Raw genomic sequence first — 69,737 nt, 5'->3', positions numbered from 1 at the left:
TCACTCGGGAGCATAACAGACTGACGTGACGTCCTCTGAGTTGTCGCAGGGCGACAACGGGAACGGACGAGACGGTAACGCTCTCGTACCGATTCCGTGACCTTTGGTTGGCGAGGTTAGAGGATGCTTGGCCATGTACGCGCTGGGCGCGGAACTAGGCATCGCTCGTTACGAAGTCTCATGAACGGACGTTACCCGTGATGTGACGAAGAGAGCCAGGGTGTGCGAACGGTCCATAGGGGAGACCTGGGTGCATGCGTAAATTCATAATAAATATGATTGGGACAAAAATGAGATTTTTGGTGTAAGTATAAAAATGGTATTTTTGGAGAAAATGAATGTAAGTTGTTATTTTGTCCGCATGGGAACACGTGTTTGTATAAATGTGTTTTAAATCTCTTAGATGTTGTTTTGGTTAATTACTTCCTGAGATGTCATAATCTCATAGTGGTGTTTACCCTACGGTTCCGTTTTATGGTGCCGTAGAGTTTGACGCAGAGCCCGAATATGAACCTGAAGGACCGACTCTGCCAGAAGCTTAAGTCGCTGTTATGTTGTTCAGTGTTTGGGACTTGTTTCCCTTATGTTATTTGTTTTCTTTAAATTATCTAACGGAAGACTGTAAAATATTTGTAAAGTTATTTTACTGCTTTTTGAACAATTCTGATACTTAATAAAGTAAGACCCTTTTATTTTTTTCTCCGCTGCGAATATTACTGTACATTTAATGTATATTGTACACATTTTGAGCACTGGCAGTTGAGGTGCGTGATCCGTGTGGTCATCATCCCGGTGTCACGAACTCCACAAAAAACACACGTGGGGGTCAAGGGCGCCACACTCGTTTTCCCATCTCTCTCAAGCTGTCACAGTCGAATATAAGGCCTCAGAACTTACTTAGAGTTTATATGTTTGTTGGTCCATGGCCATTTTAAGTTCACTAGTATTTCCTTCTATGTTGTTAGTTCTTTTATTAACTTGGTCCCTTGGGTTGTAATTAGGTCTTGGCCCCTAACACTTCAATAACTTGCTTGTAGATCCCTATGTCTGTTTAGGTCCAGCTTGTGGATATCACTATGCAATGAGCACGGGAAAATCGGATAATTAAGGAAATTTGCAGTCATAGAGTGCATAAGTGTCATATAATTCATTTGAAAAAAAGTGAATAAATACGAGACTTACATAAAAATAAAAAAAATAAAAAATTAATTTCTTAATAGTGTACTATATTCTTTTTTAAAATGATTGCATAACGTTTGCGCACTTCACGACTGTACCTAACATTACTCTTTTAGATTTTGAGAGAGATTTGGATTTGGGTGCTAGAGTTTTGGGTTGCTAGGGCTATAAATAAACCAATCTGTTCAATAGCCAGCTTGGTGTTCATTCGGTTAAACTCGAATTGAACTCAACTAGTGAAAAAAAAAAGCTCATTCGTGAAAGCAGATACCCACTAGTTTTGTAAATGACACATACTCGAGAAAACTCGACTCGACTCGACAAGACTCATTAAGGCCCGCTCGTTTATGCTCAAGTCCACTCGTTAACTCGACTCGATTAAAACTCATTCATATATTGATAAATATATACATACACTATGTATATATACATATATATGTATTAGTTAATAATATAAGCAAATCACTTTTATAATTAAATATATAATATGTAATCTAATTATTTATGTCTATATAGTGAATATACTTTATAGGTATATTTTATAATTTGTTTAATAATTAGTCGATAAAATTTAATAATTTCATATACTAGTATGTGAGAACCATATAAGAAATAGATATATACTATCATATTAAGTATATATATTAATAACATGTGTAGGTATATAATATATTATTATTTTGGACAAACATCAACTAGTTAGATATTAATTATTTATAAATTTTTTTAAATTTTATAATTTAATAGAAGTTCTACTTGTTAGTTGTATAAATTTAATATAAGATTTTTTATTTATTTAATTTATTAATTATTAAATCTTATTCAAAAAATAAAAATAAAACCTTAACAATTGGAGCTCGACTCGAACTCGTTTGTGGGATGAGCTCAAACTTGAACTCGAACTCGAGTTGAGAGTTTAGCTTATTAAGTTGAGTTTGAACAAAGAATAAAAAAAAAATCTCGAACTCGAATATTTTGAGTCGAGCTAAATTTGTCAAATCAAAGACTAGCTCGACTTGGCTCAATTACAGCCCTATGGGCTGCGATGGCTTGAGGAGAGAGGGAGAGAGATTATATGGGACTAGCTGAGGTCAGTTAGATTGGGTCTAGGTAGACAGTTTAGATGAGATGAAATGTTTGAATAGTAGTTGAATAAACTATTATTAGAATATAATTTTTTAGTATTATTTTTATTTAAAAATTTAAAAAGTTTAATTATTTTTTATATTTTTATATAAAAATTTAAAAAAATTATAATAATAAAATGAGATAAGAATATTTATGTATCCAAATCCATTTTAATCTTTGAAGTTTTTACAATGGTGAGTCGGTGACTTAGCATCCTACCATTGCCTCTTGACATCACATCCTAGAAGGAATTATGAAGTCATTCGAGGGAGGTAGGTAAACTTAAGTGGTGGTTATGCAAACTCGCCACGTGGGTACTGGGCAGCCATAAGGCCTCGTATGTAATTTTGAGCCCGGAATAAATGTATTATGTACGGGCCCTACTTCAATATTAGTCCCAGGAAATCCAACCCCAAATAATGCGTTTTCTTACCTATTTTTTTTTCAAAAAAAAAAATATATATATATATATATATACAATTTTAAAAGTGTAAGTCTCGTTTCATTAAAAATAAATAAATAATTTTGAGATTAACGTAAAAAAAAATATATTTTTAATAATAGATTTTATTTTTTTAAAATAAAATGTACGAGATTTATATATTTTAAAATTATATATAATATTATATTATTTTTTGAAATATTTATTTTTAAAATAAAATGTACGAGATTTATATTATTTTTTGGAATATCTATTTCAATTTCAGTACAACAAAATGATATCTTGGACATGAAATTAGAGGAACGACAAATCAGATAATTGCTGTTTTCGCGCGATTGGGAAAGAGGGGGGATGGAAATGGGCCAAAGAGCGTGAAAGAAGTGGGAGAGCAGGAGGTAGGAGATAGTGAGGGTAAAGCTTAAATTGGGCGTGATTGAAAAGTCAAACTAGGGTGGAGGAAAATAAAATGAATCACGAGCTCAGCAACTCGCTCAAACAAACCAACCCGCCCTCCCTCGATCGGCCGAAAGACTGGAAGACACAAATAAATTGATCATGATGAGGGTGTTGTGTTAGATAAGCTAATACATGTGATGCGTATAGCTACCCCCGTCCCAGTATTATAGGTAGGAGAGCTTTAAATATCAGCTTCACCCTCCTTCCTTGATGAACTTGCTTCTACCAAACAAAATTCTCTCTACTTTCTCGCTCTATTTTTCTCGAGAGTCTCTTCGCACGATCTCTTGATCTCCTGACTGCGAGCGATTATCAGTAAGAGCTATATATTTCTCACCTCTTTCCTTTCACTTCTGCTTAATTTTTTAAATTCATTTAATTTGAGAAGCCGCATATATATACACACACGCGGCGCTACTAGCCAAAACTCATGAAGAGTTTCATGTGTCTGTTTATTATTAGTAACAAGTGATCAGAACAAATTGTTCTGAATGCTAAACAAAAGCAGCCAGCGCAAGCACTCTCTTTCTTCTATTTCTAAACCTAGATTTTGTTCCTTATCATGTGTGCTGAACACTGTACAGTGGCTAATGAAGTGGTCATGGTTGATGAAATTCCATTTCCCAAGGAGATTGTCGCCACAAAGCCCTTGTCGCTCTTGGGTCATGGTACACAACTTTGTCTTGCTTGATTTATTTCTTTTTGCTACCAATTAATTATAAGATTGTTAGGTTTAGTTTAATTAGTATCATGCTATTTTATATTTTGTGGATTATGACATATATATATATATATATATATATATATATTGTATTTTGGGTTTGACAGGAATTACGGATATTGAAATACACTTTTTACAAATTAAGTTCACAGCAATTGGAGTTTATTTGGAACCCAAAATTGTGAACCATCTACAGCAATGGAAGGGGAAACCTGAAAAAGCCCTCGCTGAGGATGATGGCTTCTTTGATGCGCTTATATCTGGTACAGTAATTTCTGTTATTCAAGTCTATATATATATATATATGGTTAATTTGCTGCTGCAACCAATCTAAGATATAATATTATTCGAGATATAGCATCAACTCACTTGTCTACTTAATTAGAGGCTAATTAATTTTAAACTTCCCAATGCTAATTATATGATAATTAAACCATATATATATATATATATATATATATGTATGCAGCTCCAGTAGAGAAATTTCTACGAATCGTGGTGATTAAGGAGATCAAGGGGTCCCAATATGGGGTGCAGCTAGAGAGCGCAGTGAGGGATCGATTGGCTGCCGATGATAAGTATGAAGAGGAGGAGGAGGCAGCCTTGGAGACACTCGTTGAGTTTTTCCAGTCTAAATATTTGAAGAAAAATTCCATCATCACATTTCATTTTTCAGCAACTTCTGCCACTGCCGAGGTATATATGCAGCTATAATTAATTAGTTATATAGTTACGTCAGATAATTTGCGTACATATGCTAATTAAATATTATTAAATGCTGATACGTACCAACCCTGCATGCATATTATATATATGTATATTCGTGTCTATATTGGTTTTAGGTTGCTTTTTCGACTGAAGGGAAGGAGTCGTCGAAAATAAAGGTGGAGAACGCAAACGTGGTTGAGATGATCCAGAAATGGTACTTGGGAGGAACTAGAGGGGTGTCTCAGACAACCATATCCTCCTTAGCTAATACCCTCTCTGCCGAGTTATCTATCTAAATGAAATGAACATTCATCATTTTGTTCATTTCTAGCTAGCTAATTAATTACGTCTTATATGCATGGGTTGATTTTGGTGCTGCTACCTACCTACCTACCTACCTAGCTTCATGTTAATTATATATGCTCGATCGATCGCTCGCCTGATCATTTGGAACTTTTGTCCCTCGACTGCAAAAGCCTAGCTGCTTGGTTTGCTTGATCTATATGAATAAGATGCTTTTTTTTTTTCAATGATGAGTCTTAATTTGCTGCCCAAGTACTGATGCTGTGCCTCTTCTCCCTCTCTGCAACAATTATATTTTATTTCACAACAGAATGGTGGAATGAATTTATGATTTCAGTGGGTGCGTAGGAATACAAATCAATGAAGTTTAAAAAGTAAGAAATGGTTTTTATAAAGTATAAGACGTACGACTTATTCTTTTCTAATAAAGTTTTTTTTTTTTTTTTGGTAAATGTAACACTTTCTAATTTATCTTTGCCACTTGGCCGCCAGAATAAGTAGCGAAAAAACTATAAAGTTAGCCAACAGCCTTGTCATGTGACCATCCCAAGTTTCCAACCCGCAGTTTCCTCCTCCTTTAGTTAAGTATTGACTTGGTTCTGAAAAATGCTGGGGAGGTTTGAAAGTTAGGTGAGGTCGTGAGAGAGTAGGATACTTGGGAGTTGGTAGCTTCTAAGCTATGTTTAGTTTAGTTTAGTTTAGTTATAAGATTAAGCTGAATTCAATCTAATTTTTAACTGAATCTAATATTTAAATACTGAATTTTTAAATTATTAAATTTATCTCAACTTAAAACTTCCTTATACATGAGACTTACAACTTTTTTCAATTTAACATATTTTTATATGTGAGACCTACAATCTTTTTCAACTTTTCATAAAAAGTATTAAACTTATCTTAACATTCAAACACATTTTAAACTCAATTTAGATAAGCCTTACATAACTTCTCCACTACTTAACTCACTACTATTCATACGAAACTAAGCTTGACTCAACATCGATCCAAACGTAACCTAAAACGAGCTTTCCACCGACCTATTCTAACCTTAGGTTGTGTTTGGTTGTTGAGTCAAACTTAACTCATTTCAATTCATCTCAAACAAATTATTAATGGAGTCTACTACTTTTTCAATTTCTCGTAAAAAAAATTAAATTCATCTCAACCCACTTCATACATTTCAACATAAAAAATTAAATTCATCTCAATCTAAAGAAATTAAATCTATCTTAATGAGACCTACAAAATACTACTATTCATAACTAAACTTAACTCAACTTAATTCATCTCAACATCTAATATAAATATTTTCACTGGATTTTAATTAACATTGTTAAAAAATGAAATAAAATAAATTAAAATTAATAATAAATTACGATAAAATTAATAAAGCAAAAGAAAAAAAAATTAAAACTCATTAATAGCGTCACGTTACGGCAGGAGAAGGGAGAAAATTTACAAAATCGATGCACTTAATTATCTTTGATGAATACTGTGTGGTTACGTGATCCTAACAAAACCAAAAACTATAGAAAGAATAAATACGACCTAACAAGACATCTATACAATCCAAGGAAACAAGGAAACCCCTAGTCAGGGGTGATAATATATGGCACGACTCGTTAATTTAATAGGAACAATATACGATAATAACGAATTTAAATTTAGTCTTAACCGGTTCGGGTCAAAACGGGTTCACCCGTTAAGACACGATTGCTTAACAGGTTGATAACGGATCAACCCGTTATGACCCGTTAAGAAAGTTAAAGTTACAATTTTACCCTTATGCCTAAAAGTAAAATTGTTGGGATTTTAATTTCGATATTTTTATTGTTTGGATTGTAATTTTGGATTTGTAGTTAGTTTTATATTTTTTATAGATATTATGATTTTAACATTTATATAAAATTACGCTAAATTTAATTAGGTCAAACATGTTAATTTCGAGTTTGTTCAACTAATTTACATAAACGGGTTGAAACAGGTCAGGTCGGGTTAACCTATTTCATAGTATTTACTAACGAGTCAAAACAGGTCGACACGACACAACCAATTATGTTAATAGATTGTGTTAAAGTTTGAGATTTTGACGCGATAAACTTAACAAGTCATGTTTGAGTTGACTCATATAGTATAATATATATGTTTTGACATGACACAAACACGATCCGTTAATATAATTTGACACCCCTACCCTAAAAAAAACCAAAATAAATAAATAAGCCTATGCCGTACACAATTCTCGAATATCAAGGACCCTCCCTTTGTTAATATAAAAAATTGCACAACAAATCATAATGGATCAAAGAATTATCCACGGCTCACAATGATGGTTCTGATATTTACGTGGTTCGGCGTAATGCCTACTTTCACAGGATGTTTGGGAACGAAATCCGCTATAAAGGACGATTTTACAATCTCTCATTACCTCACATATCCCTCAATACAATTGAGTAATTTAGGATCTCGGGAGCTTGAAGAAGATGCCTCTCTTAAGGGAAGATCTGTTGAAATTATTGTGTGTTTGGTAGAGTCTGTACGTAGGGAGTTTCTGTAGATTTGTGAAGATCTCCTCCTTATATAAATGTCTATTTTCTTGAAGTGATTGAGTTTAACTTGCCTTGTGAAATATTTTTCTTTTAGGAGTCTTGAGTTTTTTTCCTAATCTTTTCTTAGTCTTATCTCTTAACTTAATTTTTAACTTTATCTTGAGACTAAATTATAAGTGTCTGATTTGACCCAATTATATGTGTGGGCTAAATTCTCACGGCCAAACCACTCTCACGGCAACGCTCCTCCCAGTCGCTCTCCCTCATGATCACGGCAAGAGACTCGTACGCACCGCCGCGAAGCGCCTCCACGCTCAAACCAAGAAGCAAGCCACAGCACGGCTCGAAGCCCAGCAGCCCTTCACGTTGGACACTGCACAGCGACGAGAAAACCGCAAGCCTCCACGCACGCCCAGCAAGCCACCATGTCTCCTCCACAGGCGAGCAACAATTGGCAAGCTGCAACACCACTAAGCTGTAGTCTCAATTCCATATGTTTTGAACCCATCAAAACAGAGCACCGTCAGCAACAACAGAAAACACGGCGACTCTACAACGGAACCACAGCCGCGACTTCACTGCCCAGACCATGCACGACCGTGAAGGCCCTCCAGTAACTATCACACATACACCACATTGCGGCATCTCGCACCCGCGGACGAGAATCATCACGCAGCCAGAGCAACTGTGTCCTTCATCGGAGTAAGCCTCAATCACCGACGATTTTTGCTCCAGCCACTTTAGTCCTCGGCCACGTCTCCTCCATCTTATTTCGCCACTGTAGGGGTTAGTGTATATATATATATATATATATATAAATGAGTAGTGATAAACATACAATACTTTACACAACACTTTTCACAATACATGTTATAAAATAATGATATTTTTGTAAAATAATGTTAGTTTTATAAAGTATTTTACAAAAATATCTCTCATTTTAAAATATTATTATATAAAATGTTGTATAAAGTGTTGTATTTATCATTTTTCTGTATTTATATATTGACGACATATCAACGATTCTAATAGACAAGTGGTAGCCAGTGTTTTTTATAAGCTATTATGTGGCGTCAATATTTATAAGTTCACCATTTATTCCTGAAAAAAAAAAGTGTAATCGGATTTTCCTGAATAAATCGCTAGTGTTTTTTTTATAAGCTATTATGTGGCGTCTTGTGCAAGAGGTTTGTAATAAATGTTTTGTTATACATCAGTTACTATTTACTTCCATATTTTATATTTGATAGTTTTTTTCTTTTTTTCTTTTATAAGGTGTGGAGTGTAGGATAATAAATAGTGACTGATAAAAAAAATTATTATTATAATAACAACAACAAACTCATGTGAATTAGGAGAAGCTAATATGTCGACGGCGGCTATGCTGCTCTTGTTACTATCAATGTAGAGTAACACTTAGAGCCACCGTTGAGAGCTCACACTTTTAAATATTTAAAAAAAGAAAAATTACAACATCATTAAAAGACATTTAAAAAAAAAATTACAACATCATTAAAAGACATTTAAAAAAAAAAAAATCCCAGAAAGACTAATATTATTGATCAATGTATGTATACTGTAAAACATTTTCCCTTTTTTCCCGATTGCTATTTGATTATATTTAATAACTCGTAGACTCAGCCGGCTGCCCTCACCAAAACTTATTTATTTGACATTAGACCCTCCCCTTAATATATAATATTGTCCTTCTATATATATATATATATATATATATATATATATATATATATATATATATATATATATATACCGGTTGATGGGGGCAACCCTCTGAAATTAGTTGGCAAGGAAACATAACCTAACCACTGTAATAATCTCCCACGATCAAAGTTAACTTTGAATATTTGACAGGAGAATAATTTAGTCAATCAATATTGCTAGTCTTGATCTTAATATATGTTTATGTCAAAAACCTTTGACCCAATTGATAACTACCCCCTTGATTCACTCTCTCCATTGTCTAGGAAAAAGAATGCAAGATTTCTTTTTATTAACATTCCAAAATAATTATATAGAGAACGGTTTTAATACAAGATTTCCTTATCCAGTCGACATTCAACCAGTCGGAGATAATGTCTTTGCTAATCTGATTTCCGTGTCGTCTTAAGATCATGCTGCTAGACTTCAACAACAATTGTGCTTTGTACTGTTGTCTTTGTATTGAAAAGCTTGGGGTAAAAAAAAAATTAAGTTTATTGGTATGAAGTTAACAAACAAACTATACGAGTTAAGGATGTGTTTCACAGCTTCTCACACACGATCACCTACAACCAAAGAAGAGTGTGGCTTGGGAGTTCTAGAGAACACCTCAAATGCCTAAGTCAGTAAGAATAATGGAGATCTCTCTCTAGCCAATGAATAAGACGATCCTCATTATCATACCTTTATGGTATAAATACAGCCCATGATGTTTCTGTTGCTATGCGATAATTATTTTATCCATTATTTGAAATTTAACCCACAAGATATTGAGACTTGGCTCATTTCAGATAAGTTGTTAGCCCTTCAACCGAAGTCTTCAAACAGTTATTTTTTCAGTGATGACTCTTATATACTTGAAATGAACTAGGCCCTTGATTAATTTGGTTATTGGGCTGACCCACGATACGACCCAGCCCGTAGAGGATTTGGCCCCTTCCAATACAGATTCTTGTATATTGGCAGCATTTCAGAGAACAAAAATTACCAAGAGGTTTATGTCCTGCCATCCAGTTTTTTATAACTCAACAAAACTCAAATCTACAATGCCTTGGATGAGGATTTGGTGCAAAATAAATATTAAACATAACATGAAAATTCTAAAATATTATCTCAATTTATTTGTATTATTGTAAACTAAAAACGGCGCTTCACATCCTCAGTCTTGAATAGTGCTCGTGCCCATTCCTGGCACCTTTATATCAAGGTAATGTCCTCAGTACGACAAGGATTCTCCCCCCCTATAGAAATTACGGTGCAAACAATAGAAAATAAAAATAAACGAGCAATGAGACCAATAAATTGCATCTAGGCCCTTGTTCCTTGGCTTGAAGGGACCGTTGCAGTAGCATTATAAAATCCAACTAGTGGATTTGTCGAATGCGGTTGTCATCCGCATCCGTGAAAGAAGTACTACAACCATTTGTTCTGGAGTCGTTAACGAAGATCTTCACATCTTTTTCCCTAGATTCTCGATTAGGGAAACCTGTAACATAACCAGATAGCTAGAATCAGACAGTTTGAGTAGCTGGAGGCCCTTCAAAGGAAAGCACAGTAGAACCAGAGTATGTGCTACATTTGCCGACAGGAACGAAGTAGAGGGGGAGTCCAAATGTGTCACACGTGTGGTGGTAGGTGGCAGGAAAACACGCTGGCACATCAAAAATTTGTACGGCTTGGGTAGTTTGTGTGGATCACGCAGCAGTCGTTTGGAAACTCCTTCACCAAAGTTATGAAGATCAGCGACTAGTGAACAAAGTGGCAGAGCATAGGTGGCAATCCGACAGTTGAAAAGTGACAGATTAGACATTTCCAATCTAATAAAAAAAAAAAAAAAACCCCGAAAAAGCTATCATGTAGCGATGAGGAGGGGGAGGAGCAAGCTCCTCCTGTCCGATAAAGGTTTACGGTTGAGGTAGTGTAGGTTTACGACAAAGGTTCCATAGGGAGAGTCGGTATTCCAACTGAATTTCCTATATTGTTAGTCACTTCACCACTATGCATTTCGGGTGTGCTTAGCTAAGAAACATATGCAGATTTGTATTTGCACTGAAATACAATTCTTGCGTTTAGACCTGGATGGTCATGTTGAGATGTCCTTGCAGGAGAGAGATGCCAGCTAGCATGTCACACATTGCTCCCAATGCGACCAACACAAACTCTGCCATTAGAATTGCCAATTGCCAATACACTAAGCAGTCAGTCTCGCAGTGCTTGTTGATTTGGCACGGTTTGATTCCAGTGGTCAACGTATTGGACATCAAAGCTGCACCTAGTTCTGTTGCATGCACTTTAAACTAAAATTGCAATGCTCAATGGAAGGAGAGTTGATTCCACATAGATCTGAAGTCAATTTCTTGTTTGACATTTCTCCGTTGAAAAGCGAACGAATGGATGAAAATGATATTAAAGCTCCAAGAGTATGACCCGAACTCAATCAGCTCAATTTTCCGCACGAGACTTGAAGCCCCATAAAGGGGCAGAGAGACAGAAGCATCTTAAATTGTGATCTGCCTAGCAGCAATACAGAGAGGCATCTGCAGTCTCTCTCCACTTCCAGCCAAACAAATGCAATTCCTGAACCTAAATCTTCGTCCCATGTCCGGGTTATCATAACAAATCTAAATTTCATATGGTGACAACAAAGCCAAAAACCATATGGCAACATCTAAAGCTCTTTTCAGGCCCCAGTGCGCTCGTCGACAGAACTACATAAATGAGAAGGCATCTTGTCGAGGCCTATGATACAACATTGACTTGAAGAGCATACATTCTTTCCAGTTTTTCATTCAGGGTCCAACTGGTTAAGCTATAAAACGCAGAGCCTGGAATGGGGAAAGGAGAAGGGAGAGAGAAGAAATGGTGATACATTTCAAATCAAAGCTGATAAGATCCAAATTGATTAACCAACCCATCTTTCTAAAACAAAACTAAAGGATTTCCAGGTTGCATTCTCATCAAATCAAGTTATAAAGACATTTGTATCGTAAACCACAAAGACTTCCTACACAACTGAAAAGTTAAAAGACACTCCATAAAGGAACACGACCAAATACGAAACAAAATGATTTGCATTTTACGCACGAACAGGATTCCCAGCTCCAGCAGGACGAGGTGCTTGCCCAGGCTGACCAGGCCTTGGCAGATCATCCTGAAAAGTCACAAAGTTGCAATGAACTATGTCTAGGAAATCATATAACTTATCAGTGCAGACAGCAATCTACCAGAATCAGTTCAATGAAGCAATAAAAACCCACATGGTTAGTTTTCAAAAAATAAACCCGTTCATGATCTCCAGGTAGGTACAAAGCAAATGGAGGAAACAAGTTAGACATCTTGTCCAAGTACAAGCAATACATTTCACAGGGGATCACTACACTAGAACTCAATGTAGCAGAAACATCAGAAAACCTCATAAGAAACCTGACAGTTTAAGCAGTAGCAAATCCATTGTTTTGAGTCCCTAAGGATAAATTACCGTAAAACCATTAGATAAATTTTTTTTATAAGTAAACCCATTAGCTAAACATCAACTATCAAAATCCTATAAGCCTTTTATCAGAGAAAATGCAACTAGTTTAGTTCAACAATAATGTCATAAAATCTATAGAAGAAGAGGTTGTAGATTACAGGCTATATAACAACATGAAGTCAGGCTTGACATAAGAGGACATTCTGCAATTGTGTTCCCTACTTTAGATGCTACTTGACGAACTAACACTGACTGATTAAAGGTTGAATTTAGAGAACTTTCATACTAATTGTTCTTGTGGGCTTCTTCGTCCTCAATGGGGCTAGTTTACGTGATTTTCTTGTATCCATCTCTAGCTTCTAACTTGTAACTTGATGTTGTCTATGTATACTTCTTGTGTACTTGGACTTCGCCTATTTACTTGATTTAATAAAATCTTACTTTACCGATAAAAAAAGATCTAAGAAAAATTTCAGCATGTTCAGGAACTGTTTCGGGACTCAATTAAAAATCTCTGTTGGAAGGGAGAGATTTAGTAGAGTTTTTAAAGACTTTTTAGAAAATAACAATCAGTACAAGAACCTAATGTATGACAATTAAAAGGTAGATAATAAATATAAGAACGTCTATTTCTTCTCAAATCTTGAATTACATGAAATAAAATCGAAGGCAAATGCAATTTATAATCAGAATCTCATCATCAGCAATGTAAAGATCATCCATAAACAAGCAGAAAACTGAAGCATATTATCCAAAAGCATACCCTACGCCTGATGAAGCGCTGTGGCGGCTCGCGGTTCCTCCTATTAGTGCGAGAGCGAACCCGCACAACGTGCGAGTGAATCGCACATGAAACACAATACAGCATCTTTGCATACAGCTTGGGAAGAACATATTCTGCATAAAAGTGTAGATTTAAGCGACCATATACATGCTAGAAAAAATTGTGAAGGAAGGATGCGAGGATAATGGTATTACGGTCATAGACGCAGGCTTCTTGGACATCCCTAACTGCAGCTTGCTCAACAATGTTCCTCACAAGGAACCTCTTGATTGCCTTGTCCTTTTTTTGTTTTTTACAACACAAAACCCAAATCACAAGTCAACATACACAGTTTTAAGTCATATACACCCAAACTTTCAGTCACTTATATAAGTTCACGTCTAATACACAACCACAGATGGAATAAGTATTCAGTAAACTTGGCACAATTGAAGCAAAATCCAAAGATCATAGATGATGATAAACAGAAACAGTCGCAATTAACGTTCTCGATCATTGTGAAACATTCCCATTTATTGGAACGGAATTGTACAATTCATCTTTGTTTTTTACATATTATCCACACAAGCACCGTCACACAAATAAGCAATCTAAATCACTGCTTCGCACACGTCATAGAAACATATATTACTACGTGCTTCCCCCAGCTGAAACCCATAAAAATGTCTGAAGAGGATTTTTATACACACGAAGATTTCTAATATAGATTGACACAATTACATAATATGCAGAAATACCTTGGGGCAGCATTTGCCGCAGTTGGAGCAGCGGATAAACTTAACGTGGCCACGACCGTGCTTGTTGCGTCCTCCATTCCTGCGCTTGAAAGTCTGCAAATAGGAAAAAAAAATATGGGAGAGAGATTATGAAATACGGAGAATAAAACAAAGAAGATTGGAGGGTTTATTTACGAAGATCTAACTGACCATGGTTGCGGGGATGGAGAGACGGAAGAGATCTGAGGCTTATGAGTCTCCGGCTCTGGCTTGCTAGGGTTTTACGCCGCTCTGGAGACTGATGTTGGCTGGTGCTACCGAAAGATGAGAGTGCGCACTTTATATTGGAAACTCCCACGGCGCACCCTAGCGAACAAAGTGATAATAACGGATAACCCCCTCCTTTTTGTAATAGTTTTACTTTTCTCCCATACTTTCTCTAATACTAGTATACTATTCAACTTCACACCCATCAATCGCAAATAATTCACTAGACAAATGACTCGTTATACAAATTATTTTATCTTATTTTATTTAATTATTATAAATTTTTTAAATTATCAAATAAAATATAATAAACAATTCAACTTTTTAAATCTCAAAATAAAAATAATATTATAATAATATTTTATTCAATTTTTAACTTTTATCTTATCTCATATGTGTAATCAAAGACTAAATATATTGTTTTGTTTTCATTGGCATTTAACAAGAGATAACACCATCACATGTAGGCCTGTGCAGAAAAACTGCATAACTGACCCGCCCAAATGAACCGACCCGACCCGTCCAATAAATGCGGGTGAAAAGTATTTTCGAGTCGAACTCGTAAAACGCCGATTTCAACCCGCCTAAAATCACACCCTAGCTCTCTCATTACCTCTGTCGACTCTTCCCAACCCAATCCACCCTCTTCACCTCTCGCTTTCTCCCATTTTTCTCAACTTTTCTCTATTTAAGGATTGAGGCCGCAGAGGACGCTCTGTTCGACAAGTTCACTGCCGATGAGATTGAGGCCGCCGACATCTTGCTCCATCTCCCTCAACTATTCTTTAAGTCTAAGAGTTGCTGCAAATTTCCTTCATAGGGTGCCACAAGAAAGAGATCTCTGGGTCTCCAATTTATCTAACAGTGCAAGCAACTGCATGAGCCCAAGACGTGAGATGCTCTTTCATAGCCAGATTGTCGTTGAATGAAGGCCGTATGTTTGGATGTTGAACTTCAAACATTGGATACCGACATGTTTCCTCAAACATCCAAGACTTGTGGTCGGGTCGGACGATTTGCAAATATGATGTCGTTCTTGGTGAAGCATTCTTCGACAGTAGAAGAAAAAGATATGATGATGCAAGACCGAGAACCAAATTTAAGAAAGAGGACCGGACTGTACTGCAAAGACAGGGTCTATAATGTTTGGTAGAAGGGCGGTTTAAGAAAGTGCAGGTGCCTAATTATGGGCAGAGAAAATGGACTGGGTGGTGCATTTCGGTTGTGCTTGTATACAAGCTTGATGATAATAATGGAGATTAGGAAGAAAGCAGAGTAAGACATTAGGTTTCCTAAAAAAATAACAATGGGTTAACCCAATATCGGGTCGGGTCGGACTGAGATTTATCCATATTCACGCGGGTCGGATTGGGCCCAAATATCAAACGGTTTGGTCGGGTTGCAACCCTAATCACATGGTTGGTTGTGTTTTTCTCTAAACGTGGTTAATTAATAAAGAAGATCAACGATCTTTTTTTATGGGTAAATATGAATTTTATTAAAAAAAGACAAAGTCAAGTATACGAGATATATACAAGAGCAACACCTCTGCAGAGGTGTCTAAAGATACAAGAAAATCATGTATGTTTATGCGTTAAAGTCTATTACGATCGACCAATGGAATAAAAAAAATTATACTCATCATTCATACACCACTCACTACACATAGTTTTTTATTTTTGTTATTTTTTTCTCTTAGCAAGTATGTGATATAGGAATAATGAGTAGAACAACTCAATTAATTTAGTATGAATAAAATAAATAAAAATTTTAAAAAATGAAAATATATATAATGTGTAGTGTGGAATGATGAGTAACATAACCCATGAAATAATGTTTGAAGAAAAAAAATTATAAACTCGTCATCCATTGTTTGTTCACGATCCTCAGAGCTGCGACCATTCCTCTCCCTCCATGTGCAAGATCAACAATTTTGAATCCTAAAACCTTTATAATAACATTGGGAAAAGGTACACCAAAATAGACATTGAAAGATTAAAAAAAAAAAAGTTACGTACGTACATTGTATATAATGAAAATTGATTGTATCATAGTAATAGAACTTATAACCTTTAGTAACAACTTTGCTCAAATTATTAAACAAAACTTATATCACGGCAACGCTCAGTGTGTTTTTAATTCGGACCATGTAGATAAGAGTTGTGGAACAATCGTGCACATCTTATGGGAGTCCTTCTTCTTTACGTGTTTGAACTATGAGATTGTGTTTGAATATTGAGCTAAATTCAGCTGAATTGAGTTCTTTATAAATAATAGTGAGTTGAGTAGTGAAGCCCATCTAAATTGAGCTTAAATTGTATTTGAATGTTAAAATGAATTTAGTACTTTTTATAGAAAATTGAAAAAGGTTGTGGGTCTCACGTGTAAGAAGGTTTTGAGTTGGGATGAGTTTAGTAATTTGAGAGTTGGGTGTTTGGATATTAGACTCAACTTAAAATTAGATTGAATTTAGTTGAGCTTAGCTAAGTTTGGGAACTAAATGCAGCCAGTGTCTCTTAAAAAGTTTTGCAAAAATGTTCTTTAACTGGAAGAAACTTTACTGACGTTTTTTCTTTTATGGCATGGAAACTAAGCAAATTAGATTTGAAGATGATGTTAGTTATAGCTAGGTATATTTCGCTAAGAAGGAAGGAGCTAATTTTGTTATCATTATTTAAATTAATAGACCTATATAAATTAGGAATTTTACATTGTATAATTACTTAATATAAAGTTAGGATAATGTTTGTAAGACCCAATAAATGTGATCAATAAAGTGACATAATCGGGCCAACACATCTCTTGAAGCTCATGATTTTGGTCAGGTCATACGCATAAAGTGGTACGGGCTTAATTCATGTGTGAGACCCATTAAGGACTTATGTGATTTCAGTGTTTTATGATCAGCAAAACTGAAATTCTGGGTGTTATATGAGGTCATGGTTCCTACTCCAGATTCACTTTTTACTCTACACATCCCATCATTGTGAGTTTTTTTAGAAAGTGAATATTGGACGTGAAAGATCATACCGCTGTGCACTTCTATCTAATAGCTACATGTATGTACTCTTTATTATATTTCTACATAGGTTTGACAAGAGATCTTGGTCTTTTCAAATTTTATTTAAAATCCAACAAGTGGTATCAAAGCAATTTGTCAGATCTGTGCAGAAATAAGGTTGTATTTGTGAAATATGTTTTTCGTATTTTGTAATTTTTTTCACAACTCCAATTCATACACTTTCGGTTTTGGAGTTCTTGGGTGACAAATTTTTTTTATTTTTTTTGTTGTTTTGAGTTTCTGTAGTCGTCGCCAGTGTGTAGCCCATCGAAACTGTAAAAAACCGTTACTTTTGGTGGCCAAAAGTATTTATTTTATTTTTGTATTCTCGGTTTTTTTTAACTAAAAGGACTACCGGATACATGGGAGGACGCAGGAAATGTCCTCATTGGCGTCCCCTTATCCAAATCTACCGAAAAAAAAGTTCTAGTTGACCAAACTGGTGGCCGAAATAGTGTCTGGAATAGTGACAGCACCGGATTTCCTTTACTCTTACAGTGACTCGAGTCATAAAGATAAAAAACTTGGGTATGGTTTTGTTTTAATTGGATATGGTTTTTAATTCAAGTCTTGGTCTTGGTTTAATGTGAATTGGGTTTAATGAAGGGTTGGGTTTAGTGTGTTAGTTTGGCCGGTTTAGTATGTTAATCTGACCTATGTTTTGGACCCTTATCATAAGGCGTCACCCTGCTAGTCCAGTAGGGCCTCCAACTCCTCCATCTTTCGCTTTCTAGTGAAGCAATCCTCAGTTCGATGGCTATTGGTTTTATGGTAGGTGTAGTACTTAGTATGGGTTGAACCTTGTCGCCACTTGCCCTACGTGCTGGGATCTCTATCGGGCTCCACTGCTAGGCTGGAGTGGGTGCGGGGGCCAACCCGCTAGCGCATGGGCTGTTCCTCCACGTGATTGGTCTCGCACGTCTTCTTCTTATTACCTTCTCGGCCCGCCCCACTTCCCTGGCCAGCCGCTTTCTTATCCGTCCTCTCCAACTCAGTCTTTCAGGGAGTCGTTAGTGCCCGAAGAGTATCTTTGGCGTTGATAAAAACTGTCGGCTAGGTCTATGAACTCCCTCAGTGAAGTTGGGGTCTTCCGCGCTATCTCCGTAATGAAGGGGTTACAAGAATAAATCCCCCCCAATAGTGCCGCCAGGATGATTTTTTCATCTTAATCATCCGTTGTCATACGCTCCCTGTTGAACCTAGAGATGTATGACTTCAAGCTTTCATCGTCTCTTTGTTTCACGTTCAGGAGGTAAGCTGCAGGTCGCCTCCTTTTTCGGCTGGCCATGAACTGCGTTAAAAAAAGTCAGGCTAGCTCGGCGAAGCTGTCGACAGTCCTGAGCGGCAGGGACCTAAACCATGCTTGTGCTGTTCCCTTCAGAGTGAGAAGGAATGCCATGCACGCCACTTCTCCCGAGAATCCATGTAAGGTCATGTGGGTCTTGAACGTCTCCAAATGCTCTAAAGGGTCCTTTGATCCATCATATGTGTCAATCTGCGGAACTTTATATCTTAGAAGGAGAGGGACTGCCATGACTTCAACACTATAGGGCAGCTCCACGCTAGTGAGCAGCTAATCTACCAAGGACGTCGTGCCAACCCATTTGGCCATTTCAGCATACTTGTCCCCGAGCTCCCGGAGCTCGAGGCACACTCTCCGTCACTCTTCTTCGGCCGCTGCTGCCTCAGGGGCTCGATGAGATTTGGAGTGGTGGTTTTGCTTGTCTCCCTCCAATTCTCCACAGGCCCTCTGCAAGGAGATATTTTCCTAGTAGAGAGCTACCACCTCCTCCATGAGCTTCTGTATCATTTCGGCTTGTTCATTGGTTCTTCCGTCTATTGCTCTAGGTTGTTCTTCTTCACGTCGCGAGGCTTGAGAGTGCATTGTTGCCGGCATACAAATGACACATTACTATAGGGAAAGAGATCCCACAGACGGCGCCACTATTGATGTCGTGTTTCGCGGCCTGGACAACTCCATGCTGTTGGGCTAGAGCCTGGTACCTGCTAAGATGGAGATGGGCGGCTCAGGGGTACCTTCGACGCCCAAGTTAGTCCAAGGTAGGAGATGAAGAGAGAAAGTAAGAGCTTAGGGAGAATGAGAGTATGAGTATTCAAAAGTGTGTGTAACCCCCTTCTCAGAGAGAGAGGGGTATTTATACCTGTTGGGGTGAGAAAGACGATAGTGACTGGTGTGTGGCTTCGTACAGAGATCGGGTGTCCCTGCCAGCTTCTTGCTTCCTTGCAGACCTACCAGGTCTCACCATGGTTGTCGTTCACAACCGGCTGAGGGTGGGGGGGGGGGGAGCATATACCAACCGCTGAGGATGGTGTGTCCGCTCCCATTCTATTAAATGTGACATGGTCTTGGTCAGGCACGTTCGCCCTCCTACATCGTCCAGACAGTTGTGTCAGGAACGAGAATGTCCTTAATGGTTGGCCAGTTATGGTGTCAGGCTATTTGCTCACCTTCTATCCTTTTGTCAGTGTACTCTTTCTCGTGTCTCTCCTCCTAGGCCTCCCTAGCCGACTCGGCCCAGTCCAAGCCTTATACTTGGGCCCGGGCACGGCCCCTGGGGATTTCCCCTCACACTCTCAAACGAGAAAATATTGCCCGATTTCTAGTACAATTTATCCAAACGAATTGGATTTTTTTTTTCCCTTTCACCGAATTTGCAATTTCTCAGGGTTTCGTGGAGAATTTCCAGGCTTTATCATGTAACATGGAGGGGGATGGGGATGCAAAGATGGTCATGACTTGCACATCATCAACATCGTCTGGTAGCTCAGGAGGATCAGGGTATCGATTGTTCGGTCGCCAAGCCTCAGTCCACCAGTGCATGGGTGGAGGTAAAGGTAAGAATGATCTCACTTATTTCTTTCGTTTCTGAAGTTCAATTTGCTTCCTTTACAGTTGGATTTTTATTTCACGGACTACTCCTAATGAAGAACGTAATTGGGCGTTATGTTCGGTCTCCTTTTGTTTATGTAATCTTCTGTATACCTGTAATGTCTTTCTTCAACATTTTTTTTTTCATGGTAAGGCATTTCTTTTATTCTGGTTTAATAGCTTCCTTACATGTTCTCGGGCATCGCTGAGGTAGGACCGGTACTAGTAGATTAACCCCTAGCTTCCCTTACATGGGGAACTTATAAATTTGAATGGGTTTTTTAGCTGAAAAAAAGAGCGGAGTTGGGTATTATGTTATCTAGACTCGGTAATATGTTCCACTTAATTTGTCTACGCAATCATATGTCTTGTCTAGTTTGTCATTCAAGATAATGCAGGTTAATGACACCTCGGTAATATCATGAACCACTTTCATTTATAAACAATTGCACTTTGCTATAAACGTTTGTGATCAATATAGATTCACTTGTGGCAAACTAGTCATATCATTTCACCAGGTACATCCTCTTGCATATTTACATGTGTGCTCTGGTTGTTCTTGTTTTATACTACACTTGATTCTCTTCTTCTCTCACTTTTCTTCTAGCTGCTGATGTCCTATTGTGGAAGCGGCAGAATGTTTCTTTTGGCATCATTTTTGTTGCTACAGTTGCATGGCTTCTATTTGAGCGGTCTGTATTATCGTTCTTATCAATCTGTTCAGATGTCTTGCTGATTTTAATTGTGCTTCTGTTTCTTCATGCCAACTATGCTGTTTTCAGAGATAGGTAATCGGTAATCTACCCATGTTCTGCCTAGTGATTACAGCTTTCTGCTGTTGTAGCACTGAAATTATTTTCATCACAAATCTATTTTTGAGCAGGCAATTGGAAACATTACCGGAGCTAGTACTGTCGGAGGAAATGGTTAATAATGCTGCAGCACCATTTCGTGTAAAATCAATAATATGCTGCTCATGGCTCATGACATTACTCTTGGCAAGGATTTTAGACTTTTTTTCATGGTCAGTCTATATTATTAGTATAGTAACTTAAGCTGAGGTGTTGCAGCTTTAGTGTTACTAATAGATTAATGGATAATAGTATGATTATATGATGCCAAGAAAATTTGCCTAGAGCCTCAGTTGAAGAATGAAAAACATGTTCTCTTTGGCAAAGTCTCTCCCTCTCAACTCTGCTTTATATACTCTTAGATGACAATCTGGTACACCAGGTTAGGTATCAATATTTATTCTATTTGATTTTCAGGACAGGCAGTGCAAACCACTGTCTGTGGTCCATCTGCCCTTATGGAGGTCTCTGCTACTCGATTAAGCTCTTACACGCTGTTGTGCTTTGACAAGTGGTTATCTGTCTGTGACTCTTGTCTGTTATTGGTGGCTATTTTTCTTTCTTCACGCTCGCTTATATTGGTATGGATGTTGACATTTAGCCTTGTCAATTTAGTGTGTAGTGTTGTATCAGATTGTGAACTCTTTGTTCATGCATGAATGTTCTACTTCTTGTATTCTTTTTCCAACCTTTTCATTTCAACTTCGCTATACACTCTGTGCATTTCTATGCAAGTACATTCGTATGTTGTCACATACTCTGTTCATGTGACCCGTCAATCATTGCTGCATCTGTTAAGAAATACTGTGTCAAAGCCTTTCTAGACTAGATAGGAGGCAAAGAACAACTGTGAAATTATTTATATTTTTTCCTTTTAGCTCCACAAGCATCCTTGCCTTAACTCAGTCGTTGCGTTGGAAAACCAATTTTTCCTTTGCCTTTTCCTTTTGTTGTTTTAAGAAGAGGCAGCTCTGGCTTCGAGGCCTGCCTTTTGTCATAGTGCAACGGTCTATTGGCTGAAGATATTAAAGCACATTTTCAACCTTTATTGCAATAAACAATAAATCTGGCCTCTGAAGAACCTTGAGGAATGTGTTGCATACTCCTGCTCGTGTGTGCTAGTGTGAATTGAATGTGATAAGCTGTCCATGTCTTGACCGTCCTGCTTGTATGATTTCCTGCCTTCTGATGCTTTACTTATTTGACGGTGACAGGAACCATAATATCTATTACAGTTCCTGCCTTGTACAGCAAATATGAAGAGCATGTGGATAGGTGTTGTGGAATGATCCACCGACAATTTTCAAAGCACTATAAAATAGTGGACGAAAGTGTTATTAGCAGACTCCCTCGGAATTTTTCAAAGAACAAGAATGTATAATTCTAATAGCCTTGTTTCAGTGAGATGACAATGCAGAGAGGATTGTTTCGGAGTTTCATATGATGTTTTGAAGTCATCTATAATTTTGTTGTTTTCTAGATGTTGGACCAGACTGAAATCCCTGGTTCTCAGTAATGTTCGGATTCTGCCCTGTTATCTTTCGCTATAGTATAGTAGGGGAAAATGTGAGGGGTTGATATAGGCACCTGGATCTGCAAGTTTTGAGTAGCCAACTGTTTTTCTGGTATTCGCTCTTGAAGAAGCTTAGTCGCAAGTACCGAAGCTGTGCACTCTGTAACCATACAAAACAAATATTTTGGCAAAGATGAAGATTCAGAGATGCACGACGGCGATCTTGTTATAGGAGATAATAATTGCTGGCTGAAGTTCTGCTAGTAATGTTTACTGCTTAAGTTGAGGCAGAACTCAGAAGCCAAAAATGTATCGCATGTTTATTCTATTTTTCTTTTCTCTCTCATTTTTCAAAGTTGTAATAAATTTGGTGTAATATGTTTTTCTTGATCTGTGATCTGGGCGTGAATGCAGCAAGATGATTCTGAACTTTATTTGAATTCCAGGTTGAACTACGGAGGGGCTTTAGACAGTGGTATTAATTATTAGGCCATTGGTCGAAGATTGTCGACCTTATTCTACCCCCCGCCGCTCTGTCTCTGTCTGTCTCATGCGACTGCAGTGGGCATCACCTGTAAGACACTCTATTATGTAAGCGCCACAATGATGATTATTATTATTGACCCCAGGTAGGTGACAGTTGTGTGAATGGGGAACAATCCACAAAATCCAAATATTGAAGAAATTGCCCAGAATAGATGCATTGCTCTAGACTGACTGTTAATTGTGTCGTGGAAATTCAGGATTATCAACCCTTGATAGTTGAATTGAATAGGCAAGATCAGCTCATTCTGAAGCCAGAAAGATACAACCAGTTTTCAACTTTCAAGTTCAGTCAAATGGAAACTTTTTAGCTTCTTGGGATTGTACGTTAATGATCAGGGAAAACATGTTTGACTGGAACTGAAGCTATCTGATTTTTTCAATGATTGTACGTAGTTGATGCTCATTTCTTCAAGATGATAAGGTCATTGTCTGCTTGGTTTCTACATAAGATCATATGTGATGAACTGAATTCTCTATGTCCAATATAATGAATGTTTTAGAATTGAACCTGCAGTTGTCCCGTGGAACAGGGTAATACTAGTCCATATATATAAGACCATAAAAAGCATGTTTACGTACATGCACATAACAGGGGTATGATGGAGATACAGGTTCAAGATTTCAGAACTATATAGATACAGAACTAGATAGCAAGCAACGGATGAGCTCTTTCTACCCAAAGAAAGCTCACCTTCTCTAGATCAATAACCCTTAGTTTTTGTAATATAAGATATCGAAGTTTTATCTACAATAGTTCCACAGACGCCATCATCAACTCCAAACGAGAACAGTTATATAAATGTCTCAGCTTCCCCATAGCTAGCTTGTAGAACAGACTAATGTTTCAGCAATTCACTTGCCTTGTTTAACCACACATTGCAAATATCTGGCGAGAACAGAACAAAGTGTACCTGCAAACAATGCATTGTGTCGATGCCAGTAAGTATCCAAGAAGATTCTATACATTAGTAATGGCACATTTACCAGGACACCAACTTTGCCACATAAACCAAAATAAGTAAATAAATTCGAATCATGGAGGCAAAAAATAAATATGCAATACCTCTTTAAAGTCATTTGCAAAATGTTTAACCGTAGAAATAGCTATTGTCGCAGCTTCATCATAAGGATATCTGAAAGAAAAGGATTGGAGCGGTAACATGAATTTTTCTTACACTTCTTATGGACTTCTAACAGAGGAAAAATTAGAATGTACAACCATACCTCAGCATTTATAAATTCAATAGCGCAAGTCATTGACATATATTTATGTTGTCAAAATAATGAACAACATGGGGTGTTTCCCTAATGTAGTTAATTATAAAAGAATTAAAAGTGCATTAAAATATTGAACTCACTTTGAAATGTCCAAATTTTACATGAGTCGGCCCATATCATGCAACTAACTGAATCCTCCATTCTCTTCATTAAGTCCAATAGATGTTGTGACTCAATACAAGCAACCAAGAATATAAGTTTATCATGTGTGTGCAATCCAGTGAATGAAACACCATGTTAGTTTAGTTGTCCGACTTACCCATACACACCACAAGATATGGCCGGAAATGCTATATATTGTATGTTGTTGTCTTTGGCAACACTCAAGCTGTTTCTGTAATAGATTTAGCAAAAAGAAATCATATTTAGCAGCAAAAAACAAAACTAGTAACTAGAACAGCAGCAAAAAACATCATACTACCTATATGCATTGCTCAGGGATGCTTGAGGGTTACTATCAACATTGTAGATGGGTCCGACAGTGTGAATTACATGAGATGCAGGCAATCTAAAACCTCTGCATTGTTTCAAGAGGTTAGTATATTGATGGCAACTGTTACGTACAAGATTGAAGTTCAAATTTGAGTTCTGAAAAGGCCTCAATAGTCAATATACCCTTATCCTACCTTATCGTATTTTTTGACAAGTAAGATAAGTTTTAGTAAAAAGAAAGGGATATCATCCCAGTATACAGGAAGTATACTTTAACTCACTCAACCAATAAAGGGGAAAAGAGCTACAAAGTACTGAAAATTAGAAATAGAAAAGATAGCACCATAATGTGCTTTTTGTCCGCCGATACAAAGGGGTTGTTTGGGAAACACATGCCATCTCATCTCATCTCAAAATTTCATTCCCATACATCACTAAAGCACAAACACTTTTCAATTTCAAATTTTCAACTTTTTCATCTAATCATTACAACTTTCTCAAACTTCCAAACACAACACAAAAAACAATTCAACCTTTTCAAATCCAAAAATAAAAATAACATTAAAAAAAATATTTCTAACAATATTTTAACTTTATAATATTTTTACTTTTTCTCTCTCCTCTAAAACATCTTAACTTAAACCATTTCACTACTATTCACAAACCATTTCACTACTATATACAGATCTCTCATCTCATCTCATCTCATCTCATTTCCCAAGCATCTCCAAAGTGTATAAAACATACAACTTTAACTCTGATACTGATCTTTTGCTATTCTCAAAGCTACAACAGTTCCTTTCACTCCATATGCACCATAGCACGCACAATGAGACCATCTTGCACAAAGAAACATAGAGATGGTGGCTAAACAGTCCATTCCAACAAGTTAACAACTCCACCACCTTTGAAGGCATCACCCACTTAATCCTGAACAGATCAAAGAACATGCTCCATAAAATGTAAGCAACCTGACAATGTAAAAGTAGGCGATCCCCGATCTCCTCATTTCTTCTACACATGCAACACAGATCGACCACTAGCATGGCCCTCCCCTCAATGTTATCCAGGGTAAGGATTCCTTAGAGCGGCTGTCCACATGAAGAAAGCCACCCTTGTCAAAATCCTATTCTTCCAAATAAGCTTCTGCGGGGAAAGTTCCATGGCTTGATTACAGCGCAATGACCGGACGTTTGAAGACAAGGAGAGATCGCTGGAGGAGCTTAAAGATTTATTTTTTAGAACACTATGTACTTGGGCCATTGCTGTTGACTTCAATGTCATGGACCTACATGATTTTCTTGTCTATAATGCGCCTACTTAGCCTAGGGACTGCCTTTGTTTTCTCTTTTAGAATTCTGTAAATGGCTTTGCCTATCCTTTGATTGATAAAATTTGTTTACTTATAAAAAAAATAAAAAAAACACCTCTCCTAAATGAGGTCCAAAGCAACTTAACAAAACTATTTTGTTCCACCCTACATGCATACAATTTGTCGTAGAATGATGAAAAAAGGTCAACCTCCCAATCAGTAGCATCCCTAGTGAACATGACACCCCATTGATCTAAATCATGCCATGGATGATAGAGATCCGCCACATATGCCCCTTCATGCTAGTGATTCTATAAAGGATTGGAAAAGAACTTCTCAAGGATTGAGCATCACACCAAACATCATGTCAAACACGTATCTTTGAGCCATCCCCACCATAAATCCAGTAAACCAAGAGAACTCACTCCACCTCTTGTAATGTTTTTCCAGAGACCTAACTCATAGGACCCATTGACCTCATGAGAACACCAACCTCCCCCTATACTCCCATATTTTGAGTCTATCAAAACCCTCCATAGGCTCTCCCGTTCATAGGCATGCTACCAAAGCCATCCCATATTGAATTGCAATTATTGCTACGATATATATTTTCTACAGACATCTCCTTTTAATACTCACACGACACATTATGTCATATGCTGCTCTCACAAATTTAAAATATATAAAAAAAATCTGTGAAAATAGTAACATAAATAAAAAACATTATAGTCCTTAACATTGTTTCATGTGCTTACTCATAAAAAAAACATTGTGTAATGTGCCAACATATATACCGAGTCTACTGATAAAAAACGTATATACCGATTCTATTATATAAATACAAAGCCTAATGTATCAGCATCAGTAATACAAAGTCCTGTGGAAAAGGCATTTGTCCCATTAACAATGGCCATTCGATAGTGATAGTTAATTATTTGTGTGACTTGAAATTTCCAGAACGAAACTCGTGTTAGACACATTATGTGGCACCAAAGTTGTATTTCAAGCATTGCATACACATTAGCAAAAGACAGATCTTAGATGAGCTCACAAGGTAATCCTTGCTTCTCCTGTGGGACAACGAACTCCAGGCCTGACTTCTGGAACATTATAGCATGCTTGTAGGAGATCTGGCCCAGCAGCTCTATGTATAGCTGAAAAGAAAAATGAAATAAAAGATAGAAGTTATGGCTACTAATATTACAAGAAACTCCACAGAAGATCCTGCCAATTACCCCCATCTGCACCACCTCCTCCAAGCATTAGCTCATTGGCTGGATTAACCTGCAGAATACGTCCATCAAAACAATAAAAAATGCACTGGAAGTCAAAGTAGTTTATAATTCATTTCAAATAGGGAAGTAAAACAAAAAGTCATGATATGAAAATTTAGAATCCCTAATCATGCAATTGCAAACAACAGCAGCCAGTTGGGTACATTTGGATATTTGTGGAAATTAAATGGTTCTATCATTTTTATAGGTAACACAACCATTAACATCGAATACATTTAAAGAAGGAAAAAAAAGTATGAAAAAGCAGTGGTTTTCCCAATCACTACACCTAGAGGGGGTGAATAGGTGTAAACCAAATTTGTTGGTCTTTACAAAATTATAAACAAACAAACAGTTAATCAGATAACACAAATAATCAACACAATGATTTTGGTCACGAAGTGGAAACTCATTTGAAGAACGTCTTCAAAATCTAAAACCACTCCGGATGTAAGCCACCACCTAAAATCCACTATAGAAAAAGTTTATTACAACCAATTTAGAGACACTCACAAAACCTTTGTAGTTCCTAAACTTGGCTTGCAACATCATTAGTGACCCACTCGATCTCTACACGCATGTAGTGTTGGAACTCCGACCTTTCTATAGCATCTCACGAGAACTTCTCGATCTCTGCATCAACAGCAGCTCCGGAAACCTTCCGGCCAAACAAAACGTCCACTTCAATGGACTTTGAATAATATTTGATCTTGAGTGTGGTGTGGTGGAGATGTGTTTGTCCAAGAAGATTCAACAATGTGGAAAAGCTTCTCTCTATGGCTCTTGAGGCAACTAGGATTTTTGTTCTATTTCTCCACACCAAAGAACATAAATAACCTGTTCTATTTATAGTCCCAGCAAGACACGGCGCTCAAAATTAGGATGTCTTGAACATTGGCTCGAGCGAGGTGTCGAGCGAAGGTCGAGCGCACGTTGTCTTCTGAAACCGCTCGAGCGAGACGTCGAGCGCACATCTAGCGAACCTCTCTGGATGAGTTATGCTCGAGCGCCACGTCGAGCGCACCTTGAGCGAACCACTCTGGATAGGTTCTGCTCGAGCGCCACGTCGAGCGCACCTTGAGCGAACCTCTCTATATGGTTCCGCTCGAGTGACACGTCGAGCGCACATCGAACGAATCACTCTGTATGGGTTTCACTCGAGCGCTGAGTTGAGCGCAAGTCGAGCAAACCTCTCTGGAAGGTCCCGCTCGAGCGCCAGTCGAGCGCCAGTTGAGCCATGTTGAGCACACTTCAATCTTTTTCATATTACACTGCTTCAACACTTGTTACAACTCAATTTTATACAAGTTTTCACAAGAATATGCCAATCAACTAATTTTTCCCTCAACAAAGTAGTTTCTATCCACAACTGGTAACATAGGATCACAGTTCAAAATCAATAAAGAACTAAGATGTTGTATATAAACCTGCAGTCATTAATGGCCTGTCTCGTAGCTCTTAACTCATATCATATATAAGTTAAGAGACAGGCCATTAGTCAATAACATAGCGTGGGTCATTGGGCATTCATAATCTGAACCGTATCAAGAGCTTAGAAGACCGTGAGAGAACCATGGATGAGCTTAAAGTCTTCTTTTTTAAAACTTTGTTTTTATGGGCGGGGGGGCTATTGTTTGTAATGGCCTAAATGTCCATGATCTTCTACTTTCTATTGTAAACTCTAATTAGGTTATCCTCGTGTATATTCCTTGTGCACTTGGGCTTTGCCTACTTCTATGAATAAAACTTCTTGATTACCTATAAAAAACAAAAATCAGCTAACAACAATTTCAATCTAATAAGCATCCCCACCGAGGGTCATATACAGGAGAACAAGAATCCTAATTGCAAAACAACTAAAAGTCCTCAATAAGCTAGTCTTGAGACTCTTGAGGGCTTCGAGAGAGAGAGAGAGACTGACTATGGCATCGGTGGCGCCGTTGACGAACCACTGGGTGATGTCCCCCTTCTGAATAACGAGATCGTTAGACGGAGACAACGGAAAGCGAGTTAGGCCGCCTCCTCCATTAGAAACTGTGGAAACCCTGGAACTGGCACTAGCGGCTGCCATTGCTGGTGGTGAGGAAAGTTGGAGAAGGGTAGGAAGATCAAGATGGTAGTGGAGTCCTCTCTGTGTGGGAGTTGTAGTGACGGTGTTTATAATTGGGTTGGGTCTATTGGACCAAGCGAAAGCTGATGATGTTCTGAGGAATCGCACTACGACTCCGCACGACGTGCACGTGACACCACTCATCGTGATTCCTGACGACTGCCTCTCTCTCTCTCTCTCTCTCTCTCTCTTCTTAACAGCACAAAGGCTGCTTCTCTATCTAGAATAATTATTAAAAGGTGAAAGCAAGCAGCCAACCCAACCCAAGGAAACCATGCCCTTCGACCTCTGGACCTGTGAGATATACAACTGTGACTGAGAGAGTCCTTTGTCCTGGCAGTCTTGCTAGTGGATTCGATTATTATAGGCCAGAGCTACGCGACATTCAAACGCGATGCTCAACATAATAAGCAAACCTCGTTTGGATGCCATCATCTCCACCTTCGTAACGGTGCACCCTCACGAGACCTCCGCACTGCTCCACTCCTCCTCCTGCTTCTTCTTCGTAAAGCCCCTACACCACTCTAATACTCCCTATTTCTTAGCTTCATTTTCACTCCTCTGGCTCTGGGTTGTCGGTTGTTTTCGGCTCAAATTATTTTCTTTTCTTTTTCAACCTCTAGATCTTGAGCGCTTACTTCGTGGTGCTTCCGTTGCGGGATGAGGCGGCCATCTCCTTGGGCTTATCGAACCTGCCAGGTCTCTTTTTGGGTTCCTTAGCGCTCACTTTGATTGCTGCGCCTCTTTCCACTCTGGTTTTCTCTCTGCCTCATCTTTCCAAAGGGAAGGTATGTATCAATTCACTGTATATGAGATTCCCAGACTCGGTTTTTCGGGTGTATGACTTTCTTGGGTTGGTTTTTCAATTAATCCATCAATGTTTTTGGCATAAATTCTGGTGGAGTTACATAACAAACCTTAGAATGTTTGGCTTCTGTTTCAGTTTGGGATTAATTACATGGTTCTCTATATATTTTTCTGCAATTCATACGATGTGGTTAACTTAGAAAAAAAATCTCAAATGATATGGGTGCATGTATGCGAGATGTGGATTGATTATCCCGAGATTGATGATGATGATGATGAAGGATATAATATTTGGTGTACTATAATAGTTTTAACTCCAAAATCGAAAATGATATTTCTTTCTGAATTAATGATTTTTACTCTTAATAGAAATGGGAACATATAATTTTCATGTCTGTAGATGGCCTTTTTTGTCTAATTTTTAGTTTTGCTCCTATTATATGTCATCCAGTAATAGTGCTTCTTGAAATTCCAGGCTTTGGTTTGATACACAGGTTTTTCTGTGTATCACTTGTTTTATTTTTCATTCTATGGCTTTTCTCGTCGACTGGATATGCATCGTCCATATTGAAGGTAAAATGAGAATCTCATGATTAGATAATTGTTTTTGATTCAGGCTACACATTCACTCCAAATTCATCTTACGCTAATTCTGTCGGTTTTTTAATATATAGGGTTCAATAGCTACATCCTCCACTTCAAAAGAGGATCAGAAGGGTGATAAGAACCAATCCAGTTCTACATATTCTGCAGATTGGGAAAACCATGGATGGTTTTATATGTTAGTAAGAGTTGGATTTTTCCTTTGGGTATGAAATTGTCAGGACATTTTTTTTACTGTCAAATATTTTTTTACTACTATTTATAATTGAGAATTTCCAAAATTTGGGTTGTGATAGGAATTTTTGCTTCTTTGAAGGTTGCTCTGCTCAATCTAATTACAATTTCTTCAACTTGGGCAAGAGTAATTGATGTGATGGACAGTGAGGTCTGTTTGCTGCTCATGTCTCTGATAACAAGTATAGATTTTGGCACATGTATGACTTGTTTTGTTTTCAGTCAGGTTCAAGATTGTTTGGGTTCATTGGGGCTGGTGCCACACTTGGCCAGCTATTTGGATCATTATTTGCCACGGGAATGGCATGGTTGGGGCCATGTATGTTTTCTTGTTCAGTTGCTTGGAAATTGTCAATCGTGTTTTTGCTGGTGTTCGTTTTTTTCTTTTGGTTGGTTTCTAACCCACGGATTGATGTGTTGCAGTTCTACTCATATTTGCGGCTTTGTTAATGGAATTTGCTGCGCAGTCAGCAAAAGGGATAAATCAGGATGCATCCCGTGACTCCCATCTCCCCGAGGAATTATCTCCCATCAGGTCAGCCATATTTCAAATTTTTATTTGTACTAGTTGCTATAAAACTGCTCTAGGGGAACTTGGAGATAATGGTGAAACTCTCAAGGTCATATTCATTTTTTTCCCTTGACCTGTTGATTGATTCCTTTTCTTTTTGTTTTTTTTTTTTTTTTTTGGGGGGGGGGGGGGGGGGGGTCAATAGCTTTAATCTGTTATCAAACCTCAATGGTGTTCAGTACTGATCTTCAATGCACTGACTCTATTTTGATGTTGTGTGGTATAACTAAACAGTTTGGGAACTGCAAACAAGTCTCTATATTCTGCTGTTGTGATAGATGGATATATTCATGGAACCTTAAGGTCCTATGTTTTCATGTATTTTGATTGCATGTCACGTGTTTTCCATGTATTGTTGTCAACTTGATATGTAGCAGATTTTATCATGAAGAAGTGAGCCAATAAGTAAAAAATTTCTGAGATTTTGAATTATAAATATGAATATATCTCTGGTTTGGTTCAAACTTTGAAAATCACCAAAGTGATCTTTATAGTTGTATGCTGATAGTAAGAAAATTTAACACTCCCCCCCCTCCCCCCCATAAAAATAAATAAACTCAGTAGCTGTTAGTGTATGTATACTGTTATGTATACTGTTATGTTTTGAAAAACTTGCTCAAGAGAGCTGAGGATTGATCTTATTATCGAAAGAACCGTGAGTGGATTAGGGGCTAAATCTGATACTTCTTAACCCAGTTTTGTTTGTTTTTTAGAGAAGCTGATCCTGGTCAGCAAAGTGAGGCTGATGCTCATGCTGCGCATGCCCTCAACTGTTGTTCTCATAAGTCGTCAAAGTCTCAGCTTTGGGCTGTTTTAGATGGACTCCAGCTTATAATGTCATCAACATACTTACTGTACGTGTCTTTGTTTCTGTGGCTGAGTGCAGTTGTCTCCTCATTCTTTTATTTCCAAGTAAGATGGTCCTTTTTCAAGAAATGTACTTTTAGTATATGTTGTATGATATGACTATAAAGCTTGAGTACAATAATCTTTTTATCATACCATCTTACCACCCTCCAGTTCTGAGGAAAAACTATGAAAGGCAAAGGAAACTGCTGCAGAAATATTCAGTAATTTCAAGCAAATACTAAAATTCTTATTTACTGATAGGAAAAATAAAATAAAATTCTTATTTACTGATAGAAAAAAATAACGATCGACAATTTGAGGAAGCGGGGCTTGGTTGTTATGGAGTGGTGCTTCTTGTGTAAGAAACATGGCGAATCAGTGGATCATTTACTTCTACATTGTGAGGTGGCTAAGGCATTGTGGGATGGCATTTTTTGTAGAGCTGGGCTGGCTTGGGTTATGCCTATGAAGGTAGTGGATTTACTTGCGTGTTGGAATGGGCTTCATAGTTTTACTCAGGTGGCTGCTGCGTGGAAGATGATTCCTTTGCGTCTTATATGGTGTATTTGGTGGGAAAGGAACGAGCGGTGCTTTATAATAAGGAGTGTACTGTAGAGGAAATCTGGAATTTTTTGTGTGTTCCTTACTTCAGTGGTTTTCAGCTATTGTGCTTAATGGAGGTTCTGCTAATGAATTTTTGTTTTCATTTTCTGATTCTAGAATGTAATTAGGCGTTTCTTTTGTATGCTTCCTGTATACACAGGCTTCGCCTATTTCATTCGATGAATAAAAGTGTCTTTCTTACTTATCAAAAAAAAAAAAAAAGTAATTTCAAGCAAACTCTGTTTCCACTCTTTCTTTCTGGGACTGAGCAGATTAATTTATTCTCAATTCCATTTAGATAAATTGATAAAAGTTTGTTGTATATATTCTTCATAATTGGTATTAACTCCCAAAAAATGTAAAAGCTATATCATTTGTTAGAAGAATTTCTACTTTTTCTGGATACACTTTAAAGACTTTATGCACAAGCAACCGACACCTTATATAAGCTCAGCTGCCCGTAAGCTCATCTGCCCGGGACATCCTGCCACATCAGGATTTCCAGTGCTTAATTACTACTTGGAATGGTTGAGTTGAGTTCTGTGCATGATATATTCTATCATCGTTGTTCCTGTGGATAATCAATTAGATGTGTTTCAGTATGCTCAGTTTCTCCCTTTTCCTGCACTGCAGAAAGTGAGTGTAATTGCTGTAACTGTTACTAGCTCCATTGGCAGAAGAAGATTGTTTGCTCAGATAAATAGCTTCATCGCGATTTTTATTCTTGCTGGACAACTTACCTTAACGGTATGCAATGTCTCTGTAGCCTATATGCTGATATTTCATGTTGTTACAACAACAAAAATGCTGTTTAGGGAGTTTTCTTAAATCCTTGCCTCCTTAAGAGTGCATGCCTGAAAGTAAGTTTCATGCATGTAGATGATTGTAAGGTTATTGGCTTTAATCCTGAAACAAATAGCAATTTTTACCCTCAAAAGATTTAGCTCATTTAAAAAATAAATAAAAATAAAAAAAGCCCTTAAAAGATCTCATTTTGGAAGAGGTTGCATGATATATGTCTGAAATGGCCTCGTTTGTTTTCACAACTCTTCTCAACTCATCTCATCTAATCATTACAACTTTCCCAAATTTTCACACAAAATAAAATAAACAATTCAACTTTTTCAAATCCCAAAAAAAAAATAATATTAAAAAAATATATTCTAATAATATTTTATTTAACTTTTAACTTTAATCTCAACTCATCTTATTTGCGAAAAAAAATGAGGCCTATTGATGGCAGCTGGCAGCTGGCAGACATATATCAAGCAATCTTTGCGGTAAGCCTCCAAAAAGGCAATCTCTCCCTCTTCTTTTGGCTGGTATTATGGAGCGGGATTGAGGGCATATGGTGAAATCTAGATGGTAACTATATCCTGCTGGAGTCAATTGCTTTGGAGTTTACACTCTGTTGAGTCCCTGCTCATAGTTTTGGATTTCCATTATTGACTTTAGTCTGAAATCAAGACTTTTAACCATGGGAGGTGGACAGTGCACTTGGAAATTCAGCCAGTTCCATGCATCCACTTCCTTAGCAATTAACTGGAACGAACATAAGCATAATTAAGCATGAGCAAATTTTCCAAGGTTTTAGTTATTGCTGTTTATTCAAAACTCATTTTGTCTTGTTCAGATTAACTTACTAATAGGTATTACATATATCAGTCAATGGTGCTTCTTAAGCATATTTCCAGACTCTGATGAATAAATGTGCATTTTTGGACATTTTGAAAAAAACCAGATAAGGACGGTGTCGCCTGTTCAACAAAAAAAATTGGAATACCTTTTTAAAGGCCAGAAAGGAGATTATTCTGAGTAATATGAGGATGATGTACTTATAAAAAATATTGGATAACAATAAATGATATCTATGCAGTGTATATATCCGCAAGGTAATGGAATTGATGTTTTTCAGTTTTGTAACCTTCGTGTTTTGTCTTCCCTTTCCTTGTCAAGTACAGGGTCGCATTCTTACTACTGCCGGGGTTACCACAGCTATTTGTGCTGCTCCGTTTGTTGCCTTCTCAAATTTGATTGCTATTGCCATTTGGCCAGGTTGGGTAGCTGTTGCTGTTTCTGAGACCTTGCGAAAGGTTTGTTTCTATAAATGCCAGTGGCCCAGTTCTCTGTCATTCAAATTGGACCATTTTTTTCTTATCATGCGGTCTCATTTTTTTTTTCTATAAATGATTAGATTCCTTCTCATTTGTAATTTTGCGAAGGGGAACTCAAAAAAGACAGCCGAAGTTGTGATACCTCATATGATAAAGATAAGAATAGGTGGTGTATAGGACCCACATTGCTTGGAAATGAGAAGTTCTTGCTCTTTATAAGGTTCCAATAGGGCTCCAATTGTATCATTGACTAGTCCTTTTGGAGTATAGGCCATGTGGTTTGGGTCTTCCATTGGGACGTTACAGAAGTTGAAGGTGAATATAAGATTGTGAAGTGGGTTTTACAAGTTGCAACTGGTTTACAATGCAGGTTGTTACTTATGTTGTGACCAGGCCTGGAAGAGAGCTTCTATTCACTGTTGTCTCACAGGATGAAAAATACAAAGCCAAGGCACGTCCACCTTTGCTTTTGGGATTTTGTTTTGATTTCCTGCTTACAAATTCACTTGCAGTTTGTTGTGAATGTTTGAATTTGAAAATATAGAATTTAAATTTGGAGTTTCCTGAAGTTAAGATGGGGCATTGATCTCAAGCAATATGTATACACTTGCTCACACATACTCATGTTTCCCTGGGTGTTTTCTACGGCATTAATTGGGTGACATACACTAATAAGTTTAATAATAGAACACATCAAAATACTCCCCGATTTCATGATCCTGCAGTTATGCATAGATGTGTTCATTCAAAGACTTGGAGATGCTACAGCAGCAGGGATGTACAAGCTACTTTTTGGCTCTCTCAGTGGGAGAACATCAAGTGTGTCAATCTATGCTCTGCCCGTACGTATATACCTAAATTTACTTTTTTTTCCTCTATTTTATTCCTCCTCTTGCTTTTTGGTTCGGATGAAAGAAACTCTTATTGCTTGGTATTGATACAAGAGACCTGCACTTATTACTCTGCTTTGACCTTGTTTTCTGTTACTGAAGGGCGTCATTCCCTACTCTAGGCACTACTTGTCTGGCACTCTTTATCTATAATCCATATTTTTTTGCTTGAATATTTGTTTCCACCAAGAATAACGGCTGTATGATATTTTTTTTCCTTGACTACACCAGGTCTGTATGTTGTGGATAGCTACGGCATTCCATTTAGGGCGCCGCCAAGCTCAGCTTTCAAAGCTCCAGGCAGTTTCTACTACCTAAAATTTTGCTAGGATAAAATATGTATTTGTTGCAGAATATAGGATAAAGAGTCTTGGTACTTCATTGGTGTAGCCTTTATCTTTTTCCGCGATAATAGAGTCATTGACGGTCGTTCATTCATCATGGATGAGGCACAAAAAGAGCGAGAGCGTGTAGCCAGTGGCCGCTCCCAGACATGTGATGCATTTACGTCATTGCTCATTTCAACTATCTAACGCACTCTTCATTTGATGCATAACTTGTGCTTTAATAGAATGGAAGTGTTTCTATCCATAAGCATTCAAGTGTTCATAATATTAATTTCCACTGACATAGAAACCTGCAAGCATGAACATGATATAAAAAAAATATCAACACTGCACACGACCAGAAGAAACATGTTTCATCTAACAAAATCAGTCGAGAGATGTACAAAAGCCTTTATTTCACGTGTATGCAACTCCATACTGACAATACACATGCTATATATACTGTTCACGTGTATGTTGTTGCTGGCATATATAAGTCCAGCAATAATGCACAATACCAAATGATTGTAAGACAAGATTATCATAGTCCAGAATTGACATCCCGGGAATCTACAATATGATTGCCTAAACGTTGGCCTCCGACAACTGGGTCAAGCAGGTCATTCGCAATTCAGATTCTAAAAGGACATCCCCATATGTAATTATAATAGGAACTTTGCGTGAGCCTCTCAATCATTCATTTCATTTAGGCCACACATTTGCACATCCATGAAGCACGTTCAATTTCCCAGGCTCCTAGGCCCAAGGCCCAGTAGCAACTTAACTGAATTTCGGATCACCCTGAAAGCAATTTGAATTTTGAAAGTATAAATACTCAGTGTTCAACTTCCCCGGAGGGCATGAACACGGTCTTGAATCAAGTTCCTTTCCCAGTCTGCTATGTCCTCGAAAGCATATTCTGGTAGGCTCTCAAAGGGCTCTTTCCATGCATCATTCTTAGCTAGATCGTAAGTAGCTCCTCGTATTGCTCTTCTATTGGGTCCACAGGGTCTCTTTGCAGTTAGCATATCATATGCTGTATTCAGCTGTCACAAAGCCACAAACCAATAAATGTTTCAAACTTTGATTTGTTTATTTGGGAAACAAATCAAATATCTAAGTAATTCAGTTAAATAGCCTTGCTTCAAAATTCAAATAACTTTATGCAACAGTCTGAACTTCACCCAAGCATACACACTAAGTTGCTAAAAATGTAATAATTGCTGCAGTTTCCAAAACCCGTTAGGGAGTGCATATAGAGATCATACATGAGTTTTCAAGGACATGTACCATGACGAGCAAGAGAGTTAAGGACTCACATTCATACCACAAAACCAGAACATGTAAGAAATTGCAACAGCTGGGGCCCTTCCTAATCCAGCAGTACAGTGCACATAAACTTTCCCTTTCCCCTTGGAAATGGCCCATTCCAATGATGAAACAGCTTTAGGCAATCCACTTCGCAGAGAATCTGGATCAAAATCTCTTGCCTACAGTGCATAGAAAAATATATCAGGGCAAAAGTCCTGTGTGAGTAATTTATCAACTTACACTTCTTCCTGTGCATGAAAAACTGAACAGATAATTTGTCCTGAAGATTTTCAAGTTCCAACTTTTTTTCTCCAAATCTTACATACCCAAGTACATCAACTGCCTGGAGATCATTGAGGGATGTAGGAACAATCATCATGCATCAATATCAGACCAGAAATAATACGGTTTCATGACACCCAGCAATGCGGGGCCTTCTCCAAGTTATTTGAAAACGACTAGGATCTATTATATTTTAAACAGTGTTGCTAGAAGAACCTTTTACTTACAGGCCTCCTCATGTGACGGATTTCAAGCTCTTGACATCTTATTATTATTGACTGCAAATCAATTCCCCAATATTCAATGTCCTTGTCCTGCTGCAGGTTCAGAATATATGCCACATTCTGCTCCTGTTTTAGATGATCTATATCTTTGGGCATCTGAGGCTGGGAGCCTACTATCAGATTATCAGTTATCAGAGTGTAGTTCATCCCTGCACAAAAGACGGTTTAGAAACTTGAATAACTAAAATGGTCATTTCTTTCTCTGTTGGAAATGTTAAATTTCGAATTATTTATACATCTGGCCACTTATATCAAAGGCAAAACCACAGATCCCATAATTCACACTTTTTTTTCCTTTTGTTCTATTTATAGTCATGGTTATTCTGACAAAGAGATTGCTATGATGCTATTCCAGTCTCTAATTAGCTATGCCTAAATTACTCTAATAAATAGATCCCCAAAAACTCTTCTATCAATGAAGTTAGGCACAATGGCTATGCTTGCTTCTGCGCACATATATGTGGTCACAGCATTAATTGTTCAAACAGTAAAAAACCTTTGCTAAAAAAAGTTAATATTTACTGATAAAAAACAAAAAGAAATCAATATTTGTAAGAAAGAAAAGGGTGGTGTGCAACGCAGTACTTTTCATTAGTAACTTTGCCAACTTCTTTTATAGGCGAATAAAGCCATATTATCCTGTAAAATTGGCGAGTACTTAAAAAGTTGCTGTTCTAGCACCCTTTTCTTTTTTAACTTTTGGGGCGAAATCAATTATAACCTCCATTACTCTTCTTCACTTCTATGAAAGGCATCCTTGTCTTGAAAATCAACCATATTACGTAATGCGATTCAAGTTAAGATCAAAGATTCAAAAGTATCCATAAGATCCATATGCACTGCAGTGTTATAGGACAGAATATAAACTAAACTGTTGTCCTATGACATGTAGATTCGAATTGGGTTACCGATGACATGAAGGAAAGTAATGCCAATTATAAAAAACCAACCCACGAGGCAACCGCCCATGTAAGCATGTTTTCTTTCCTCAAAACGAGATTTACCACAAGCAGGTAAGCGCTCAAACATATAGGCGAGCCAAAATCCTGAATGGCAATGGAAACGGAAATATTCAGAAGAAGTAGGTAGTAGAAGAGAGCTGACCAAGATCATGGTGATACTCATAAGGGCTCCTCATCATCCTCTTCATCGCAATGTTGTACTCTTCCATCTTGGACCTGGAAATCGAGGCCCCACGGTCTGTGGGATTCTGATCAATCCCACTACTCTGGGTGTCGGGTAGTTGTTTACAATAAACCTTGCTCGATTTCAAGGCGTTCCGGTAAACGGGCAGTATGAAATTGCACGCAAAGTTCAACCTCTTGTTCGGAAGAGGATGAGTTGTGAGGGCTGAAGAAGAACAAAACCAACAGTTACTGAGCCCGACACTTGCCATTTTAGTTTACACCTCTCTTCTGAGTGAGTTCTTCGATCTTCTTGACGTTTTTTCTTGGACCCTGGAGATTGGGGTGTCCATTTGTCGGTTGAGATTGTCCAGAGAACAGGTGATTTTACAACCATGTCCTTATCGTCTACCATTAATAACATGTTAAGGCCCGGTTTAAAGTAATTCACCTTTCATCTTTGATTTTTCAAACGGTAGAAAACAAAATCTTATCTCATCTTTGACTTTTCAACTAGTACTGCCAGAGTTGATACGTTACAAAATTTCATCAGCTTCTACAATACCGTTACAGTAACACTAACTATCACATTTTTAATATATATAATTATTTATCAGAATTTTTTATTTTATTTTAATATATAATTAAAAATATATATTTCGAATTTTATAAAATATATTATAATAAATAGTCATAATATAATAATATAAAAATATATTTTGAAAAAGTCAAAATATTTATGAGTTTTTAAATTAATAATAGATATTACTAATTTTAGTATATTCATAATATTGTCCACCCAATAATTAAAAATACTTTTCAATAATTGGTGAGATCCACCACTTTATCAAATCCCTAAAAAAGTTAAAATCATCTCATCCCATCTCATTATCTAAATAGACATTTTTTTACAAATCATCTTATCTCATCTTAACTCAAAAATCTCACTATTATTCAAAATATATCATCTCATCTCATCTGTATAACCAAACGAAATTAGATAGTTCGGTGTTAATAAAAATGTATAGAAAACATATGTAATACAATTTAAGCATTTAAAATATAATATGAATTCAAATAATTTCAAAAAGAATGCAATTCATGTATTTAATATATGTTAAATTATCTCAGCAATTTCATATGAGGGAAAAAAAAAGTCATACTTGAAAATTGAAACACAAAAAAAATAAGAAATAGTTTTGAATCAGGTAAAGTCAGATTGAATCGGTATAATTTAACTAAAATCGGATTTAAAAAAAAAAAAAAAAAAAAAAAAACACTTTGATTGGGTTGACGTGGGATTGAGTCGTGGAAAGTGAAAGCCCCAAATTAACAATGCCATTGATAATTGCTATAGTAGACAGTGAAGTGGGTGATGAAACTCTTACCACCTAAGTTGGTTTCTTTTTTTCCCAAAGTCGGTCAATTGGCTGGCATTAGTCAGTTATTGAAGCACGTACTAAAGTAGCGGTGTTCAGCACAAGGCAGACAAACATTTCAGTGCGACTCGACTGAAAAGCCACCGACGCAATCGTAGAAGACAGAGAGTGGGTTCCTAAGCAAAGCACTACAACAACTACAATCTTGTGTAAATTCGAACATGGTGAACGGTTTGGGTTTTCATTCGAGCAGAGCAGAGCAGACATTATTACCTTCAGCAACTACATATCACAGGCCGGGCTTTATCTACATATATATCTGCTCCCATCATTTAGCCACTATCACATCCAATGAACGATAACGAGCCGGAAAGAAAAAATAGTGTTACAAAATCTCCAATTTGCAGAAAAAATTAATAATTAATTAACTAAAATAACCTCAGATTAGCTTTTTTTAGTATCTGAGTCCTTTAGCAACCTCAAAGAAATGAGCAACATTCTCTTCGGGTGTACCTACAACAATACCATGGCCAAGATTCAAAATATGTTTCCCTCTCCCTGCTTTCCTCACGGTATCATTGATACGGTTGGTGATGAACTCCTTTGAACCAAAAAGTACACCTGGATCCACATTACCTTGAACTGCTATATCTTGTCCCAGGCGCCTCCTACCTTCAGCCATATCAACAGTCCAATCCAAGCTAACTACATCAACACCCGTCAAAGCTAGCCTCTCAAGCAACCCTCCGGATCCACTTGCATAAAGGATTAGAGGAAGATTTGGATGGGTTCGTTTCACAGCATCCACAATCTGCTTCAAGTACGGCAGACTGAATTCTTCAAAATCTACTGGGCTAAGCTCTGTGGCCCAGGAGTCAAAGATCTGAACAGCTTGAGCTCCACTTTCAGCTTGGTATTGAATGTATTTTGCCATTGACGTTGCAAATTTCTGAAGTAAGGCATGAAGGACCTGTAGGAGTAATCAAACGTCGAATAAAAACCTGACATCAGTATGAAAAAAGAGAGAGTATAACTTTATCTAACCTGTCTCCTCCATAAGCAAAGATTGAATTGCCTAAAATATAGATAATCCCAGTGATCTTTTATCAACTGAATTTTTTCCTAGTTGGTCCGAATATACTAGACACAATTTTCACATGGGTTCAACCACCTCTCGAAAATGGAATTGCTCCTAAAGTTGTGTCGCGAGATAGAGGTAACTACAACAAATTAATTAGACATTTGCATTTACAAGGAGTCTGTAGTCAAGAAAGAGAAAAATTACACTCTACCTACTTTAACTATCATTCCTTTTGCAATATGACCACCAAACTACCAAAGGTATCACTTTACTCCCCAAACTACTGCTCTTTTTGCAATTTACGCTATTCTTTAAAATGCAACCATTAAGATCGTGTCACACTTCGCCTTTTTTTTAATCTATCTTGGGAGATCAGATCTTTTTTTTTCTTTTTAGGAAGAGGGATGGTACCCCCAATTTTATGGAGGTCAGATCTTGAAGAATGGGGCAAATTGCAAAAGAAATGGTACTTTAGAGGAGTAAAGTGTGATTTTCCCAAAAATAGAAGGTTAAATATTCTAAGAAGTGTGATGACCTAAAACTATATTTTCTTTAGGACTTCTGCTGCATACTACTATAATTTTTCATTTCCTGCTAAATCTCAAGGACTTAAACTAGCAATACGATTGTTCCAGTCATTATGTCTTGCATGACTCCATAGAAACTAAGCCCCATCGCAATTATCATGCTAACTCATATGCAATCATATGGATGTTGTTAAAAAACTGGAGGAAACAAGTACAAAATCACCTTGGGCTCTGAGAAAGCTAATCCCTTTATTTTAGTGAAGTGCTTTGAGGAACCACCTTCAACCACATATGAAGCCAGGGTAAAAGGAGCCCCAACAAAGCCTAGGACCGCTGCTTTATTATCTACCTGTAAATAAAGACATAGGTGAACATAAACTATAAAAGAAAAAGAAAGAATAATATGGTTAAGGTAAAGGAACATAGAAGATATTGCAATATTCACTAATATGGACAACTGAAACTACACTATGGTTTATTTGAAGTTCACAGACTAGACACGTAGAATCACCCTTACTTTAGTGCATAAATCGAAATAGACTGTTTGGTGTTATCTGCTTAAGAGGTCCAACTCAAATTGAACATGCTTATTCAGAATTGACACAAGCAAGGGATTCCAACATGGTTTTATAATTCTGTTCCCTGATGGTACCATATGAGGAAATAGTTCAATCATTTTCCCCAGAAAAATATAAAACCCACGCCTGTCCCCAGAAAAATATAAAACCCACGCCCGTTAGATTAAACTGGTAATGATCCATGTAAGGTATATAAACAGGTGGGTAAAATTCTATTGAAATGAAGTACACAAAGAATACCTTGTCTTATGGTACACAACTGAATTCGGAAGCATTACTCATAAACTACTAAAATTATTCAAATGAATGAAGATGAGAAATGGTTCTAAAATGAATCGCTGAAGGATTTATTGGTGGAAAAAGAAAAGGGAACATGCCAAGTTAGACCTCTTTGCGCAGGATTGTCAAGGCTTCTCCAACATATGGGACCGAATCTCCAGGAACAAATTCTGTCACTAGATCAACATCAGCAGCTGTGCATAGGGGATTGAATATGATAGGACCCTTACCTTTCACAATGTCAAAAGGTATATTCATCCCAGATAGGGGGGTAAGAATGTCTGAGAATAAGATTACCTATCACAATCAATGTGAGAAAGATCTAAGATATGATCACAAACAAGTAGAGGGGTAAATGAAATTGCCTGAATTAACAAAAAATGTATTAAAAAAATCGATTCCCAGCAAGGTATCTTACCCCATCAGGCTTAAAAACTTTCCACGGTTGTAGTGAAATTTCCACAACAAGATCAACATTTTCTGATCTTTCGCGAAATGAAGGATACTTCTCACAGATAATTTGGTAACTCTGTAACAAGAATTGTTGATAAATGAGATCCAAGTTATGAAGGGAACTAACTGTGAGATAACTATGAGATACCTACATAGCTAGGAAAGATATAAAAGAAACAGGTACTACAAGGACATGTTATAATAGAGCTACACCAGTAAAGCAGAACATTGGACTTTTGGATGTTTATTTATCTATAAAACCAGCACAGCAGTTTACTTTCTCTGGGTATACTCACAAGAAAATATCAATGCCCAACTTTATGCAGACAAGAAGACTAAAAAAAGGTACGAGTCGTATGAGAAGAACAGACAACAAAAAAAGGAATGGTATATACAGCAAACAAAACCATGCTGAGGAACTCAGGACTGTGATATATAAAGTACTTGGGGCACCTAAAAAACCTGGTGTCGCCCATATCTAGTCTTCCAAGTAGTAACATCCAGAGGCAAAAGAGAAGGCCAATTCTGGTCCTTTATTGTAGTCATAAAAGGATAAGAAATATAAAAACTTAGTCCAAAACAGGATTTAACATTAGAAAACATCGAGCACGAGAAACTCAGGCATTCTGAAGTTACAGATTTTGGTGTTATCCTACAGCAAATCCTAGAAAAGGCATGCATCCCACATAAATTATATAGTAGGCCGTGAATATAAGAAATGTTATTTTGAAAGTGGTAGCTGTATAAACCTGCCTTCATGTACCTCCCTGCTTGCCTCATGAGCCAAACCGGGGGTCTCTCAACATCTTCCCCACGAACTGCATTAAGCAACAGCGGCTCAGCAGCTGCGGTAACTTTTGGTTCAGCCACAGTCCCTGAATTAGATGACTCGGGAATTAAGAATATACACATGGACTCCAAGCATACTCTTTTCACTCGGTGTTTTATGCGAAAACTTAACCAGCCAACATACGTCGTAGAGAACTGGAACATGGATGGCAAAGTGAAGGCTTTTGAAATATGAAGACAGTAATTTCCCCGACAAGTTCACAGATTTCCATTTTATGTGGGACCCACATGCACAAATAGTCCAAAATCATGCATTATCAAGCACTGGCATTTCAGAAGCCAATGTTCAAAATTTGAAAAAATATAGATAAAATGATCTACATTGGCTTCTTCAAAAAGTAAAAGTTTGAACTATGAGCTACAGTAATTTTAAGTATATCTTCACATTTGAAGATGTACTGTTCATCTTCAAAAGTAATATTTTATTGTAAAAATTACCCCGATTGGTTTGATTTTCAGTTTCCATTTCCCACGGTTTTCACTTCCCTCGAACACCCTTTCACTTTCATTAATTAAAAATATATTATTAATTGATAAATAGTTAGTTTTGAAATATGTGAAGGAAGAAATATTATTATTAATTAATATATAGTTAGTGTAATTGCAAAATAAAAAAAAAAATTAAAAATATTATTATTAAAAAAATAATATTATATTATTATTTTGACTAATTCAATGTGGAGTTATGGCTAGAGTTTTAGATTTATGAAAAACATATACTTCTCATCCAATTTTGAAGATGATTTTGATGAAGCCAATGCTAATGCTACATACTAAATGCCAATGCTAATAAAGTGAGTTCTGCTACATAGTAAATATAAATACTAAAAATTCTATAAGATGCCTGGGTAGTGGGTGCTAGGTTATCGACATCACCGACATTACAGTTTCTTTTTTAAAGTAAATTCCCGACATTACAATTTTAATACATATCAAGTTCTATGTACAAGAACTGGTCTAAGAATTACGAGAAACGACAAAACCGAAAAGCGAGCAGCACACTCCAGTAATATTACCAAAAACGAAAAGAAAATACCGAAGAAACTTAATCCCACAAATTTCTCAGGAAACCAAAAGAGACATTAATCACCAAATGGGTAATAATAAGAATAACAGACGGTATTCAAAGGGAGAGAAATCACCTCCAAGGGCACAGTGGATTCGTGGCCTTGAACTCGAAGAGAAAGCGAATCTTGAGCTTCTAGCGGAAGCACAGGGGACAGAGAAAGAAGGCACGGAGCTACAGCAAGACATTGTTCGGAAATAGGCGAAGCATCCAGAAAGCTGAAGCTACTTTGGGGAAGATGTTGGCATATCTCCGAGTGAAAAGAAGTTTAGATTAGATTAGTAAAGAAGTCAGAGGTGTGGAAGATGACGGGAATAGATAAGAGCATCTAGAGTCGGAGGGATGCTTAAAGAATGAGAAGAAATAAAAATTTTGTAAATAGTAATAAGATAGTTTATGAATAAAAGTGAGATAATTTAAGTTAAATATTTTTTAATTTTGGAAAAATAGAGAAAAAGTTGAATAAAAAATATTATAAAATTAAAATATTGTTAGAATATAATTTTTTTAATATAATTTTTGTTTTGGAATTTCAAAAAATTGAATTATTTTTTATTTTTTATTTGAAAGTTTGGGAACATTTAATGATTAGTTTGAAAGTAATTGTATATGAGATATGTTTGGAAATGAGATAAAATAGGATGTGATCAAAATAATTTCTAAAAGTCCCCTTTAAATTTTTGAATTGAGCTATCTTAATGCCAAACATATATATACATATAGACCCATTAATACTATTCTTCGTAAATGATTCAACTTACTTTCGACCTGTCTTATTTATTACATTAAGGAAACATGAATAACTCTCATGTGTTTAAGGGTAGGCGCCGACTCCGATGGAGTCGAAGTTCCCACCTCCGACCTCTGAGTCGGAGGTCAAAACACCTTCCGACTCTGACTCCGGCTTCGATCAAAGTTTAGAACTCAGAGCTCTGACCAAAGCATGTTTTGCCTGAGAATTTTTACATAAAGCCCAAAAGTTTATGAGTAAAATGCATATGACTGAGATTTGATTTTTAATTATAAGTAAAGAAAGATTGCATAAATAAATAGGCTTTGAGGAAAGTGGAGACTGAGAGTACTACTGAGCAAATAATATATTAAGATTTGTTTTTGATTCATTAACAAAAATTGCACCTTCATTATCACCCAGAGTCACTAAACTCTAGAAAAATGTTTCTTCAAATAACAGTTATCAAGCATAAAACTGGAGTACACATGATTGAGGATAGTCACCAAAATTCTGATGAACTACAGAATAATTAAACATGTCTCATAACTCAGCAACATTTCACAATTTACATTTTCATTTTCACAAACACCTTCCCTGCATACACTGGTGTCATTTCACAGTGTTCCACTCCACCGTAATCAATTCCATTTTACATTTACAAGCAATCCAACAACCAACGACTAGACCCCAAACAACTGTTATAATGTAAAACATCAAATAATTCTAGGCAACCTAACATCATGGCAAAAAATAAAAATTGCGAAAATTAATTAATTTAGGGCTCGGAGTCTCGGACTGCACTTATGAGTCATGACATTGCAAAGTCTAAACGGCGCAGATGATGGCAAGATCATGATGACAAACGAGAACTGAGCAACAGAGACTTAGAGAGGAAACAGAGAAGATTCAGAGAATCAAAAGAAGGGAAAGAGAGTGAGGGAAAGAAAGAAGAATAGGAGTCTTGCATTTTGGACTCCATGTGAAGAAACAACATCCAACCGTTTAGTTTTTTTTTTTTTTTGGTAATAATTCAGGGATGTTTTTTTAAAAAAAAGTCGAAGTTCGGAGTTGGAGTTTCCTGAAACTTCGAACTCCGACTCCAATAGTCATTCTCATAATCACTCTGATTTTGACTCCGACTGCGAATTCCGACCACTCTAACTCCGTCGAAGTTGGAATCGAAGTAGAAGTCAAATAGAGTCGGAGTGGATGGAGGGTTTGCCCAGCCCTACATGTGTTACTTCTTTTACATTTCAATTTTGATTTTAACCCTAACCGATTGGCTTGGGAGGGGGAAGAAAAAACCCATGGAATGGGAGAGGAAATCCCCCAAAAAGATTGTGAGCAACACATAAAAGATCGAGACCAAGATTTGAATATAATAATTACCCATGTTAGGAGCCACAAAACAGGCACGGGCCGCCATTAGCCAGTACCCCTGCCTGATCCACAACTACAAGAACATTTCCATCCAGCACTAGAATAAACATCTTCTAGCTATTTACTCTTTAGCCTCCCTCTTACTTTTCAATTTCAAATTTTTAACTTTTTCATCTAATCATTATATTTTTTTAAAACTTCCAAACAAAACACACAAAAGTTTCAACTTTTTAAAATCTCAAAATAAAAATCTTATTAAAAAACTACATTCTAACAATATTTTAACTTTACAATATTTTTATTCAACTTTAATGAAAACAATTCCCTTTACACATATATATCAACTAAAAACGCTTGAAATTGTAGCAAACCCCCAGAATATAAGAATTAGCGTTTGAATTGGGAAACCACCGAACAAAATTTAATCATATCAAATAAGAATTCAAAAAAAAAAAAAAAAAATCAGAGAGCACTAAAACAACAATACAAAAGGAGGGTGACGACCAGCTGCTTAATTACAAGGAGAAACTTGGATGGAAAAAGGGAATCAAAGAATAGTATCTATGGTAAGCTTCCTTTTTGGAGGAGATTTCTCTACAATCTGCTTCTGCAGGTCCATGAATGTAGAACCCTTATTGGCAAATAATCTTCGCAGGTTGATTACTGAAAGCTCATTAAAGCCAGCCACTGCGAGATCTGCCTGCACCAGATTGTACCTGGCATGTTCCAAAAAATTCATCAGTCTCTGGCTACAATGTGAGTTTTTTTACCTATTTTCAGCTACGCTCCAAAGGCTAGAAAAGTGAAACAATAATCAGCAATCGTCTGCCTAAACTATGTCATGCTAAAATTGATATCAAATCGGAGATATTGCACTCGCATAGAAGCAGAAAACTGAAATCAATTATTATTCTAAGTGATTAACGAGGAAAACTTGATAGTGTAGTATCATTTTATCACTATAAACTCCTCTAAAATGTCACAAAGATTTGTACTGAAAGCCAAACTTCTACTCATTAAAAAGAACGTACATGTTCGTGTGCTTATCCAATGAACAACATACTTAAATTATGCCAGTTTTATGAGATATCTTAAAACTCCATATACAGAAGTGTGAATACGCACGCTGGGTAAGCACCAATTAGTGCCACAGCCATCATTGTACAGTTGTGAGCAGCAGTTACACCCCTCGGGTCATCCTCAAACACCACGCACTTGGATGGTTTCCGGTCCAACTGCAAGGAGTACAAGCATGTCAACAACGATAGTAGGGCTATAGAGCAGCAATTATGTCGTGTATACCTAGGGGTAGAACCAGAAGATTTCATTTGGAGGGACAAAGCTATTAAAAATTGGGAGGGGGGAATAATTTGTACAGAATTTACCTTATGAAAAACCTTAACAATTAAATTTCAATTTAAGGATAGGTGAATTATAAATTAATTTACATTATAATTTATATAGAAGGAGGGGAAGTTCTGCCCCAGTCTACCATATCTCAGGAAAACTACATGCTAAAATTTTACATTCATATGCTTTGCAATCTACCTTCAATGGTAATGAGTTCCAGATATGACAATATATGAGAGACCCAGCATCAAAATTCAAAATTTTAATTGAAGAAAATCAAAGTTGCCTAGTATCATCATTTATAGGTCAGTAGTAATTAAATGGCTCCAGATTAGCCATTTCAAAATATAGACATTGAACTTGAAACCTGACATTTGTAACATAGAGATCTTAAAAATGTTTAGCAGACTACCTTCACAGCTGCAGAAAGAAACCTATGAGCTATTGATTCCATACCGTCTTCTTCGGTCACAATTGCCTGCAACTCCAAAAATATGACAATTAGCTGAGGATTCATCATGGTCCACCATTCACCCCAGTAAATTTAAGTGGGATTTACCATTGTGCAATCAAAAAGATTTCCCAAGTATCTGGTCAAAATATATATATATATATATATATATATATATATTTCAATCCAACTTTCCATGCATTTTCGTGATGCAAGATTTTTTTAAAGCAGAAATAGAAGTGAATGTATTCCACCTCTAAGGAAAAAACGATTTCTGTTGGAAGAATCTCTTTTTTCCCTCAGTGACCTCTCTTTGTAGAGGTATTCACTGGTAATGATGTCTAATCGTCCTGTTGTTTATCATCTTCTTTAGTTTGGTTGTATTCTGTTGTTTGTCAGTTGTTATTTTAGAGATGGATAGGAGTTTGCATATAGAATCCAAGGTATTTGAATTTAGGAGAAAAGGAGGTACTGTGTTCTGTATTACAGAAGAGAAGAAAACATAATATGTCTTTATATCTATCTGGCGGAATGGTGGTTTGGTTTGCTAAGGAGATAGAGGTTTGTTGGAAGAATCTCGGTAAGATGGTTGATTATCAGACTAGAAGGGAGGGAGACAAAGTTTTTATGTTGCAGGGGGGCCATAATCAGTCTGGTAGGTTTCTGAAGATGTTAGAATATGGCACAGATTCGGGTAAAGGAATTTTAGTCATCCCTGAAGGGAGGAGTGGATGTGGATGGGCTGGTTTTGTGAGATTCTTACGAGAAATGGTTAGGTCCTCTTCCGCTGCGACATTTCATGCTGATAAGAGGTACGTCCAAGGTTGGGCAGGTTGTAAATCATCCAAGTGGTAATTTGAGGGCTGCTATTTCTTTACATGCAGGTGATGATAAGGCTGGAGGAGGTTCTTATGTGGCAGCATTGATGAAACCTGTGCAATTTTCAGAGAGATTAGGAGGTGCCAAGAGTAGGAAGGAGGTTATCTCACCGGAAGATGGAAGGAGGAAGGAAGGGGTGACAGAACTCAGGCGTAATTATGGTGACGGTACGAGTTACGAGGTGTTGGAAAACATAGGAGAAGTGGAAGGGACACTTTGGCATTTACATTCTGAATTAATGGGATGGAAGGATAAAATTATCTTTTTATTGAATAAGGTTGATGGAGGCTGGGTTTATTGATGGGTTTGGGCCATAAGATGGAAGCCCAAGAAAATAAAGTGAGGCTGGTGAAGGGGATGAGTGGGTCAAGTGAGGTTGGCTGTGGTAGTGGGCTGGGTAGAGGCCCAGTCATGTGATCTGTTTGTTGGAGGCCTAAGGAAAGCATTGTGGCTCTTTTGGGCTTGAGAGGAGAAATGAAGCGTCAGCCCAACCCATTGTCGGAGTCGATGGCTTGTTTGTCACCATAGAGGGGTGTGACGGAGGGAGGCGATCCTAATGGGAGTTTTTCGACGAGGAAGGGCTCGGAGGAGAGGGTGGTACCAAGATCTATCGGCCTGATAGAGGAAAAGGAAATGCAAACCAGCTGCTCGACGACGCCGTTGGTGGATTTGACTGCACAAAATGGAGCGAAGGTGGGAGGCAAGCAGGGTGGGTATTCCCCGGCAATGAATGACGATTGACACGATGGCAATGCCATTTCAAGGTATATCGAAGAGTTTGGATTCCGACAGTTTGCAAGATAGACTGAGATCGATGATCTGTGTGGTTTCTTCATCACAGAGTTGTTCGATGGTGGAGGGAATGTGTTTTGGTGGGCGCTCAAGAGTGGGAAGCCATCTGGAGACTGAGATTGTGCATTCATCGTCGGTCTCAGATAGGGATCAGAAAGGGTCGAGTAAGGAGCAAGGCAGGAATGAAAAAGTTGTCTATTCATAACTATCAGGTGAGTAAGGGAGCGGAAGTAAGGGAGGAAGGTGTAAAGATGGTGGATGAGGTAGTTGAGAATGAGGGGGTGGAGAATCATGTTTTTTATGTAGTTGGGATGCTGGAGAATGGAGCTATTTCTTCTGAAAATAATATTTTTGAGTTACAAAGGAGTCCTATTTGCTGTACAGAGGAAGAGGATGGTGAAATTGGAGATTCATGTGAACCAGCAAAGGATTTTTCTCCCGTTCCTCTATGTTCTATTTTCCCTGGTATTGAGTGGAATTCTAAATCCTCTGATTGGGTAATGAGAAATGTGGATGAGATAAAGGAGTGTGTGGGTGTGTCTTGTGATGGATTTGAGGAACAGTTTAGAGCTCTTTTTTATAAGTAAAAATATTGTATATATCAAAAGGAGAAACCAAGTACACTAAATGTATATAAGAAAACACATTGCCCAAAATGACCCAAAAAGCCCATTAAAAAAAAAGAAATCAAAATACACCAGACCCGACCCCAACCCCTTGTTTCCTGTAGAGCTAAGACTCTACCCAAACACCAACCCTAACACCTTGATTCCTGTCTTCACAATGCCCTCCCTTTATATTTCCCTCTAATTGAGCTACCACCCTTAGCGTCGTAGTTGATTGTCGAAAAAAGACGAAACTCCCTACTTTTCTTGAAACTTGATTTGGTTTCAAGAGCGTGGCTTGTCTCGATCGCAGTAATTAGTTCATTAAATTGGTCTTCACATCCTCCATGTGAAATTCCCACGAACTGCTGAATCTCATTAACTTTAGGCAGAATCCAATCCACTATTGGAGGAAAAGAGACCAGAGGAGCCACAATATCCAACTGCACTCCCGACTCTAGACATTCCTCTACACATAGCACCAGCGCCAAACCCATTGGTTCTCCAGTAACTCCATTGGTTCTCTCCAATGGTATCGGAGTCCCCATTGGAGATTCTGGGGTGATAGCAAGTCCCTTCACCTCTGGGGTGATAGTGGATCCTACATCTCCTTCAAAATTCGGTAGTACACCATTTTCCTTCAACTTTGACGAGGGAGCCATAGTTTCTTCGGGGACCAGGGGTGTAATACCGACTATCGGACTATCCTATGTTATAATAGGCAAATAATATTCCATTACTGATGTCTCTATGCCAATACCCGATGTAGACCCCGATTCAAATAACCTAGATTTCCTTTTGATCCAACATACTCTCCTAGATCTGGTTATAGAGACAGGGCCGAATCCGATCTTCCGTTTTCCTTTTTCTGAGTTTAAAGGATTCAAGCCTATCTTGTTTCTTACCACCCTGTTGCCTCCAGCTGACAGTCGGTCTATTTTCGTAGACAAGAAAGCTATTGCTGCCTTCAACTCGACAAGTTGGGTTTCCATCTCCTTAAAGAATTGTGCATCTCGACAAGCTGGTCCTGAGGACCCCCCACACTCTGAATCCCCAAAGCATGACCCATCTTTAGAGCTGCCGCATAGGATCGCCTCGCCATCGAGGATGTACTTGGGTCTTTATGCACCTCCAAGTTCTCCCTCTTTGCACCACCTTGTCCTTCCAAGCCGTCACTCCCTCTCTTGCCAAAGGAAAAATCACGCAGCACCTCCCCCATCCTTTTTCAGCCACTGCCCCCCTCTTCAGGAATGAAAATAAAATTCCTCCTCCCACCACCACCATACTCCTCCACCGCCATATAACGTCCTCGAGCATTCGAGCAGCACTGTGCTGTGAAACTGCATCTACCTTCCCAAATAGTGGAGAAAAAATCTTGTTTCACATCCTTAGTGCACGCTTCCATGGCCTTGGCCAGCCACTATACTGTTGTTGAACCCAAAACCAACTTATATATCACCCTTCAACTTCTTTCAGTAATGACCAACATGCTCCCCTCCTTCACCATTGTGAAGGATTTAGATTCTATGACCAACTCCATAGAAGAACCCATACTGACCCACTCCCTTTCTTCAACAACCATTCGTCATCTTAGAGAAACCAGATTAGAATCCGTTGGGCTTGTCTTGGACTCCAGGTTGTGCTCACTGTAAGCACTGCAGAGTCGTTCTCACAGGAGACGCCAGAGTACTCGCCAGAGCCTTCTGAGTCGACGGCACGACCAACAGAGCCTTCGAGAGGATCATCAGAGTACTCTAAGAGATAATACAGTGAGATCTAGGTCGCCAGAGGTTGGACCGACCCCGGACAGCCCTCAGCGAAGTCGCCGAGGTCCGTCGGCTTTATCTGTGACGATGGTGTGTTGTCTCTCGCAGGCAAGGGTGGGTGGCAGCAGATCTAGTTTTTAAGGGTTTCACGCTTCGTCATGGTTTCTCTCTCCTCATGACAGACTCCGGACAACCCTCAGCGAAGTTGCCGGGGCCTGTCGGCTTTGTCTGTGATGTCGGTGAGAGGTCACTCGCCGGCAAGGGTGGCGGCGGTTTCCTTAGGGTTTTACATATGGAGAAAAAAAAAAAAAAAAAGCTTTTGATTTCTTCTTCTACTAGAGCTCTTTTAATTGCTATTGAGGCTAGTCAGCCTTCATTGGCCAAATCTGTTTTAAAGAAGGAGAGAGAATTGAAAAGATTGTCATGCTCGGTAAACTATGATGGGAATGGAGGAAGTGTAGTTAAAAATAAGGGAAATGAAAGGGCTGTGATAGAATCCAGATGAAGCCAAAGATTATTTCTTGGAATGTAAGGGGTCTTAACGACCTTGGTGGAATTCTTATAATTTTTTAGGTACTCCAAGTTTTGTTCTAGCTGGAAAATTGAAATCTCTTAAGAAAGATATAAAGAGATGGAATAAAGAGGAGTTTGGGAATTTGGACAGCAAGCGGAAGCTTCTTATGGAAGAGTTGAGAGGTTTGGATCAGAAGGAGGTGCAAGGGGTTATTCCGGGGGAGGACTGGAAAAGAAAAATAGGGGTGGCTTCTGAACTGGAAAATATAGCGTTAATAGAAGAGATTTCGTGGAGGCAAAAATCTAGAGTGCTATGGTTGAAAGAAGGGGATAGGTGCACTAAATTCTTTCATCAAATGGCGAACTCTCATAGAAGAAATAATGTGATTGAGGTTCTTCGAGATGGAGACAAACTTATTTCAGATCAAGAAGATATTAAGGCTCACATAGTGAATTTTTATGAGCAATTGTTTTCAGAAGATTTTTCTTAGAGACCAAAACTGGACAGACTTTGTTTCGATTCTATAGATCAATCGAAGCGGATTGGCTAGAGAGAGAGTTTGAAGAAGATGAAGCACTTAATGTGGTTAAGGGTATGGATAAGGATAAGGCTCCACGTCCTGATGGGTTCTATTTGGCGTTTTATCAAGCATGCTGGGACATTGTTAGAGAAGATATTACGAAGGTATTCACTGAATTTCATTTGTACATGAGGTTTGAGAAGAGTTTTAATGCGACTTTCATTGCACTTATTCCGAAAAAGGTAGGGGCTGTGGAGATGAGAGATTTTTGGCCTATAGTTTGGTGAATGGAGTGTATAAAATCATATCTAAGGTGCTAGCCAACCGTTTGAGCAGGGTGATGGAGAGGATTATTTTAAAATCACAATATGCCTTTGTCAGGGGAAGACAGAGTTTAGACTCTGTTTTAATTGCTAATGAATTCTTGGAGAGTAGAATTAAAATGGAGAAAGCTGGTATTATAATCAAATTGGACATAAAAAAGGCTTATGACCATATGTGCTGGGATTTCCTTGTTTATATGCTGAGGAGATATGGTTTTGGAGATAAATGGTGTTCGTGGATAAAGCATTGTGTGTTGACTTCAGGATTTTCAATTTTGGTGAATGGAGAACGGTAAGATTCTTTAGTAGCTCGTGTGGTTTGAGGCAAGGTGATCCCATCTCTCCCTTTCTTTTTGTTATGATCATAGATGCCTTGAGTAGAATGATTGAGAGGGCGGTGGATGGTAATTTTCTGTCCAGCTTTGTGGTGGGTGATGAGGACCGGAGTAGTTTAAGTGTTTCAAACTTATTGTTTGCTGATGATACATTGATTTTTAGTAAGCCCAATTCTGACAATCTTCGTGCCTTAAGAGCACTTTTGCTGTGTTTTGAAGCTGTATCGGGGTTAAGAGTTAATTTTTTTATAAGTATAAGTAAAGGGGTTAAGAGTTAATTTATCGAAATCTGAAGTTGTTCATGTGGGTTCTGTTCAGAATATTTCAGACCTGGCAAATATTCTAGGGTGCAGAATTTCTTCACTCCCTTTTGAGGTACCTCGGGCTTCCTTTGGAGGCTTCTTATAAATCTATTAATATTTGGGATGGGGTGATTGAGAAAATTAAAAGGAGGTTAGCTGGTTGGAAGATGATCGACTTGTCTAAAGGGGGAAGATTAACTCTAATAAAAAGTACTTTGTCTAATCTTCCCACTTATTTCTTATCTCTTTTTCCGTTGCCGGCAAGGGTAGAAAGAAGAATTGAGAATTTATTTCGGAATTTTTTATGGGGTGGTAAAGGAGAAGAAAAAAAGTTCCATTTGATTAATTGGAAGAAGGTATGTCAACGATTGTGGTGGGTTGGGGATAAAAAAACATGAGATTGTTTTATTTTTTTATTATGTCAAGGAACCTCTCCGAGGCAAGGCCATTCGGACCCACCCCTGCAAAGTAAACCCCGGTCTCATGCACCGCACCCTCGAAAGTTTCTCTACATAGAATTGGTTAAATCGTTGACTTTTTACCAAGAAGTGTGGTTCCAAATGATTGTTTGCACCCATGAGGTGTTGAACCTTGGACCTTGAAGGGACTGATACCCCAAGACCAAGGTCTTCACCACTTGGGCCAACCCCTTGGAGTTCTTAAGATTGTTTGATAAAGCATTACTTGAGAAATGGCTTTGGAGATACCACTTGGAAAGAAATGCCTTATGGAGAAATGTTATTGATGTAAAATATGGTAGTTTGTGGGGAGGTTGGTGCTCAAAAGATACAAGAGGTGCATATGGGGTGAGTTTGTGGAAGTTCATTAGGAAATGATGGGGGAATTTTCTAATCATATTAGATTAAAGGTGTGGGAGATGGGAAGAGGATACTTTTCTGGCATGACTTATGGTGTGGGGAATCTACACTTAAATTGGATTTTCCCTCTCTTTTCAGAATTGCAAGGGATCAAAATGCAGCTGTGGGATATTCTCTCTTTTGCATTGACAATAATATTCAGTGGAGCTTCCTTGGGGAAGGGAGGGTACTGGTTCGAGTCTCCAAAAGTGCCTTTCAATTAAATTGATTTTTCTTATAGAAAAATAATATTCAGCGGAATGTTAACTTTTTTAGGATTTTGTTTTTTTAATAATTTTTTTATGGATGGTAATGACTAGGAAGTGGATGATGTTAAAGTGTGCCTATCCTGCTGAAATGTGTATATAAAAGTGTGCCTACTCACTACTTTTCTCTACAGGAGAAACTATCTGAAACAAGTAGCCAACCTGGAAGTACTTCTTGAGCCCCATTTGCTCTAGGGCCTCTACCATGTATCTCCGATCAAGACTTGAAACAACAGCACAGGGGATGCTAGCTGTAGACACTGCATCCAACCATTCTCTGAGCCCCTCCATGGGTTCTTTAAGCTGAAAACAGTGAGCTAATATAAGTTGTTGCACCTGAGACAAACACAAGATCAATAGAATCAATTGAAGCACGCGCTCACTTCGAGGAGATTCCCATAATATAACTGCGAAAACCTATGCTTCAATCTTTCCCGTTCACTTTCTGATTCATCCCAGAGTAAAAACTGAAAGATTTTGGTAACTTGTCAGAGACATTAGATATAACAAATAAGGAACTGACACTTTATAAGAAACAACAGCCTTCATCTCTGAAAACAAATTCCTTTCTAGTCTAATAAGAGATTCATTCCTGACACAACACTCTATGTAATTATTGTGATAGATAGAACACTCAGTTCAATAATCCAAAGATGACCATAAATTTCCAAACCTTATGGAGTACATGATCAGCACCTGCATATACCATCAGTCTTTGCACATCACCATTTTCAGGCATTTTTTTTCCTGCATAAGAAGTCAAAATAACTAAACTTATGATCTTACACCAGAACTTTTGTGGTTCAATCTCGTCAAGTCATCACAAAATAATCATAAAAACAATAGGTCTTCTACTTGCAAGTCAGTGTGGAGGACAGACTATCCATGCCACTGGTGTGGCACAATTTGGTTTACAAGATTTAAATTTTTAAATTTCTCTTACAAATCAAATCATGCCATATAAGCAATGCAGAAGGTATGTTCTCCACACTAGCTTGCAAATAAGAATTTTCTAAAAATAAAAGAAACAGATGAAAATTTGTTACATACCCTCTTCATGGGCAAGCCGCTTCCATGCATTCAACTTTAAAGCTCGAGTATCTGCCTAAACATTACACATGCAATTACATGAGTGAACATCTCCACGGATTTTCGAGGAGTAACAATAATATGAAAAAGAAACAGCATATTATAGTGCAAGTCTCATTGTAAGAATAAACTGCATTTCTAATCCAAATTTCTAATCATTTATCTTGTCAATCAATGATTTGCACCACATGGGTTTACAAATCTGAGTACAATTTCAGTTACGTACTACCCAACATATTAATAAAAAGTAAAAACTATCCAGCATCAACACATTATCCATGAAATACGCTGCAAAGTACGGAAATTTACCACCACATTGTCCCAGGAGAAGATAAGGCCATATGCTTCATCCGGCTTCATTGCATAGCGTATTCGTTGAAGAAAACCTTCTTGCAATCTGTCGTTCAAAAAATCCTATTTGAAATAAGGAGTGACAAATGTGAGTAATAGCCAATGCCTCTATCCACTCCCCTCTCCAACAAGCATAACATGGCAACCAAATTCCACAAATATCAGAGAAAACAATTAAACTACGAAAACGAGATAAACCAAATTCCTTACCACATCAACCTTTAGAGGCCCATCTGGTCTAAAAGTCTCAAAACCTTCTCCATATTCAGCCCCAATTGCCTGAAACACAACCAAAGGTGTTTAACATCAAAGTTGAACACTATTAGCATATAACATTTTGTCACTTAATCATTTATTCATTTACTGTAAATAGGCTCAGAATACTCTAGAGTTAGGTTTTGCTTATTGTCGGCAATACCCCTGCCTTTTGTAACAGATTTGATTCTCTCTTGTATATGTATAAATACAACATACCTCACCAATGAATATATGAAGGAATTCATGAAAATCTCCCAGGCTTACAAACACAAATTCCCAATTCATCAAAACTACTACCCCAACCATGAAAACTAGCAAATAAAAGCTAAAACCCAGAAGTTCTACTCCTTCAAACACAAATGTATTCACAACTGTGTGCGCCATCATATCTCCATTCAGATTGCAAGTTAAGGCAAGCCCAGAAACAAAACAGTGAACAATTCATAGCTCCGGTACATTGAAAAGAAGAAATAAATGAAACAAGCAGATTGATAAAATAATAATTAGGAATGCCAAACAATAAACATTAAAAGGGGCATGAGAAATCAGTACCTCTTGCATGAAAAGCTTGTTGGGTGTGATGGGAAACCCATTAAAGGAATCATTTTCATCGAACCCAAAAGCGTTCCTGGCCACCAGATTATGCCTAACCAGGTTCATGTGCCCTAGTTTCTGTATAATACAAGCAATTTATAATCGAATCAAACTGTAGAAACGCAAAAGAAAATTTCAGAAATAAAAGAAATAAAGGCAGACCGGTAATCTGAGCTTCGAAGGTAACGAAGAGAGTAAAATCTGCGAAGAGGGTCTCCATGGAAGTATAAGAGAAGAGGTTCGAAGATTGCTGCAAGTGGCACAGCCCATTAGGACAGGACCAGATGATTATAGTTGCACGCCGAGTCCCGTAGGTAGGGAGAAGCTGCTTTTAATTTTTGAGTTCAATCCCGACTTTTTGTATGTTTTTTCACCCTCTATTGGCAGGCACCACGTTTATGACTCATGTGGATGGTACCCGACGCCTTTTTCTTCAGTACTGCGATCATTCACGTGACTTCTTTCGGACTGTTTGGATGGGAGGAATCGGATGGAAATGGAATGGCAAGGGAAGAGAAGGGAATGCACTGTTGCTTTTGTTTGGAGAGATAAATGAAAGAAAAGGAGACGAAACAATGAAGCTCTAAATACTGCTTTACCCTATCGGAGTCCGTGGATGAAATATAAAAGTTTATGTTTCAGTTTATCCCCATTAATTTAAAACCACAAATAAGTGAGAATAATCCAATACTCCCCGATCTCCATTCCTTTCCTCTCTTTTTTTTTTGTTTCATTGTACCTTTCAGGACGAGTTTGATAGTAAAAGTATTTTATTTTATTTTATTTTATTATTATATTTTTTTAAAATTTTCACATAAAATGTTATAAATAATTTAATTTTTTTAAATTTTAAAATAATAATAATATTAAAAAAATAATATTTTAAAAATATTTTATTTAACTTTTAACTTTCATAAAAAATCATCTCATTTCATTTCACTATCCAAATCACACCAATCTTTTCAATTTATAAACTATGTTCTTTATATTATTATTTCATCTGAAATGATGTTTTGAGTTCTCGAAGTTGCATGTTTGGTTATAGACATTTTAAGGAGATATTTCAATAGTAAGTTGATATAAGATGAGTTGAGATGAAAATTTGAATAAATATTATTATAATATTATCTTTTAATATTATTATTATTTAGAGACTTGAAAAAAATAAATTATTTATTATATTTTCTAAAAAAATTTAAAAAATATATATAATAGTGAAATGATATATTTTTTTTATCCAAATCTAACCAAGCTTTTGAGAATTCTTAAAAGGAGTTTTGAGAAAAGTGATTTTTTATTGAAACTTGTGAAAATGTACATCGATAAAAAGAAGTTGCTTGGATAAATTTTTTTATATATGTTTTAAGACGAAGCTCGTAAAGGTGTAGAAGATGGTTTGAAAAGTTTTGGGAATAAAAATGTTGTAATAGTGTTTTTTTGAATTTTTGTGAAAGTTGTTTTAGATATTTTTTCTTAAATTTTTCATAAATCCAAAATTTCATAAAGTAGAGGTGGCAATTCGTGTTTGTCTATTATATTTGTGTCATATCAAGTTATGAATATTCGATTATATGAGTCAATTTAAACTCAACCCGTTAAGTTTAATAGGTCAAGCCTTCAAATCTGAACCCGACTCATTTAAATAGCAGGTCGTGTCACGTTTTGCGTGTGTCACCCGCTTAATAATTAATTCGAAATATATCAACACGGTACGACTCATTTCAACACGTTTCATATAAATGTGTTAATTAACACATATAACCCATTTGACTTGAAATTTCACATAAAAGTTTAAAATCTATATTTATTAAAAGTCACAATATCTAAAATATTAATAGGACTACTTATTAATAAAAATATCAAATTTTCTAAATTTTAACATATAATAAAACCAGTATTACAAATCCAATAATAACAAATATGAATATAGGTCCAGAATTGTAATCCCAACAATAAAAGCATAAGCATATTAAGAATTATCAATATTGCAATTCAACAATAATAAAATATAATTTTGAAATAAAATTTAAATAGATTATTGCAGATTGATTTCGGGTCAAGCGGGTTTACTTGTTATTGACCCATTTATTAATCGTGTCTTAATGAGTCAACCTGTTTTGACCCTAATCTATTATATCAAATACAAACCATTTACTTTTGTATTGTGTTTATATTAAATTTACAAATTGTGTCATATATTATCAATCATGTTACAAAATACTTTAAAAATAAGACAAACCCAACATATTTTTAAAAAATTAAAAATTCTAACTTCATCCTCCAGAGAAGAATAATAAAATTGAAGGAGTCGTGACAAATGAGTTACCGCCTCTATGAATGTGTCCACCTGTTGTCTTATCCCACAAGTGAGTGTGACTTAAATAGTTAATTCGTATGTTTAATTAAAGTGAGTTAAATTCATATATTTAATTAAAGTGAAGTTAAAACAATGATATTTTTAATTATAAATCTTAGATGGATTGATTGGAGTTCTTGAGGAGTATGTTGTTCTTCCCATGATGTATTTCCCACTAATAGAGTGTATTAATAAGAGCGAAAATATCACTCACATATTTCATAACCTAATCGTCAAAACTAACCTAATCTTGTTGTGCCCATTCTCTGCGAGAAGCAACAAAAAAAGGGAACGGTCAAGTCCCAGCCAGTGCCAGTGAGAGTGACAGTTTGAGTTTACAACGTTCTAGTTCTAGTACCTGCTAAAGTGCTTCAGATTTTTGTCTATGCTTACTTTTTAACAGCCTGTACACAAGTGAAGTTTTATGTGCAGGGAAGACGGACAAACTTTTATCTAGGAGTGGAAAGCGGAGTCCTGCCCCGCCTCGCCCCGACCAGGCGGGGAGGGGGATCCAAGCTGCAGATGTGGGGGGCGGGTAGCCCTGCCCGCATCTACAACCCCCAACGGAGGTGGCCCAGCCCCACTCCAGGTTTTCCCAGCCATGCACCCCATATATATAATTATATAAAAAAAAACCCTCATAGACAAAACAACGTTGTTTTGTGTATGGGTTTATGTAAAAAAAAAATAGCCCATGATATGGGGTGTTATAATGACAAAACAGAGTCATTTGCTCTCCTCTTCTTGAATCACACTTTTTTCTCTCAATTCTCTCTTTGTTGCTCTTTGTCACTATGTCCGCTCATCTCCATCGCTCATCTCTGTCGCTCTCTGTGTTCCTCACAATTGTTTGCATCATCGTCGTCGAAAGTAAGCCCCAAATTTGAAAGCCCTTTAAGCATTTTATGCTTCTTTTTTTTTTTTTTATTAATTTATGGAGATTGGAGGAAGGTTGAAATTAAATGGAAATGGAGGATGAGATTTATGAATTGTGTGTTGTGGAGAATCGAGATTTGAATTTTGATTGTGCATGTGTTTGATGTTGTGATTTTATTTTTGTATGTATTTTAATTTTAATCTAAACCCTAAATTAGTTTAAGGTTCCAATCCTTAAGGGTTTCGGATTGGAACCCTAAATTAATTTAGGGTTCCAACCTAAAACCCTTAATTATCTTGGGGTTTGTTTTGTTTGATTTTTCTTTATCTTTTTTGGGTGAAATCTTTTTTTTTTAATTTTTAGGTTAAATCAAAAGTTTAAATATATACTATAATAGCTTAGCTTTGTGATGATATAAAGTTTAAAACTTTTTTAATGAGTGATTGGTGTTGTGCAAGAGCCAGCTAGCTTCATTCATTTTGAGAATGATGAAGCTTCATTCATTTTGAGAATGATGATGAGGGTGAAAAAAGAGAAGAGAAGAGGTTCTACCCAAGTTATGCACTTAGTGTAAGTTGTAGCTTTGCTGTTATTGGTAGGATTGAAGTTTATGTGAAAAATGAGTGTGTTGCTGTATGCATAGTTGCATTAATTCAAAATCGATCACTTATAACAAAAAATAACAAGAAGTTGGTTGAAGTTAGGTTGGTGTGGGCCTAAAGCCTCTCACAGAACCCCCAACTAGTCTATCAATCTACAGAGGTAAAGACGAAGGTAAACTGATATTTGTGAGGGGATCTTCTCCCATATACGGAAGGGTTTTATATATTAGTTTAGTGAAAGACCAATGCCGTGAAGTATCCCGTTCTTCGAAAGATAGCTCGCAATATTTTAGCCATTCCTATTAGTACAATATCCTCAAAGTTGGCCTTTAGTACCGAAGGCCACATATTGGATCCATTACGGAGTTCTTTGTCCCTTACCACTATGAAGGCATTGATTTGCATGCAGAATTGGATCAAAGAGACTCAAATTCATGTTTTGGATAGTCTTGACTTTAATGAGGCCAACGAGGAGGAGAGTGGTGATCAATCTGGATATGGTAATCGTTGATTTCATTTTATTATTTTGATTTATTTTATTTATATTCATTTCATCGGTATTAATTTTAAATTTAATTGTTGTAGTCATGCATGATACGGCGTCTACCTCCATTGTAGTATGATTTCACCATATTGGACCACAACCCACCATTGCCATTTGTCATAGGTTTGTACAATTTGTATTGTCTCTTAATTTTTTTTTTTGTATTTATATAATTTTTGGTATCTAATTGTTTTTATAATCTTACTGTCATACACACACCTCATGCTTCAATCTTAATTCCAAGCTGAAATTCAAATAATATATTCTCAACATCTCATTTTGATCCCCATCTCATAATGGTTAGTCATATTTTAATTTGTTATTTTTTCATTTCGAATGGTTTTTTTGTAATTTTAACTTTTATTTCTTGTTTATAATTCTAATTTATCTTCTTATTCAATTGTTAATGTTTCAGATTTTATGATCTCACAACTCACAGCAGACAGCACTAAATTCTATTTCCACCCTTGGCCACCCGCCCCAAATGTCAAATTCAAAGTTCAAACAACTCACTTTTATCATTTATGTTCAATTGTATTTAAATTTTACATATTCAGTTCTTTCTAATGTTGATACAATGTCCATTTTATGTTTGTAATTGTTTTCTCTTAATTTGTATTATGGTAATAGTTTAGTTATTATAGTTTTATTATAAATTGTATTATTGTAAATTGTAATAGCTTAGGATTTATGACTTAGGAGTATTAGTAGTACTTTATTTTCTCTTAATTTGTATTTTTTTTATTGTAAATTCAATGCATTGTTTATTACTATTTAATTATTATTCATTTTTTTCTTGTTTATAGTTGAGTCCAAAATGGCCCAGAAACCACTGTTTTTAATCTCGTACCGTACCGGCCACTAGGCTGGTACAGGTATCATATACATTTTGTACCAGCCCAAATACCGGTCGTACCGGCTTATATTTCGGCCTGTACCGACCTGTATTTCGGCCTTTAATTTTTTTTTTCATTTTTTCAAACTATAAGCTTATTTTTGGACCCTCAATTCAGACTAGACTATTTATAATTTATATATATGTATTTATATATAATTTATTCATATATAGACTATTATTTTGGAATATAATTTATATATAATTTATTTAAATATCGATTATCTCGAAACGGTACACGAAACGGTACCGATACCGAAATATTTTGTTCCAGTGCCTTGACCGGTACGGTATTCAAAACATTGTCAAAAACAGCTTCTGGGCCCATGGCTCATTTGGGGGTGCGTGGGGGCGGACATATAGGGTATCCGCCCCAACACCCCAGTACCCGAATGGGGTACCCTGCTCCAGCACCACGGGGGCAAAAATCCTACCCCCGTCCTATGCAGGGCAGGGAAGGGGTGGCCCCACACCGTCTAGTGTAGGTAGCGCCCCTACTTTTATCTAAACAAAAAACATAGTAGTTGCACTAAGTCAAACATTATTACCATGAAACTGCTCACTTTTGTTTCCTCGTGTAAGTTGAGAAAACTTACGAAATTAGAATTTAGTAACGTACTCCTTGGGCTGGATACTTAACACATTAGCTACAGTATTGCACAAATCGATATGCACACCGTCTAGTATCCATCATTTACAGCTAGGACTACTGGGATATTCAATCGATTCGCTCCCCTAGCTTTTGTCTATCAGGGTCAGTGTTGGCCCAACGAAAGAACTATTCAAAAAATTCATCTATCTGATTAATGAGTCATAAGACAAGACGATTATTATGACTAAGAAAGAATAATTGAATTGAGTTCATGAATTTGTCCTAAATGATTTTTATATTCGAAACCCATTAGAAAGAAGGGAAGTGGTAGTATATGAGAAAAGAATCATATATAAATATAATGATATAAGCTTGGAATGCTCGAAAAATACTATGAGGTGTTCGAAAATGGTTGAAGTAGTTGAATAGGAGGATCACTATAATTATAGTCCTTGGTAAATTTACCAGCGATAAAAATGATTTATTTGATATTATGAATGACTGGTTACGGAGGGACCATTTCATTTTTATATGTTGGTCTGGTCTATTACTATTTCCTTATGCCTGTTGCATCTTAGGGGGTTGGTTTATAGGTACAACCTTTGTAACTTCATGGTGTACACACAATTGACGAGTTCCTAGGACTATAAATAAATCATTTTGTTCGATAGCCCAATCGATAATAGCCCGGTTAAACTTTAATCAAACTCGATTCGTGAAAAAAAAGCTCGCATGTGAAAGCAGATACCCGTCCGATTAGTAAATGACACATACCTGACTCGACTCATCTAAAGCTCGTTAAGAACTGCTCGTTTATGTCCGAGTCAACTCGTTAACTTGACTAGATTAAAAATTATTCATGCATTCATAAATATAAACATGCACATTTGTATATATACATATGTGCATATATATATATATAGATATATTAGTTAATAATATAAGCATAACATTTTTTATAATTAAACATATAGTATGTAACCTAATTACTTATGTCTAATCACTTGTGCCTATATACTAAACATATTTGTATGCAGGCCATTCATACCGACTATATTTGTTCGAAAAAATATGATATTTTCATCCTTCTAATTATTATTATTATTATTATTATATTAAAAAATTAATATATAAATAAAAGATTGATAATATTCTTTAACATTTTATAACACATTAAGATATTGTTATTAAAAAAGTGACGAATGTTTTTTTATAACATGCAATTGTATGGAGTGAAATATTTTGATTTTCAACAATAAGGCTAGTTTGGATAGTGAAATGAAATGAGATAGTTTTAGATGAGTTGAATAAAATATTTTTAAAATATTATTTTTTAATATTATTATAATTTTGACATTTGAAAAAAAATTAAATTGTTTATTATATTTTGTGTGAAAATTTAAAAAAATTATAATGATAAGATAAGATTAAATGAGATGTATTGAGAATATTTCTATATTCAAATCGGACCTAAATGTCAATTGTCAATCTACCTCAACACACTTTTTTTTAAAGTATGGTCTCTCCCTTCTAGACTGAGGGAAGAGAAACCAAAAATTGAAAAAAAAAATAAAAAATCCAAGAAGAAAAAGCTCATGATTCGAGGAATCGACACTTGATCTATTATCCCTACTTCCGCAAAATTCTTGCTACAACATGCTTCGTATAAAATATCCACACTCACTCACATGTATACATACGATTGACAACAGATTTAAATGTGACTTATTGTTCGGTCCATTTTAAAATAAAAGAAACTTGTAACACTCCAATCGCTTAAAATTATCTCTCATAACACAATTATATATACTCTAAATTCTCCATAAAATATAAATTCATTTGCTCAAACAAAATATATACGTTCCTTCACAAGGACACCAAAGAAAAATCTCAACATAACAAATTAAAATCTCCATAAAAATTCAAAATTATTCACGTCTCAAAATACTCAAATCAACATAAAATAACAAATCTAATGAATAAGACCCTCCAATAATTACTTATACCCTTTTGGCACTTATTTCTCTATGATCATCTAATCTTGCACATGACTTTTACTCTTGATATCGAGCTGAGTCATCAAAACTATTTGAAAAATATTGTGGAGATAAGGAGTGACTTCTACTAGTATGCAAATATGAACATTTGTGGAGTTCAAAATGCAGAACAAAATATTTTTATTTAAATACAAAACCAAAACATGTTATCAAAATATCAAAACAACAATTCGAAATATTCGTATTAAAAACTTCTTTGGCATAGCATAACTGGGCATCATCATGTCATATCATATCAGAGCATCATAAAAGAATAGAGAGAATGTTTAACCTCCGTGGTAGGGTTGTACATGTTTGTGGTTAACAAATAGAACCTATCACTGTTCGTCACCCAAGGTGATGCACTTAAAACAAAGACCACTATTATATCTCGTGGCGGGGCCAGATGCCACTATTATCTCCGGTAGCAGGCCAGAAGTCACTATTATGTCCCATGACAGAGCCAAAGGTCACTATTATGTCCAGTGACATGGCCAAATGTCACTATTATGTAATGTGACAGGGCTAGATGTCACTATTATCACCCGTGGCAAAACCATATATATGAGCAAAACAAAATCAAAATCATCAGAATCAAAACCAGCAACAGAATCAAGAAGTCATGCCAAATGTTTTCAAATGCCCAATCATATCAAAACAAAGTATTAAATAGATTCATAGCATTTTCACATAATCAAAAATAGATTTAGAGCATCTTCACTTAATTATGCAAAAATTTTCAGATTTCATATTCGCTCCTTTTTGCATAGTTCAGAAACAACATACCAAAAATAGCTCATGTCTACACCAGTCATGACATAAAATATTTTTCTCTTTTATACATATTTCATGAGTAATGCAGATAAATGACTGCGGTTGTTTTCAAGTTTTCTTTTTATAACAAAACATGCATATTTTTCATAAAATCAACCTCAATTTATTCGTTTTATGCAAAGTCTAACATAGAAACCCCGCTTATTTAGAATTTTTAACATTTTCTAAATTTTTTCACAACAGTGTCAAATGAAATCATTCGTCACCTATAAAATAGACAAGTAATTTATTTAAATCTCTAATTAAACACGCATTTTGATATTTAAGTCTGAAATACTAAAATAAAATATTTTTACTAAAAATCTAAAATTCTCATAACCCTAAAATATTATCACTTTCCAATTTTATCATCGATATCCACTTAATTTCTCTGGCTAATACATTGAACTCTAAATTACTTCTGTAAGATAAAGTGTGTGGTTAACATATTTACTCAATTAAACTAAGCTCATATAAAATATATCTCCACTTAATATTCACTTAACAAAATTTCAACTTGATCACAGGTTTATTTAAAATTAAGCCCAAACCCACAGTAGATATTATAGGTGTTTTGTAACAAATACAATCAGACTAAAATCCGGCCAAAACCCACTTGAAATAAAATAAAACAATCTGTCATGACTTCCAACTAAAGGGCAAAGATGTAATTAATATTAAAAGGGCTTAGAATCTTTCATTGGGAGCTATACACGTGATCTTAAAGACATTTATGTAATTATATATAATAAGTGGGTAGAACTCAAAGGCTAGAACTTGAAGAAACACAAGCTTTAGGGGAACTAATCTGGTGAGGGAGGGACCGTGCGAGATAACTCACCGAGAGAAAACAAAAAATCGTGCGATGGAGCTAGTGCGACGACAGGCCTAGTGGATGAACATAATCAAGTTCAATGAGGCATGACACTGTGTGTGTGTGTGTGTGTGTGAAAGAGAGAGAGAGAGAGAGAGAGAGAGAGAGAGCAGGGCGTGAGCGAAAGAAAGAGATTACCAAGAGAGTTGAGGGCTACGCACGGGGTGCTGGGCAAGATGGAGGTTTGCTTTACTGTGAGTAATAGCGGCCCAAGGCAGTGATGGCAATGGCTGCATGGTGCATCCCTCGTGGTGGTTGGGCAGCTTGCGGAGGAGCTTTACGTACTGGAGGTACTTGCTATGTTTTCATGTTGTGAAATAGAGGTTCTCAGTGGTTTATAGAGGGCGTGTAGTGGTTGTACAAGGCTGTGGCTAGGAGGTACAGGGTGGTGGTGCACGACGAGGCTTTGGGAAAACTCGAGTAGATTGAGTGGTGGTTTCTACGGTGGCTTGTTGTGCGTGGGCTCGAATTGTGGTGATTCCTGTGCATCGGTTGGGGTGGTGAACGTGGGGTTGAGAAAAAAGAATGGGCTACTGCGGCAACTTGATTCTAGGTCTTTGTGGGGGCCGCCTAGAGCATGATGATTTGTGAACGGGGAGGGGCTATGCTATGTTCGGCTTGCATGGGATATCAGTCCTTCCATTAGTCCAGATCATGTAGATGCAGCTGCTCATGACATCATCAAAGATCCTGATATGCAGCCACACTCTCCATCGAGTGAATCTGCCTTTTGTAATAATCTTTTAGTCGATTTACTAAATGGTCCCTCATATAGATGAGTTGTTATGTATTTTTATGTAAATTTAGAGGTAGTTATTTGTGTTTGTACAAAATAGAGGCAGTACGAATATTCCTTAGTTTG

The 69,737-nt window shown here is 36.8% G+C and overlaps 7 protein-coding genes and 1 pseudogene across 11 annotated transcripts; 3 read left to right on the top strand and 5 right to left on the bottom strand.

Moving 5' to 3' along the window:
• Nucleotides 1–3,351: 3,351 nt before the first annotated feature.
• LOC121246517 (probable chalcone--flavonone isomerase 3) lies at nt 3,352–5,161 on the top strand. The gene is made up of 5 exons (XM_041144696.1): nt 3,352–3,520; nt 3,790–3,873; nt 4,034–4,189; nt 4,396–4,622; nt 4,769–5,161. Coding segments are annotated over exons 1-5 (630 nt in total). The 5' UTR covers nt 3,352–3,519; the 3' UTR covers nt 4,931–5,161.
• Nucleotides 5,162–12,125: 6,964 nt separating this feature from the next.
• On the bottom strand, nt 12,126–14,552 carry LOC121246518 (40S ribosomal protein S26-1-like). The gene is made up of 5 exons (XM_041144697.1): nt 14,388–14,552; nt 14,199–14,291; nt 13,656–13,740; nt 13,441–13,574; nt 12,126–12,356 (listed from the first exon to the last, which is right to left on the bottom strand). The coding sequence occupies exons 1-5, from the start codon at nt 14,388–14,390 to the stop codon at nt 12,282–12,284; spliced, it is 390 nt and encodes a 129-aa protein (XP_041000631.1). The 5' UTR covers nt 14,391–14,552; the 3' UTR covers nt 12,126–12,281.
• Nucleotides 14,553–19,517: 4,965 nt separating this feature from the next.
• On the top strand, nt 19,518–23,228 carry LOC121247498 (annotated as a pseudogene).
• Nucleotides 23,229–23,837: 609 nt separating this feature from the next.
• Nucleotides 23,838–30,087, bottom strand: LOC121246829 (macro domain-containing protein VPA0103). Of its 2 annotated transcripts, XR_005937169.1 has the most exons (8): nt 29,523–30,087; nt 27,563–27,611; nt 27,379–27,481; nt 25,005–25,100; nt 24,843–24,917; nt 24,664–24,727; nt 24,369–24,438; nt 24,145–24,216 (listed from the first exon to the last, which is right to left on the bottom strand). XR_005937169.1 is itself a non-coding variant. In XM_041145123.1 (7 exons), exons 1-7 carry the CDS (start codon nt 29,853–29,855, stop codon nt 24,142–24,144), a joined length of 801 nt encoding a protein of 266 aa, XP_041001057.1. In that variant the 5' UTR covers nt 29,856–30,083; the 3' UTR covers nt 23,838–24,141. The 2 variants fall into 2 exon arrangements, 1 of the variants encoding a protein (XP_041001057.1); XM_041145123.1 differs by lacking the exon at nt 24,664–24,727 and having other exon boundaries at nt 23,838–24,216; nt 29,523–30,083.
• Nucleotides 30,088–30,380: 293 nt separating this feature from the next.
• On the top strand, nt 30,381–36,973 carry LOC121246827. Of its 3 annotated transcripts, XM_041145121.1 has the most exons (12): nt 30,381–30,499; nt 30,994–31,091; nt 31,193–31,327; nt 31,438–31,506; nt 31,578–31,674; nt 31,779–31,890; nt 32,640–32,838; nt 34,012–34,125; nt 35,340–35,471; nt 35,863–35,943; nt 36,218–36,334; nt 36,614–36,973. In XM_041145121.1, the coding sequence occupies exons 3-12, from the start codon at nt 31,298–31,300 to the stop codon at nt 36,698–36,700; spliced, it is 1,038 nt and encodes a 345-aa protein (XP_041001055.1). In that variant the 5' UTR covers nt 30,381–30,499; nt 30,994–31,091; nt 31,193–31,297; the 3' UTR covers nt 36,701–36,973. The 3 variants fall into 3 exon arrangements, with proteins under 3 accessions (XP_041001055.1, XP_041001053.1, XP_041001054.1); XM_041145119.1 differs by lacking the exon at nt 30,381–30,499 and having other exon boundaries at nt 31,418–31,506; XM_041145120.1 differs by lacking the exons at nt 30,381–30,499; nt 30,994–31,091 and having other exon boundaries at nt 31,257–31,327; nt 31,582–31,674.
• Nucleotides 36,974–37,101: 128 nt separating this feature from the next.
• LOC121246828 (phosphoglucan phosphatase LSF2, chloroplastic) lies at nt 37,102–40,092 on the bottom strand. The gene is made up of 4 exons (XM_041145122.1): nt 39,690–40,092; nt 38,529–38,734; nt 38,028–38,198; nt 37,102–37,754 (listed from the first exon to the last, which is right to left on the bottom strand). The coding sequence occupies exons 1-4, from the start codon at nt 39,979–39,981 to the stop codon at nt 37,551–37,553; spliced, it is 873 nt and encodes a 290-aa protein (XP_041001056.1). The 5' UTR covers nt 39,982–40,092; the 3' UTR covers nt 37,102–37,550.
• A 1,379-nt stretch (nt 40,093–41,471) lies between these two features.
• On the bottom strand, nt 41,472–46,260 carry LOC121246825 (uroporphyrinogen decarboxylase). Its single transcript, XM_041145116.1, has 6 exons — nt 45,998–46,260; nt 44,760–44,881; nt 43,972–44,082; nt 43,662–43,850; nt 42,920–43,045; nt 41,472–42,058 (listed from the first exon to the last, which is right to left on the bottom strand). The coding sequence occupies exons 1-6, from the start codon at nt 46,107–46,109 to the stop codon at nt 41,543–41,545; spliced, it is 1,176 nt and encodes a 391-aa protein (XP_041001050.1). The 5' UTR covers nt 46,110–46,260; the 3' UTR covers nt 41,472–41,542.
• Nucleotides 46,261–48,413: 2,153 nt separating this feature from the next.
• LOC121246826 (phosphoglycolate phosphatase-like) lies at nt 48,414–59,886 on the bottom strand. 2 transcript variants are annotated; one of them, XM_041145117.1, is made up of 11 exons: nt 59,449–59,884; nt 59,245–59,364; nt 58,645–58,713; nt 58,393–58,497; nt 58,045–58,099; nt 57,668–57,741; nt 57,378–57,461; nt 57,157–57,297; nt 49,797–49,862; nt 49,160–49,269; nt 48,414–48,750 (listed from the first exon to the last, which is right to left on the bottom strand). In XM_041145117.1, exons 1-11 carry the CDS (start codon nt 59,554–59,556, stop codon nt 48,582–48,584), a joined length of 1,101 nt encoding a protein of 366 aa, XP_041001051.1. In that variant the 5' UTR covers nt 59,557–59,884; the 3' UTR covers nt 48,414–48,581. The 2 variants fall into 2 exon arrangements, with proteins under 2 accessions (XP_041001051.1, XP_041001052.1); XM_041145118.1 differs by lacking the exon at nt 49,797–49,862 and having other exon boundaries at nt 59,449–59,886.
• Nucleotides 59,887–69,737: the final 9,851 nt, after the last annotated feature.

The sequence above is a fragment of the Juglans microcarpa x Juglans regia genome, chromosome 1S (genome assembly GCF_004785595.1).
Source record: "Juglans microcarpa x Juglans regia isolate MS1-56 chromosome 1S, Jm3101_v1.0, whole genome shotgun sequence".
In the NCBI taxonomy this organism is placed as follows: domain Eukaryota; kingdom Viridiplantae; phylum Streptophyta; class Magnoliopsida; order Fagales; family Juglandaceae; genus Juglans; species Juglans microcarpa x Juglans regia.
This window is presented reverse-complemented; position numbering and strand designations above follow the sequence as displayed.

Excerpts from the sequence above, each read along its gene's own strand:
- LOC121246517 (XM_041144696.1), top strand. Across the intron at positions 3,874-4,033 it reads CTTGTCGCTCTTGGGTCATG|GAATTACGGATATTGAAATA; the intron begins GTACACAACTTT and ends TGGGTTTGACAG. Across the intron at positions 4,190-4,395 it reads CTTTGATGCGCTTATATCTG|CTCCAGTAGAGAAATTTCTA; the intron begins GTACAGTAATTT and ends ATATGTATGCAG.
- LOC121246518 (XM_041144697.1), bottom strand. Across the intron at positions 13,741-14,198 it reads GCGGCAAATGCTGCCCCAAG|GACAAGGCAATCAAGAGGTT; the intron begins GTATTTCTGCAT and ends AAACAAAAAAAG. Across the intron at positions 13,575-13,655 it reads AGAAGCCTGCGTCTATGACC|AATATGTTCTTCCCAAGCTG; the intron begins GTAATACCATTA and ends ACTTTTATGCAG.
- LOC121246829 (XM_041145123.1), bottom strand. The coding sequence starts at position 29,855 with ATGAGTGGTGTCACGTGCACGTCGTGCGGAGTCGTAGTGCGATTCCTC. Across the intron at positions 27,612-29,522 it reads ACGGCGCCACCGATGCCATA|GTTAATCCAGCCAATGAGCT; the intron begins GTCAGTCTCTCT and ends CGTATTCTGCAG. Across the intron at positions 24,217-24,368 it reads TTGCAAATGACTTTAAAGAG|GTACACTTTGTTCTGTTCTC; the intron begins GTATTGCATATT and ends CATTGTTTGCAG.
- LOC121246827 (XM_041145119.1), top strand. The coding sequence starts at position 31,288 with ATGGTTTTATATGTTAGTAAGAGTTGGATTTTTCCTTTGG. Across the intron at positions 31,891-32,639 it reads GAGGAATTATCTCCCATCAG|AGAAGCTGATCCTGGTCAGC; the intron begins GTCAGCCATATT and ends TTTGTTTTTTAG. Across the intron at positions 35,944-36,217 it reads ATGAAAAATACAAAGCCAAG|TTATGCATAGATGTGTTCAT; the intron begins GCACGTCCACCT and ends ATGATCCTGCAG.
- LOC121246828 (XM_041145122.1), bottom strand. The coding sequence starts at position 39,981 with ATGGCAAGTGTCGGGCTCAGTAACTGTTGGTTTTGTTCTTCTTCAGCC. Across the intron at positions 38,199-38,528 it reads TCCGTCACATGAGGAGGCCT|GCAAGAGATTTTGATCCAGA; the intron begins GTAAGTAAAAGG and ends TATGCACTGTAG. Across the intron at positions 37,755-38,027 it reads TCTGGTTTTGTGGTATGAAT|CTGAATACAGCATATGATAT; the intron begins GTGAGTCCTTAA and ends GCTTTGTGACAG.
- LOC121246825 (XM_041145116.1), bottom strand. The coding sequence starts at position 46,109 with ATGTCTTGCTGTAGCTCCGTGCCTTCTTTCTCTGTCCCCTGTGCTTCC. Across the intron at positions 44,083-44,759 it reads AAGCAGGGAGGTACATGAAG|AGTTACCAAATTATCTGTGA; the intron begins GCAGGTTTATAC and ends TTCTTGTTACAG. Across the intron at positions 42,059-42,919 it reads TAGCTTTCTCAGAGCCCAAG|GTCCTTCATGCCTTACTTCA; the intron begins GTGATTTTGTAC and ends TTACTCCTACAG.
- LOC121246826 (XM_041145117.1), bottom strand. The coding sequence starts at position 59,556 with ATGGGCTGTGCCACTTGCAGCAATCTTCGAACCTCTTCTCTTATACTT. Across the intron at positions 59,365-59,448 it reads CTTCGAAGCTCAGATTACCG|AAACTAGGGCACATGAACCT; the intron begins GTCTGCCTTTAT and ends TGTATTATACAG. Across the intron at positions 48,751-49,159 it reads CTAATTGGTGCTTACCCAGC|GTACAATCTGGTGCAGGCAG; the intron begins GTGCGTATTCAC and ends GGAACATGCCAG.